This window comes from Alosa pseudoharengus, unplaced genomic scaffold (assembly GCF_046254945.1).
Source record: "Alosa pseudoharengus isolate Yale_2024_CS ecotype anadromous, Long Island Sound unplaced genomic scaffold, YU_APseudo_1.1 YU_APseudo_1.1_scf_11, whole genome shotgun sequence".
NCBI classification, from domain to species: domain Eukaryota; kingdom Metazoa; phylum Chordata; class Actinopteri; order Clupeiformes; family Clupeidae; genus Alosa; species Alosa pseudoharengus.
Genome location: NW_027468576.1, coordinates 35,376,761 through 35,447,831, shown reverse-complemented (window position 1 = coordinate 35,447,831; position 71,071 = coordinate 35,376,761). Strand labels below are relative to the sequence as shown.

At 42.8% G+C, this 71,071-nt stretch overlaps 4 protein-coding genes across 11 annotated transcripts; all 4 read left to right on the top strand.

The window, feature by feature from the left end:
- The first annotated feature begins 23,159 nt into the window (after positions 1-23,159).
- Positions 23,160-26,870, top strand: LOC143117368 (holocytochrome c-type synthase-like). The gene is made up of 7 exons (XM_076279062.1): positions 23,160-23,217; positions 23,716-23,866; positions 24,000-24,184; positions 25,318-25,466; positions 25,672-25,791; positions 25,900-25,986; positions 26,091-26,870. Exons 2-7 carry the CDS (start codon positions 23,746-23,748, stop codon positions 26,281-26,283), a joined length of 855 nt encoding a protein of 284 aa, XP_076135177.1. The 5' UTR covers positions 23,160-23,217; positions 23,716-23,745; the 3' UTR covers positions 26,284-26,870.
- Positions 26,871-27,035: 165 nt separating this feature from the next.
- Positions 27,036-31,164, top strand: LOC143117367 (zinc finger protein 414-like). 4 transcript variants are annotated; one of them, XR_012985975.1, is made up of 8 exons: positions 27,036-27,145; positions 27,620-27,746; positions 27,839-27,949; positions 28,359-28,464; positions 28,651-29,039; positions 29,301-29,374; positions 30,177-30,329; positions 30,897-31,164. XR_012985975.1 is itself a non-coding variant. In XM_076279059.1 (8 exons), the coding sequence occupies exons 1-8, from the start codon at positions 27,143-27,145 to the stop codon at positions 30,965-30,967; spliced, it is 1,023 nt and encodes a 340-aa protein (XP_076135174.1). In that variant the 5' UTR covers positions 27,036-27,142; the 3' UTR covers positions 30,968-31,164. The 4 variants fall into 4 exon arrangements, 3 of the variants coding, with proteins under 3 accessions (XP_076135174.1, XP_076135175.1, XP_076135176.1); XM_076279059.1 differs by having other exon boundaries at positions 29,301-29,363; XM_076279061.1 differs by having other exon boundaries at positions 27,044-27,145; positions 27,616-27,746; positions 29,301-29,363.
- A 2,696-nt stretch (positions 31,165-33,860) lies between these two features.
- Positions 33,861-53,375, top strand: LOC143117363 (casein kinase I-like). 5 transcript variants are annotated; one of them, XM_076279055.1, is made up of 12 exons: positions 33,861-33,986; positions 35,703-36,583; positions 36,797-36,866; positions 37,277-37,428; positions 39,776-40,010; positions 40,627-40,712; positions 41,561-41,645; positions 44,719-44,867; positions 45,012-45,095; positions 45,492-45,593; positions 45,996-46,102; positions 51,582-53,375. In XM_076279055.1, the coding sequence occupies exons 2-12, from the start codon at positions 36,395-36,397 to the stop codon at positions 51,634-51,636; spliced, it is 1,314 nt and encodes a 437-aa protein (XP_076135170.1). In that variant the 5' UTR covers positions 33,861-33,986; positions 35,703-36,394; the 3' UTR covers positions 51,637-53,375. The 5 variants fall into 5 exon arrangements, with proteins under 5 accessions (XP_076135170.1, XP_076135168.1, XP_076135169.1 ...); XM_076279053.1 differs by having other exon boundaries at positions 45,012-45,101; XM_076279054.1 differs by having other exon boundaries at positions 33,861-33,990; positions 45,012-45,101.
- A 4,015-nt stretch (positions 53,376-57,390) lies between these two features.
- LOC143117362 (major facilitator superfamily domain-containing protein 12-like) lies at positions 57,391-69,612 on the top strand. Its single transcript, XM_076279052.1, has 10 exons — positions 57,391-58,072; positions 58,177-58,387; positions 58,744-58,858; positions 62,836-63,027; positions 63,620-63,712; positions 63,960-64,052; positions 66,213-66,383; positions 67,430-67,524; positions 67,792-67,922; positions 69,052-69,612. The coding sequence occupies exons 1-10, from the start codon at positions 57,805-57,807 to the stop codon at positions 69,129-69,131; spliced, it is 1,449 nt and encodes a 482-aa protein (XP_076135167.1). The 5' UTR covers positions 57,391-57,804; the 3' UTR covers positions 69,132-69,612.
- The last annotated feature ends 1,459 nt before the right edge of the window (positions 69,613-71,071 follow it).

Below are 71,071 nucleotides of genomic sequence, written 5' to 3'. Positions count from 1 at the left end.
GACCTCGCAGCCCTGCCAGCAGGATTTGGAATGAAGAAAATGGGACGATACTGCCCTCACACCCAAGAAGCTGGTATCCGACAAGTGCTTGCAAGGGCTAAGAGAGAGGCTGAATTGGCAGGCCCAGATGGCAAAATTGGCTATGTTCGAGTTGCCGGCCGACAGACTGTTGTTATTCCCCCACACAGCGAGAGGATAATCGAGGGCTGGTGTAGGGTGTCCCCTAAAATACAGTGCCAAGTGCTAGTGGAGCCTACACCCCGGGCGAATGTCAAGAAAGGTCTTTTAGTTGCCAACATCCTTGCTAACACTGCGGATGGCAAGGTCCCAGTACGGTTGATGAACTCAAGCCCGAAAGCCATAAGGCTAACACCCAGGGCCAAGCTAGCGGTTGTGTGCAAACCGCAAAGAGTGTTTCCCAAAGAGCTGATGCAGTTTGAGGAGAAAGAGGGGGTAATGCACGTTCGGCAGATTGCACACAGAGACTCCACTGTGACAACAAAAGCTGACATTATGCCAGTGCCAGTGCAAGTAGACCTCGAGAAACTCACTCCTCCACAGCGTCTGCGTCTGAGTGCTTTGCTGGAAAAATATAAGGAGAACACTCCAGTAATGAGAATGATTATGGTTACACGACAACAGTGACACACAGAATCCCTACTGGAGAAGCACCACCCATCAAGCAGAGACACAGGCGAATCCCACCACAGATCTATCAAGAGTTTAAAAGGCACGTACAAGACCTGGTCAGCCGAGGGGTGTTACAAGAGAGCTGCAGCCCATGGGCGTCTCCTGCCGTCATAGTCATGAAGATGGATGGAAGTGTTCGGTTTTGCTGTGACTACCGGAAACTTAACCTTGTCACATGTAAGGATGCATATCCGCTTCCACGAGTGGAGGAATCATTAGATGCTTTGGGCAAGGCTGAACTTTTCTCAACTCTTGACTTGACAGCTGGCTATTTTCAAGTGGCAATGAATGAGAAGGACAGGGAGAAGACTGCTGTCACCACACCCTTTGGCCTCTTCGAATGGACAAGGATGCCATTTGGCCTATGCAACGGCCCAGCAACGTTCCAGCGCCTCATGGGTGTCGTGCTGGGTGACCTGTCTTTCGACATCCTCCTGATTTATCTCGACGACATCATAATCTTTTCACAAGATTTTGAGGCCCACTGTGAAAGACTAGAGACAGTTTTTGAACGGTTGAGTCAGCATGGCCTGAAACTGAAGCCAAGTAAGTGTTTCTTGCTGAAGGCGGAAGTCCAGTTCCTGGGTCACGTAATTTCCGAAAAAGGCATCCAAGTGGACACAGAGAAAGTGAGAGCACTGGAAACGTGGCCTGTCCCTAAGTCTGTGAAGGAAGTGAGGCAGCTGATCGGATTTATGAGCTACTACAGACGGTTCGTCCCAAAGTTTGCCCATCTGGCTCAACCCCTACACTCTCTGATGGGGAAGGGTGGGAATGACAACAGAGGTAGAACCACTGACCCATTCAGGTGGACAGATGAATGTCAGACGGCCTTTGATGAGCTGAAACGCTGTCTTCTATCACCTCCGATCCTCGCCTATCCTGACTTCGCCCTCCCGTTCATTTTGACCACTGATGGGAGTTTGCAAGGGCTCGGGGCGGTGTTGAGTCAAAAGCAAAATGACACTGAACGTGTTATTGCATTCGCAAGTCGAGGCCTGAGGAGAACAGAGAAAAATGATAAAAACTACAGTGCTTTCAAATTGGAACTTCTTGCCTTGAAGTGGGCTGCAACGGAAAAATTCCGCGACTACCTGTTGTTTTCGAAGTTCACAGTCATCACTGACCACAACCCCCTACGGCATCTCGAGACAGCAAACCTCGGTGCAATGGAGCAGAGGTGGGCAGCCCAACTAGCTGAGTTTAATTTCGAAGTCTGTTACAAACCAGGCAGGCAGAACACCAATGCAGATGCCCTCTCGCGGATTCCTTGGGGGGAGGAACCAGAGAGTGAAGACTTGGGGAAGGACTTCATTAGACTTGGCCTGAAAGAGGTGCGAGCGAGTCTGTGGCCTGCCTCTGCCCATCAAGGTCCATTAACTACAGGAGCTGTGCATGCAGTTGTTAAGAAAGTGATCAGTGGCCAAAGTTGGAGTGAAATTGAAGAGGAGCAGAAAAGGGACCCAGTGATTGGACCTGTCTATAGAGCAGTGGAGAAAAAGAATCAACCAAAGCTCTCCGAACAGCGTGCTATGCCTCCAGCGGTCAGACGCCTGGTCAAGCAGTTTGAAAGGCTGAGCCTGAGAAGGGGTGTGCTGTTCAGACGGATTTACGACCCGAGAGATGGTGAAGAAGTTAACCAACTCCTAGTCCCTGAGTGTATAAGGCGACGGGTGTATGAGGCCGGACATGAACATGGAGGACATTTTGCCAGCAGGAGCACATTGGAGCTTCTCAGGAGGGAACACTACTGGCCAACAATGGCTCAAGACATCAAAGCCTGGGTGATGGAGTGTAGGCGGTGTGCTTTAGCAAAGGATGTCTTCCCCAGGAACCGTGCTCCCATGACATGCACAAACATCACTGCCCCTCTCGAGGTGCTTGCGATGGACTACACAATCCTGGAGGCATCAACTGGAGGCTATGAGAATGTCCTTGTCCTCACTGACATGTTCACCCGCTTCACAGTCGCTGTTCCAACTAAAGACCAGACCGCTAGGACGACGGCAAATGCCTTACTGAAGCACTGGTTTGTTTATTACGGCTGCCCAGCTCGCCTACACTCAGACCAAGGTCGAAGTTTTGAGGCCAAAGTCATTAAAGAGATCGATCTGCAAAGTCTACAGTATTGGGAAGAGTAGAACAACCCCTTACCATCCGCAAGGCAACTCCCAGTGTGAGAGGTTTAACAGGACGATGCATGAGATGCTTAAGACACTCCCACCTGAGAAGAAAAGAAAATGGAGGGAACACTTACCGGAGTTAGTGCTTGCCTATAACAGCCATGTTCATTCGTCCACAGGCTACTCGCCTTTCTACTTGATGTTCGGGAGGGATGCTCGGTTGCCGATGGATGTCCTTGGTGGCAGGGACCTAGAGGAAGATGAGGCCAGTGAACTAGATGAGTGGGTCAAGTGTCACCACGACCGCCTGAGGACTGCTGTGGAGGTGGCAAAAGCAACAGCAGAAGACAACTCCAGAAGGCGGAAGAGAACATATGACCGAAAGTCCAGAGGTGCCCTTGTCCGGCCGGGGGACAGAGTGCTGCTGCGTAATCACAAACCTAGGGGTAGAAATAAGATACAAGATACCTGGGAAGCCTCACCCTATATAGTGATAGGACAAAGTAACTCAGACATACCAGTATACACCATACGTCCAGAGCAAGGAGGGACTCCAAAGGTTGTACATAGAGACCAGTTAAAGCACTGCACATTTGAAACAGTACCCGCCCAAACTTCTAGGCACCTATCACAGGATCAGGCAGAAACTGACTCAGAGGATGGGAGCATTTTTATTGTTCCACCTACAGCACATACACCTGAGACACATTCAGGCGTGCCAGGTCCAGGGTTAGATGAGATAATACAAGGGAATGTTGAGGGGCCAGATAGTATGCCAGAGTCCAGTGATACAATGGAGTCAGATGACTCAGACAGTGACCAGCGGTCTAGGCGCCCTATTAGGAGCACTAGGGGTGTTTTACCCTCAAGTTATAGACAGTATATTGTGGACTAGTGTCCAAACCCTGACTGTAAATAGGAAATGAGTGTGCTTGAAATGAATTTTCTGAATAATTAAAAAAAAAAAAAAGTTTTTTTTATGTTTCTTTCTATTTGTGTTTTGGTGATAACTTAAACCGATGTGTTTTTCTGTTGCAGGGGCCTGCGGATGCAGAGGGGTCACTGGCATGGCAGGGTTTAGCAGGGGGGAATATGTAACGGGAGAGAACGTGACTGTAGTGGTTGGCTGACGTCACTGCCTAGCAACCAGGGCAGTTTACAAACAGAGGAGACGTGAAGCTACACGGTTTTTAACAGTCGGGTAAAAAGTTACTAAAAGTAAGAAGTTACTAAACAAACTACGGATCATTAACAGTTCAGAACAAGAGGGTCACACAGTCACGGAGGTCGATAGTCTCGTTTCAGTAGGATTCAGTTGAGTCGACATCGCGGAGTTTAATCCGGACGTGACAGTTCTTGTCTGAGCGAAACTAACGTTAAACTAACATTAACGTTATTTGGTAGCTGGAACTGGAGCTAACTGTTAATGCTTGGCGTAGCTAAGTTAATAGGAGAGCCGTCGTATACCCCCAGGAGTTATAGACGTCAGTCCTAGGAGCTGTTTATATTACTGTCAATATACAGACAGAGAACGGACAGAGAAGACGGAGTTTTGCCACAGTGACACTACAACTTGGTGGAGCCTTGAGTGTAACCGCTAGCCTGGAAGCTAACCGCGCGCAGCTAGATTTCCACAATTCAACGGCCATTCCCTGGGCAACGGAGCTTCACGTTTCCCTGCCAACCAGTGACCACTCTCCGCTGCAGGACCTGCCAAGAGGTGTAGCCGTGTTTATTTTATATCGCTAAGGAAAAGGTACTGTACATTCTCTTACATTCTTCAGCGATTGGATTAACAAGGAGGATTTTTGAAAGACAAGGATTTTAAAACACTTGCAGGAGCAGGCTTTCCCAATTGAAAAGCCTGTCCTCTCGGGCTGAATCGATATTGATGGACTTGTGTCACACAGCGCCCTAGAAGTGAACTTTTTATAATATTGTCAACTGGTATTCGAATTGTATTTATACGTGATATTTATTCTATTTAAATGGTATTTATTCTAAGTGATTATCTTACTTAAATTATATTTATTGCTGTTGGTATCTATTCAATTGAACAGAAAGCTTATTTATTCAATTTTGTGGTTGAAATTATCCAATGGTTTACTGCTGTCAATTGTAAAGACAATTGAATGGAAGTTTATAGCAGTTTGATGATACATTGTAGCATACAGAATGTTAGTGAATGGGATCCCATCTATGTTATTGTGTGTGATACTTCATTTTGATATTTTACTAATTTAATTGAAACTTTATTGAACATTTTGAGACTTACTTATTTAATAATACATTTCCATTTAATATATTGAAACTGGTCCTGTCTATTTTCTGATCTACATAATGGGTAATATCACAGTGGGTCCGCAGATCACCATTATTATCCTCACCCAGACGGTAGGTTCATTATAGCCACGCACTATCAGGGGACACACTTTCTAGTTTATCTCACGGTTACACTTGACTGGACTGAAAGCAGCCACCGCTTATCATCCAGGTCAATGCGAACGTTTCAACAGGACATTTCATGACTTGCTCAGGACTTTACCCCCTGAAAAGAAGTGTAAATGGCCCCAGTTGCTCCCTCAGCTCCTGTTCGCCACAGTGCACCAGTACACACATCCTGGATGGAATTGGCATACTATAAGATCAGGCCGTATGGGGAGGAGGGCCAAGTAGACATATCATTCATTTCAGAAACAGATGAGAGACACAGAGCATATACCATGAAGATCATTTTATTGGTGATTTTTAGCGTGAAAATAAAAAATAGAGCTGATACTTCACTAGATGAAATGGACTGCATTTGTAAAACACTTCTGGGCATACACCGATGGCAGAGGCTGCCACGCAAGGCGCCAATCTGCACATCGGGAGCACTTTAGGGTTCAGTGTCTTGCTCAAGGACACAGATGGCAGAGGCTGCCACGCAAGGCGCCAATCTGCACATCGGTAGCACTTTAGGGTTCAGTGTCTTGCTCAAGGACACCGATGGCAGAGGCTGCCATGCAAGGCGCCAATCTGCACATCGGGAGCACTTTAGGGTTCAGTGTCTTGCTCAAGGACACCGATGGCAGAGGCTGCCATGCAAGGCGCCAATCTGCACATCGGGAGCACTTTGACACTACGATAGGGTAAGGGGGAGTCGACCTTGAACCGGCAGCCCAGTGATGAGGATGATGATATTTAGGTGAAGCAGCGAAGGCACCTGAAAAACCTGTGAGCAGAAAACAACATAATCGTGCACACACACATACACACATCATTACTAACAGAATAGTGACACACACACACACACACACCAACAAAGCAGTGACAGCTTGGTCAAAATGAATCTCCTGCGCACACATACTCATAACAACCACACCCACTCACACAGCACATACAAACGCAGAGACACACAAAGACACACACACATGCAGACACACACATACACACACACAAAGACACACACACGCAGACACAAACACAGACACACATACAGAAACACACACACACACACAGTGTCACACACACACACCTTCTCTTCAGGCCCATCTTCTTGGGTTTCTTGCTCTTCAGTGTGTCCTCTTTGCTCCTTTCCTCCTCCTCCACGTCCACTGGCCCTCCAGACTGAAAGGAGCCGCGCAGCAGAGACGCACAATTAAACACTAGCACTGCTCGCATGGGTCAAGCCAAATAGAATAGGGCTGGGCGATATGGACCAAAACTGATATCCCGATATTTTTGGGCTGATTGGCGATATACGATATCGATACGATATTGATATTTCAAACAGAAAGAGCGAAGTGCTTCATATATTCACTCAACACAACAATTATGACAACACAGCCAGTTTTAATTATATTAATTTCAGACTGCTCTAACAGAGCTGTGCAAAAAAGTGTAAACAATAACATAGGCCTACAATAGGCATAGGCTACAGTTGCTCTGATAAAGCTGTGCAAATAACAAAAGACCAAAAGTTGACCCTGACTGACAACGCAGGCCTACATTGTACTGCACAATGCAATAGGCTATTTTGGGCACAACAATATTGAAAAAAACTGCAGTTTTGTCACACAATGCAGTTTTTTTACCTGTAAGGGTTTGATAGGGCCTAGATGACAAGCAAATGTAGACTATGATGGCCTAGACATGTTGCTATCAACAACAAAAATAGTTTTAAACAATTAGGCTACTTAAACAACGTAACTGAGTCACTCATCAAGAGTGTGATAGACGCTACCGTCGTTTTGTATGCATTCATTTTTGCATGTTCCGGTTCGTAAGAAAAATCCCTATGCACGATTGAATGGGGTTTCAGGAATCATAAAAAAAGATGCCCTAACTGCTCGCGAGTCGCGTGCATATCCTCTTAATAAAATCAGCGTTTAGGTTGTCTCCCTGAGGACTTTAGATCGATCTGCTACTGTCGCTAAACGCAAGCATTCATCAGTGTATTTAAATTAGCTAGGCTATGTACCAAAAATGACATTTTACCGTGAGTCGAAGAGCTGTAGCTGCTAAACAGTGTTGTAACTTAAATCTGCGTGTACAAAACCGCTTGGAGCTCCAGTGGAATTTTGATTTCACAACGAGAATTCTCGGTCTAGCCGTTGATGTGCCGACGGAATAGGCATCAGCACCAACCTCTGATCAAGGTAAACAAAATCTGACTCAGTGTCCGTCATGTTTGAAAGTTTGTAGTGCTGCAAGGGAGAACATGCACACGCAAGGGGCGCAGTTGAGCAGAGCTGCGGCTATCTGAATGGTCTGAACACAGAAGAGCAAGTGGCTTTGATAAAATGGCCCATTATTTGACATAATACCGGTATTACGATATTGTCTCAACTACATATTGTTTTCAAAAATATATCGGTCGTAGTCGTAATACCGATATATCGCCCAGCCCTAAAATAGAACTCAACATGATCAACTCTTCAACATTGATTCTGTGTGTGTGTGTGTGTGTGTGTGTGTGTATGTGTGTGTGTGTTCTAGTCAGCGGTGTGTGTATGTGTGTGTGTGTGTTCTGGTGGAGCTCCAGAGTGTGTGTGTGTGTGTGTGACTCACGTTGCCTGTCCCGATGTGCAGCCTGTCCAGCGTGTTCTCCACGTCCTGCAGCATCAGCTCCTTCTGCTTCTGGAAGTTTCTCTCCATGTCGTCCAGCTGCTCCAGAACCTGGCGGAGCATCCTCTCATCGCGCGCGGCCGCCTGCCGCACCATGGCCAGCGCGTAGGCCTTACGCGTCCTCTCCAGGACCACCTGCGAGTGGCACGCGCTCTGTGCCACGTGGCACAGCTCCTTGTACCCAGAGCCGTCGCTGCCCGCTGCTGATGCTGCTGAAGATGATGATGCTGCTGCTGCTGCTGCTGATGATGATGATGCTGCTGCTGCTGCTGCTGCTGCTGAAGATGATGATGCTGCTGCTGCTGCTGCTGCAGCGCTATCGTCCGGTTGAGTCCTGCCGCTCTTCGGCCTCCTCTTCACCAGGCCTTTGAGAGCGTTGCGGAGGCGACGGAGCCACATGGGCATGCCCTCCAGGCGCTGCTTCTGCCGGTGGCGTTCGGCCCAGCGCTCCTCCTCGCGTAGGCGCTTGCGCAGCTGCAGGTCAGAGGTCAGCGTGTGCTCCACGCCGTCCAGATGAAGGCGCACTTCCTGCGGCATGTTGGCCATGTTGGTCTCCAGCACGCGCTCCAGCTCCAGCCAGGCCTCTGGCAGGCCGCCACCACTGAGCCCCTGCAGGACATCACGTCGGGCAGCAGCGTCGCTTACAGCCACGCTCAGGCCTCCAGGAGCGTTGGACAGGTGAGAGGTGCTGATCGATCTCCATCGCTCCAGAGGGGGCGCCACCACCCTGAAAATCGTCCTCATCCAAGCTGGTCAGTATGAGGTCGCTCTCGGTCCTGTAAAAGGCCGGAGCGACCATGGTGACGCCGTCGTCGACCTTCAGCATCTGGACCACAGTGTCCGTCTCCATGGTGACATCGTCCAAGGCGTCTTCGACCTTCAGCAGCTGTACCACGGTGTCCGTCTCCGTGGTGACGTCGTTCGAGCCGGTGTCGACCTTCAGAAGCAGGACCACGGTGCCTGTCTCCATGGTGATGTCGTCTGAGCCGGTGTCGACCTTCAAAAGCTGGACCACGGTGTCTGTCTCCATGGCAACGGAGGTGCGGTCAGTCTCCAGCATGTCGGACAGGCAAGAGGCCACCAGGGGGCCCTCCCAGCACTGCAGCACGGGACGGGCAGGACGGGGTGGGAGGTCATACACCTACACACACACACACACAGTAGATTATCTCCCCTTAGAGGGTTATCAAGGGAAGTAATACAAAGTATTGCACAAGGACAACACCAGGTGCATGACGACACACACACACATACACACCGACATACACATACACACACATACACAAAAAATGAAGGTATGTTACCATGATGGTGGGAGAAACAGGAAGTCCACAGTCCTTCCCCTGGCGCGGTAACTCAATGAGCTGATAGTCCTTTCTGTCGCTCTGTAGGGGTCAAAGGTCAAGAGTTAAAGGTCAAAAGTCCAAATGAGACGTTCACATACAGTTTTTCTGCTGTCTTTAACTGATCAGTCATTAGCCAGAGAGAGTCATTAAAAGCATTAGTTCTGGTGTTTAATGATAGCAGTGATCCCTGAAAGAGCCCTGTCACATTCAGAATTCTCATCTGTACTGCGGGTCAGACTGACCATCTCTCTCACCTCACAGAGGTCAAGGGCGTCTCCCAGGTAACAGTCAACAGCAGGGTCGGTCCTCAGGGCACTGACACACCTGCTCTCCTTAAGCTAAACACACACACACACACACACTCTCAACTCAGCGCCTGGCCAACATACATTGGAGTTTTCTTTTTTATACAGCCATGTGCTTATCTCTAGTGCTGATGAAGGACTTGGACTTGTGTTTTTAGACTACATGTGGCATCATTTTTACCCGACTCCTCATTCCTCTTCCAGGTCTGGACTAGAGCCTCTCTGTGTACAACTGACCTGCATCATTGGACTCTCCTCTCCTCACTGTGACTGATCTGGACTCCTCTCTTCTCTTCTCTTCTCTTCTCTACTCTATTCTACTCAACTCAACTCTAATCAACTCTGCTCTCCTCTACACTCTACTCTACTCTACTCTACTCTACACTACACTACACTACACTCTACTCTACTCTACTCTACTCTACTCTACACTACACTACACTACACTACACTCTACTCTACTCTACTCTACTCTACTCTACACTACACTACACTACTCTACTCCACTCCACTCTACTCCACACTCCACTCTACTCCACTCTACTCTGCTCTACTCTACACTCTATACTACTCTCCTCTACACTCTACTCTACTCTACTCCACTCTTCTCTACTCCACTCTACTCTCCTCTACTCTACACTCAACTCTACTCTCCTCTACTCCCCTCTACTCCCCTCTACTCCACTCTCCTCTACTCTACTCTACTCCCCTCTACTCCACTCTCCTCTACTCTACTCTACTCCCCTCTACTCTACTCTACTCTACTCTACTCTACTCTACACTCTACTCTACTCTACTCTGTGCTGGACTCTGCTCACCTCACTCCAGCTGGACACGTCGCTCAGGTAGCAGTCGCCGATATTCTCTCTCTTAGCGGTGCTGCTGCTCTTGCCGTCATCCTCCTCATACTGAACACACAAACACACGCAAAGGTCAAATAGAGGTCAAATAGTGGTCAGAGCCCCAGCCTACAGCACTCTCACCTTACAGAAGCTAACTTACAGTTTATGTTTTTCTGCTGTCTAACTGATCTGTCATTTACCAGAGAGAGTCATTAAAAGCATTAGTTCTGGTGTTTAATGATAGCAGTGATCCCTGGACGAGCCTGTCACATTCAGATTTCTCATCTGCACTGCGGGTCAGACCGACCATCTCTCTCACCTCACAGAGGTCAAGGGCGTCTCCCAGGTAACAGTCAACAGCAGGATCGGTCCTCAGGGCACTGACACACCTGCTCTCCTTAAGGTCCAACTTAAGCTAAACACACACACACACACACACACAAACCCATGTGCTTATCTCTAGTGCTGATGAAGGACTTGGACTTGTGTTTTTAGACTACATGTGGCATCATTTTTACCCGACTCCTCATTCCTCTTCCAGGTCTGGACTAGAGTCTCTCTGTGTCCAACTGACCTGCATCACTGGACTCTCTTCTCCTCACTGTGACTGATCTGGACTCTACTCTATTCTACTCTACTCTACTCTATTCTACTCTACTGTATTCTATTCTACTCTATTATACTCTATTCTATTAGAGAGGAGTAGAGTAGAAAAAAATACGGTCCTGTATTTTTTTCTACTCTACTCCTCTCTACTCTACTCTACTCTATTCTACTCTCCTCTATTCAACTTTACTCCCCTCTACTCAACTCTACTCTCCTTTTCTCTACTCTCCTCTACTCCACTATACTCTATTCTACTCTCCTCTATTCAACTCTACTCCCCTTTCCTCTCCTCTCCTTTCCTCTACTCCACTCTACTCTACTCTACTCTACTCTACTCTACACTCTACTCTCCTCTACTCCACTTTACTCTACTCTGTGCTGGACTCTGCTCACCTCACTGCAGCTGGACACGTCGCTCAGGTAGCAGTCGCCCCTATTGTCTCTCTTAATGGTCCTGCCGCTCTTGCGTTCATCCTCCTCATACTACAGTAAACACACAAACACACACTCATCTTAGTCACACCAAACACGCATATTTATCCCTCTGTCAGCTGTCACTGCAATCTATCTCAGGTGTAAGATAGAGCTCAAATAGGGGTCAGATAAAGGTCAGATGGGGGTCAGATAGAGGTCATATAGAGGTCAGAGCACCAGCCTACAGCAGTCTCACCTTACAGAAGCTGGCAGAGGAGTAGGACCGGGTGCAGACGGCCAGAAATCCAGATCCAGATGTGAACTGAGAGCCGCCACTGCTGCCACTCCTGGTCTTCTCCTCATCAGTCTAAACAGACACACATGCACATGCTCATGCAAACACACACGCACACACAACCACACACACACACACCCACACACACACACACATTAATTGTAGTGCACGTTAAAAGTTAATCAGATAATCAATCAGCTCCTAGTGAGCTGCCCACTGGGGCCGGTGTCCAGCCCTTTAGCCATGTGTATTTAGCCCCTGTTGATATGTGACGTTAATCATTGGGTAAGCCTGTCACATTCAGATCTCTCATCTGCACTGTGAGACTGTTTGTCTCCCTCACCTCACAGAGGTCATGGGCATCTCCCAGGTAACAGTCAACAGCAGGGTTGACCATCAGGAAATGGACAGACCTGCTCTCCTTCAGGACACACGGACACACACACACACAAACACACACACACACTTACTTAACCGACACAGCCTACATTGGAGTTTTCATTTTTATGCTATTCCTAATGTGGTTGTGGGTCTGCTCTTGCTGTTCTGCTATGTGTGTTAAGCTCTGTTCTGGCCTGTAGGATTACCCTCACAGAGAGCTACACTCAAAATCTGTTGAATGAAATACAAAAATAATACATTTTTAAATTAGAATCATACCTGTCTCGAAAAAATGTTTCGATCCGTTGGATCGGTCATACTGACCTGTGGGAGAAGTGCATTTATTTTGTGAATTGCTCAATTTGGTGAATTTGATAAGTAAATTGCTATGACTTACCTAGGCCCACTTTGGTCGAATGGCATTTGATCCAGAGGAAGTAAATTAATTCCAAGCGTTATTATGACGTCAAATTCAAACTTTAGAACGCCAACTGGCGCTAGTTAATAATTACGTCATCATTTGTTACCATGGAAACCCATGATCAGGCCATGAAAGAAGGTAACATCAGAGAATGTCTAATAAGGTAGACGGGCTCTGGTAACATGATGAAAGCCACTAATATCTACTTCTAACCTACACACATCGGCTAGTTGCGCATACAGTAGGGCCTACCACCCAACTCTTACATGAATACTGCGTAGCAAACTTATTATTTCTTTCATGACGCCCGTGGGCCTTAATTCCACACACCATTTACCATCTAGCTAAGGCTATCATACGACAAGTACGTTTTTTAAAAACATGTTTTGATAATAATTAAAAAAAACTACTAGAACTAGGCTACTCACAATTGAATATGGATAAAATGCTAGAATAGTATGCAAGTAATAACATGTAAGAAAAACAATGCACTGAACGCGAATAGGACTGGTCTGTCGCACTGAACGAAGAATGAGCAGACAACTCATGAACTCAACTAGCCCTGGCAGCAAATGTAATTCGCTGGCGCTAGGGGCGCGTCAAGATTTCTAGGCTAGAACTCAACACAATACACGATAAAAGATGAAGGCAAAGTCAAACCATAACTCGATCAAATGTTTATGGTTCTGAGCAGAAGCTTTTGTCCGAAACGACTTACAATGACATCAATAAACATTAATTTAACATTAAAATTAACAGTAGGCCTACCGGTAGTCATATGGCTGTGCTAGTAAAACACATGATTTTTGAGTAGGCCTAGCCTACGTTCCAAAATTATCACTTCACGCTTTGTGGAAGGGAACCTTCAGTGAGAATAACAAACAAGGGGACCAGAGACAAACTCTTTGCTCATCTTAAACGGTGTGTGAGTCTGTGCGAGAGTTTATGTCTGTGTGTGTATTGATTTGTGCTGATGTGTTGATTTCAGCTGGAAATTAGCATATGGGCAGCAATGTCCACACTCTGGTATTGGATGGTCACCATGCCCAGGCGCGCCTACGTCCGTACGCACTGTGCGTACCACCAGGCTACTCAACAAGGAGAGAAAATTTCCCTTGTGTGTGTGTGTTTGTAATGTGTATTCACACCAAATTGGCCCACCATACCTTCCCAACTATGCACAGTATACCATTAGCTGCATGCCATCAGGATATTTCCAATCAGGATATTTTTTATTACGTAAAGTTAGTGAACAGGTTATCAAAATTAACGCGCACACATTTTGTTTGAGTAGGAGACAGAATACGCACGCAGGCACGCAACTAGGCTACTTGATTTCTTTTACTCGGCTATCTGGTTATCAGCACACAATGTTTAGCTAATTCACTAACTCAATCATGGATATCACAAGTTTAAACAACGAAAACAGAAATGGAGGCAGCAAAGCTGGAGGAGTTATTTCAGATGGGCAAGAACAAGGTAGGCAATTGGTGTGCTTGTCATAACGTTAGACTGCATTACAGCTGTTTAAAGCCAGACGTAACGGTAACGCTAGAACAAAACTAAAGGTAACTTTAGCCTGTAGGGCTGTATCAAGTTGTCCAAATGAATAGGTAATTGTAGACGTTGTTGTTGTATTATTGCATGTGGATGTTGTTATGCTATCTAGGCTACTTTTTGCTGACCAATGCACAGACCTAAAACCGGGAAACGGACAAATATTGTCCACGCGTGATTTTTTTTTTTTTTTGCGGAGGGGGTGATGGGTGTGCGTACCATAGCATTAATTCCTGCAGGCGCCCCTGACCATGCCTGAGGTAATTACTGAGTGTGTGAATTAGAAACGCTAAATGATGTGCTTGCACACACACACGCGCGCGCGCGCACAGACACACACACTCACATGCATGCACGCGCACACACACACATACTGTACTATATTTGATGACATTCACTGATCACTTAGCAACCACACTTCATTGAACATTACTTTAGTATTTGAGATAAATAAAACTCCTTGTACAGTCGGTCAGATGTCAGACATAATAACTGGTGTGCTGTGGAGTAATTTTCAGTGATATTGACATGGTCTTCCTGAGCCATACTCTGTCTTGAGATTGTATCCATTTCACCCTTGTTTTGTGATTTGTGAGTGAAATGACAGTATGGAAAGACCAACTTTTGTTGAACTACAGGCGTTGCTGGTCCCTGCTATTGAAAAATAAGTGCATTTGACATACCAGATTGACTGAAAGCTCAAAGTAATCTTCTTGGCCATCTTGGTTGTATCAGGTAGGCGTGTTTTTTGTGTGCACGCACGCACACGTCTGGGGCCCAGGTGGGGGGCCAATGAGCTCTCCGTGCCCAGGGGCCCTTGGAAGTACAGCCGTGCTCATTCTGGGTTTTGTTCAGCAACCCAGCTGCTGAGTTAGTGCTTTACAACCGTGTCCTTCCCCTCCTTTACCAGCTGTTTCATTATTCTTCCAACTGTCCCATTTTTTGACGACTTGAATTGTACTGTAATACAAGTGTTAACAACTAGGGGGCAATGTTTAATCACTTTCTGTTAGCTCTTTCACAACATAAACAACATAATTACACCTGAGGGACATTGGCAAGCTCTCATCTTACTGTGGTTGTCACAGAGACCATGAGCAACACAATTAAGACTACCAGTTGTCCTGGTCCTAAGGTAACACTGTTTATCTGTGATCAAGACACATTTCCTGCCCTTCTACATTCAAGCAGAACTCGACAAAAGTAAGTGTGGGTGGTTTTCTCTCTACTCTGAATGAAAGGTGGTCAATGATATAATAAGACAGTAGGTAGACAGTATAGACGTAGATTACTATAAGTGGAAGGAACACAAATTGTGTTAATCATCAGCCTCAAATATTTTTTTCAAAAAAAAGCTCCTAAATGAAAAGTAGTCAAGTGTCAAGTTAAAGGCAGACTCGGTTAAAAAAAGGCTATACGGTTTGGCCACAGTTATTGACAGAGACTTGTTATAAACAAGGGGGGGGGGGGGGGGGGGGGCAGTTTCTTTATAGGCTCCTAAGCATTTACTTTTCACACACACACTCTCCACTGATGTATTTTAGGTACACCACAATGAGCAACTGTGATCCGTCTTCCAATGGCTTTGTGGTCGTTACCCATGTGTATCCACAACAAAGTGCCCAAAGTGATGTTTCACCCCAGACTGGAGCTGTGCCAACAGTCTCATCTCCGATTGGGAAATTCCTTAAAGGAGAACCAGCAGTCCTGGGAGTATGTTTATAATTGACACCATCACACTGCATCAGGCTGAAAAAGGCTCACATATAAATTGGTACATTTCAAGAAATGGTAGCATGCTTTCTTAATCAACTGTAACGCGTTTTTGATGTATTTTTCCTGCATGTTTCTGAATAGGCTATATATTTCATTTCTTGCAGACGGTCCAGATAATGACTGGCATTGTTGTATTCTTGTTTGGCATTGTGACTGCATTTCAATCATCAACAGTGTCCTCTTTCTCTGGTATCATGCTCTGGGGATCAATTAATGTGAGATTAATTCCCTTTTTTCTGCAGTCACAACATTCACTGAATTCATTAGCAAAGTCCGTCAATATTATGCTCATTTTTATAAATACAGTATTTTTTCATGTATTAGCCACCCTGTGTATAAACCACAGGACAGTGTTGTATGCTAATTCAAAACATAAAAATTGATACAAAAAAGATGTATTGACCACATCCATGAAATAAGAATGAAGAAATGCATCCGTGTAGCCTGCCCTGCCTGCATGAACCTCATAGCTGAAGAAAGTTTGCAAAATCAATGTAATAATGATAATAGATGTGAAATTACAGTACTCTCCATTAGCCTACATTTGTATACTGTACCATAAATGATAAATGCTGTATATTTCTGTCTCTGTTTACAATCTAAAACATAGTTGTTGTTTTTTTATATCATTGGCTACCTAAAATGTAAAATGTCCTCTTTTTTTAGTACATTATAGCAGGCTCTCTTACTGTTGAAGCCAATAAGAGGCTCTGTCAGTGTTTGGTGAGTCATTACAGATTATTTAACACTCAGTTCCTGATTTCTTCATGACATATATTTTTATAGAGTTATTTGCATGTGTGTGATGACGTATTGATCCTCATGGTTTTCAGCTTTGAGTTGTGCTGTGAATCTAAGATATCTTGTTATTGTTTTCTGTTTTATCTTGCAGCTCAAGGCATCACTGGTGGTGAATGTCATAAGCACCATAACTGCTGGAATCTCCATAATTTTACATAGCTTTGATTTCATTGTCCTAACAGACTTTCATCACAGTTGCCGTTATGAAGGCCATGACAATTATGACAATTATGATTGTTGGAGGAGTAGGGCATTGTTCTTGGTATGTATACCTCAATTAATTTACTATTGCATTCTGTAACATACATAATATAATATTTTGAATTTCCCCCACAACAGACCAGGGCAAGGGGGATTGCTGGAGTCATGATAGTTTTGTCAGTGCTGGAGTTCATTGTTTCCATATGCGTATCTGCATTTGTCTGCAAAGCCACCTGCTCCTCAAATACTCAGGTGAGTATATAGTGACACTTGTTGCCCACTAGTCAGTCAAATTAGTATTGACTACACCTCTCTGAGCTCTGAGTTGTTTTTTTTCCAGGTGGTCGTTTCAAGCCAGGTGCCCCCACCTTTTCTCATCTCCCGTGCATCTGCCCCTCCATTGAACACCTGTGAGGTACAGAGTCATGGAGAAGACTATTATGACTGACCTTACTGGCATGTGGGTGACTGGCTTGTGGATCCCTCAGCTAACCTTTTCATTTGGGCGTTTTTCCAGATGCCTCTCTTCCTGCCCAGTCTGGGTTCCCCTTTTCATCACAGCCGTGTTGATGGTCCGAGGGATGGCAAACCTGAAGATCTGCCCCCAGTGTACACCGCTTAAGGATGAGTCAGGTGCCTTTGTGTAATAATAATGATAACTTAGATTTGTTTATCGCCTTTCAAGATATCCAAGGTCGCTTAACAAAAACAAAAAAAGAGTCTTTTGAACGTGCCTATAGGGGGCACTGTGTACATTCAGAGGCAGATTGTTCCATAGACTGGGAGCAGCAGCACAGCAGTAGCAGGGGACACCAGCATCTGGTGCCCTTTCAAGTCAAATCATATGTGTTCTTAGTGAGCAAGGGTGAATAAGTAAAGTGAAATAAACCCTCAAGTCAACTAGCGTGTTCTGAGTCACTTCTTTGAATCGCATCTCAATTGAATGCAAAATGAGAGAAGAGGTTATCATCATACAGTACTTCTGTTTTATATAGGTCAGAACCATTAAGGCTTTATTGAACTGACTATAATAGATAATGTTGCCCTGTTGTCTAATGAATTGCCATCATTAATAGCCTAGTGGTGTGTATCATTGCAATCTCAGTTATCAGCAATGTGTGTCTGTACAATCACTTGCATGTGCTGTTAAATGTCTTAAAAAAGCAAATAAAAAAACAATATTCAGCACAACCTGCTATTTTGAATTGCATTCTGTCCATACAGTGATAACTTATTGCAGTTCAACACACAAAGTGAAATGTAACTGGGGAAAAGGACACAGGAATAAAACTGAAAGAAGCTCTTCTAAAACAATTTGGACGTAAGTTGCTTACTGCATTGTCTAACATTGGTTACATCTGCCAGTGTGTCGTGGCACTACTTATGGTCCTTCGTGGTGCATAACATACTGCAGTTCATCCCGAAACCTAAACACAGTGTGTGTGTGTGTGTGTGTGTGTGTGTGTTTGTGTATTTTACACACCTTGTAATAAAGTCAAGTCACAAAGGTAAAAAGTAAATGGGAAAACACACTGTGTGTGCGTGTGTGAGTGTGTACACAAAACCACTACAAAATGACTTGAAGGATGGCAAAGGCTGGGGCTAGAAGTGTTCCATGTAGGACCCATGGACCAGACTGAATCAAAGCATTTGCAGTGAACGTACATCATACAAACCTGTCTCATGATCTAGTAAGCCCTGGAAACTGGAGGCTGACTTTCAGATGCTGTATTGAGCTGTGCAGAAGAGGCTGAAGATACCAAACTGGGCCTTTGAATATTTTTACCCTGACTGGAGATAGTATTCATAATAGCCTAACAGGGCTCTTCAATTGGCGGCCCGCGGGCCATTTGTACTGGCCCTTTAAGCGCATGCTGTCGTCCACTCTTGCATCTCTCGCTGGCTTTAATCCTGCAGCCACTGCACCTCAGCCCATTGCACAAGTTAGACTACATTACAATTCATTAGGCTACATTTGTACATAAGCTGAACGTAAGTTCCATCTTAGTTTAGTTTCAACCTAAATTGGCACTACGTTGGAGTTTATGAACTACTCATATTTAACAGGTTGCACCACACAAATAGTTTCTGTCAACAAGGTGGAGCAGATCCGACTCCAAGGGAATTTCAAAGTATGTCTATACAGTAGCCTGGCTATTTTTTTCGCAACGATAGCGAAAGAAAAACTTGTAGTCTCTCTGTGTCCATTTAGTGAATGATGAATTTGTGCGTAGCCTAGGCTTTTGCCGGTGTCCTTCATTTCTTCGCGTCTTACAACATAATGCAATAATAGGCCTAGTCTAGTGAAGTCAGAAATGAGCCTGTCCAAAGTCCTTTTAGGCAAGTCCCTCCACTCCAATACTCCTCCACTCGGCGGCCATATGACAACGCTTTTTGGGCACTCGTCGGGCATCCATTTCGGCAGAAATGCGCGTGCGCAAGGCTTCACGACACCAATCTTGCTCCAGTGGCGAGATCACAACACATGATTGGCACCATAGACATAATATGATTGGCACGATGTCTTCACAACACACCATATGATTGGCTCAATGTATTCACATGTCGACGTTTTGCCGAGGAAGGGGTGGGTGGGATAGACAACGGCCATATTGGCGTGACAAACTAGCCCCATGCATTTCTATGGAGTATTTTTTGAGTGCTGTGTCTACAAATTAGAAAGTCTCTGGCCTGTCTAAAGGCCTCTTGGAAATCATGTGACATTAAATGCGCACTCAATTGCGATTCGAAGCAAAAAGTATCACCGATAGCCTAACGAAGGTAAATTGCATTTGTAAATGTGGCGACGGCAAAACGTTTTGTGGTTAAAGTGAATCGTAGACTATATATTAACAAAAGAAAGTGAAGGAGATGATTTGCACCTCCGTTCACCAAATAAAGGCTGTGGTTGTGTTTCTACAATATGTTGGCACAAAACGTAATTTCTGTCAGAAACCAAGTAGGCTAAATGTTTTCATTGTCATCGTGAACTATGCCCATGTTCAGTAGGCTATGTTTTTCATTTATTCAAGCAGTGACATTTGGTATAATGCATGGGGTAACATGGCGTGCGTCAGAAAAAAGATGGGCCTGTCCCTCTCAAAACATGTTAAAATAGTGTGATTAGAACCAGAAAAGAAAAAAATCCCGGGGAGACACCCCATGAAAATGCACTGTACTGTTCTTCCAAGGCTTTTTACAGTGCATGAAAATGCACTGTACTGTTCTTCCTAGGCAACTTCAACAACTTCTTATTATTATTATTCCGCTTACCACTTTTTCCGTACGCAATTTCTCTTGAACAGTTTAACTTAGAAACTTCGTTCAAACTTTGCAACGTAGGTCTTCAAACAGATCGGGTTGGTATGACTTTTCAACTTTGAAACTTTTATACTTTTTAAACTATTAAAGAAAAACTTTTAAAAAATCCCCATAGACTTAACATTGCCGATTATGACATCATAATACGGCCATTAAGCAGCCTCAGGCTTTAAGCATACAATCTGGGTCATATCCTATTCAACTGTTTCCTCTGCCCAAAACTGTTTCAAAATAAAAGTCCTCACTACAATAATCCACTGTTAAACAATGTAACCCATTAAACTACATAACTTTTTACATTCAACTTTTAAACAGTCTACTTTTAAACTATCATTAAACTATCTATTAAACTAGCTGTCTATCAACAACTTTTAAACTATCTACTGTCTATCAACAACTTTTAAACTATCTACATTCAGCTTTTAAACAGTCTACTTTTAAACTATCAACTTTTATTAAGCTATGCAACCACCATGTCTATCCTAGCATCACCGTAGTAACCATCTCTGTATTATCTGTTTTAACTATACATGATATTTTACATCACAACTTTAGCATTTTCATGCACTGGTAATTCCTTGGAATTGCATTTCTAGTTCTTCTTCTTCTGCTTTTTCTTCTTCTTCTTCTAACGCATTTAATGCAGCTTCAACCGTTTAACGTAGAAACTTCAGCTTTTCAGCTTTGTAACTTTTATACTTTTTAAACTATTAATTAAAAACTACTCAAAATTTCCACATAGACTTAACATTATGATTATGACATCACAATACGGCCGTTAAGCAATTAGAATCCTATGGCAGGTGTTCGGGCCACCTGCATCAACTGCCAGTCTCAGGCTTTAAGCATAAAAACTGGCCCTATTAAGACTACACATCCTGTTCAACTGCTTCCTCTGCCAAAAACTGTTTCAAAATAAAAGTCCTCACTACAATATTTCACTGTTAAACAATTTAACCCTTTAAACTACTGAACTTTTTAACTGTTCAGCCATTGTAACTGTTACTTGTCATCAACTATGACTCCTACCCACTGTAGCTAGTTAGCATGGTTAACATAGTTAGCATGTTAGCATTGTTAACATTGTTAGCATTTTTAGCAAAACTGCTAAAAACGATTAGCTAAGTTAACTAAGTAATATGGTTAGCATAGTTAGCATGCTAGCATGTTAGCATGTTAGTTAGCATAGTTAGCATAACTGCTAAAAATGATTAGCTAAGTTAGCTAAGTAACATGGTTAGCATAGTTAGCATGCTAGCATGTTAGCATGCTAGTTAACATTTTTATTAAAACTGCTAAAAATGATTAGCTAAGTTAGCTAAGTAACATGGTTAACATAGTTAACATATTAGCATGTTAATTAGCATTTTTAGCAAAACTGCTAAAATGATTAGCTAAGTTAGCTAAGTAACATGGTTAGCATAGTTAGCATGCTAACATGTTAGCATGTTAGTTAGCATAGTTAGCATAACTGCTAAAAATGATTAGCTAGGTTAGCTAAGTAACATGGTTAATATAGTAAACATTTTAACATTGTTAACATGCTAGTTAACATAGTAACTTGGTTAACATTATTATCTTTGTTAACATAGTTAGCATAACTGCTAGCAAACATTAGAGCCATTCCAACTGTCAGTTATCGTCAACTATCTACCTAAATAATTTAACCATTTAAACTATCCACCTATTTAACTGTTCAGTCATTCCAACTATATTAAACCTCATCTACCTAGCAACCAATATAGTTTGTTTTTACTCTGTATGATATTTTACATCATATTTTTTGCATTTTCATGCACTGTATTTCCTTCGGGAAATGCTTTTCTAGTTATTATTAGGCTATTATGACTGGCCTGCCCCCACTGCTAAAAATAGGCCTATACGTCAGAAGAGCTTATGCGACTGATTATTACACATTTAATTCACCTGAACAGTGTTTGAATCCTGTTTGTACTCACTGGAAATCTTGGACCTAGCAGTACTGTGCAAAGCACAGATTCCATTACTGTTATCTTTTTACAGATTTCATTCCATATTAGCCATCAACAACCAGTTAAAGATGTTGTTATGCATGTACAAAATACAACATTTGAACACCCCTATTGCTGCTGTTGTACTTCATTGTATCTACAGCTGTAATGTGATTACTCATATTTCAAGCCTCCATTTCTCCGGCCCCTCAGTTGTGATGCTTTTCATGAACTGGCCCCCATTACAAACTAATTGAATAGCCCTGGCCTAGTATGTAGGCTTCAGATGGATATAGGCCTATCTCTGGATTTCAGTATTATTGATATTTTTATTAGGACTATTATTATACTCATTTTGTTTGTATTTTATTTATATCCTGGGATTTTGTGATGTAGTTGACCGGGTTAACATTTCACTATCCCGTTTACCAACAAAACTAGATGCGCGCGCAGCCGTGAGGCAGAAGACGCTTGGTGGCCGTCCACAACGTTATAAACTTAACCTAAATAGTATGCTACTGTAAACTACAATCGGATTTTTTTGTATACCCCTGTTGTCTCAATGATAATAACATCTCATTTCAGACTATACTTCAAAGTTTGACGTTCATTTGGATTATTAATATAACATTAATTATTAATAATCCAAACATCATTTTTGACATGCATTCCGTTAGGGATATTGAACATATTTAACATTCTCTAACCATCGTGATTTCGAATTGGTGCAGTTTTCAGCACAAAAACTCATTTTATTCTTTTGCTCTTTTGCATTGCTGTTCTATGGTGCTTTCTGCCTCTTGGTTGCGCGCGCATGTTTTCGTGACGTTCCATAGAAATCCAGGCTAAATCTATCGAATCCTAGCCAGAGAATGGCTCTGTCTATGGTCCTAACACAGTACAGGCTGCGCAGACTTATACATACTTGAACCAGAGCCCGTCCTTATTAGACATTCTCTGCTTGAACGTACCCTTGTGATGCAACCGGGACGAAAGGCATTGTGGGTTGCATGAGGTGAACGTTGTGCACGACATTGAAGGGAGCTTGTTTCTGTCAAGGTAAGCGGTTACTTTTATGGTTCAATTCAATATGTAAAGTGATTTTCCTTGGTTAAAAGATGATGTGATGTATTTTGATTGAGTAGGTTTTGAGGGTGTTTTCGAATGACAACAGTTGTGTTTTATAACCGCGCTAACGTAACGAATTGATAGCTTGCTGTCTTACTGAGATGCCAGTTGACCAATAACTTACTTAACCTTACGTTAGCTGCTCAGTATTATCATTTACCACTCCTGTTTTTTCTATGGGTTGTGTTTTTTAGTGTTACGCAAGCAAATTACGAAAGGAAATGTCAATTTAGCCATTAGCGAACATGAAGCTATTGATGCACAAGGCGTTCGGATTTATGGTTATCATAGATCCAGGTCCTGTTTTAAGTCGATTTGAGCCATATTTCAAGCTTCATATCGATAATTGACTAAGGAAGTTACTGGAATGTCATCTGCATGTTGAACTTGAAGCCGTGATTGCCTTAACTTTACCATCATTGACTTCAGCTTTAATAGGTGTATGGTCGGACAGTGACTATGACCGAGACTGTGTCCAACCACATGGGCTCAGTGAAGGTCAAGACCTTCTCTTCCCCAGAATACAGTTCTGGATCTGCACCACCACGGAGCTGTCCCATGCATCAGGACCACAAACAAAGTAAGAATAAGGCGACATGGTAGGACACTGGTCTAATCCTCATGACAGTCAGTGTGCAACATTTTACTCCATAGACAATGCACTGTGACTTCCAAAGTGACAACCACCCTGATATAATGCTGCCTTTTTCAAGGTGCTCCTCCCCCAGAATGCCCCATGCACAAGGCGTCTGCACCTGCCCAGCAGGCACCAAAGACTTCCCCTTCCGTCCCAGAGACTCCTGCTCATCAGGACCGAGCCTATGAGTTTGTAGAGTGTCCAATGAAGGCAGCAAGAGGAGAGAACGGAGCAATGTCTGACATAAACCCTGCAAACATGGTATCATCACTTACAATTTCTATTTAGTAAAGGTACTCTAAGCGATGTTGGGTAATTCTGTTGACTTCTGTCACTTCTGTTGACGTTCAAACAAAACAGAGAGCTAGCTCGCCCCTCCCTCCCGTGCCACTGAAACTTCTGAAAGTTTATCTTGTCTGAGATTGGCAGGAAGAGTTTGTTATGTTTCATGGTCCATGCTGGACCAGGCTGTTTTTGTTTCTGTTTTTGGAGCCTGGGCTGTCGACAGAGACTATGTTTTTTTTACAGTGTATACAGCTAGCGGATGGTAAGGTGATGTTTGCTGTATGTGACAAAAAATGTTTTATCTTAGAAACTGTGTAACATTGCTTAGAGTAACTTTAATTTCGCAAATGCTTCCAACCAAAGCAACTTACATATGTCAATAATATTCAGGGTTATGGAATTTTGAAAAGTCTATTCCAGACATGGAAAGTCAAAGATTTTTATCATTTTGGGGGCAAAGTCAGGGAATTTTGTTGTAGAAGTTTAAAATGTACTTGCCAAAATACATTTATACAAATATATCTCCATTCAGAATTGGTGTATATCTGGTTATTAGCTTTACTGTTTGTTTGAGTAATTGTGGTTAGCCCAACTTTGTTTATTCATTGCCCATTTATTCACCTCCCGCTCTAAAAAAGTAAAAGATTCTTGAACACTGCACGACTGTTCTGAAATCTTTAGTCGTGTATTGTACCCTTCATTATATAGTAGGTCATAGATAGAGATAGATAGATACTTTATTGATCCCTAGGGGAAATTCAAGAAGGTCATGGAAATTCGGGGGGGGGGGAGGTGTAAGGGAATAGTCATGGAGTTTTACATTTCATTTAGAGTGGGAACCTTGTATATTGCAAGGGCCATTGTCCCCGTAGCAACTTGGGGTTGAGTGCACAATGGAGGAAGCTCTTTAACCACTAAGCTTCCACCACCACCACACTTATACTTTACTTGTACTTAAATGTACACACATACGTATCTTGTAAAATGTGTGTGATTGGGCTACTAGCCATTTAATTTCCCTGAACTTTCAATGCTGATTTTACGCTATTTACGCTATTATCTGACCTCAGACCTTGTGACCTGTGACCTTGTGAATGGGTGTCTTGCAGATGCCCCCGCCCAACCAGACGCCAGCAGCTGGTCAGCCTTTCCCTCTGTCTGTGAACAGACAAGAGTCCACAATCCCCCGGGCCGGGTCTGAACAGAACTGGGTCTACCCATCAGAACAGATGTTTTGGAACGCAATGCTACGCAAAGGGTGAGCTTACTGGCCAAGATGCTGGGGTTTTTAGCCATACATTGTACCTACTACTTTCTTATCAGACAAACATTTATACAAAACGTTAGTATTAGAACAGACTCGGGTCATTAGTCAGAAGATGTATTTGATCAAACCTGTTTCACAAGACCATTATTGTGTAACCATCACTAAAATAACACATTTAAACCTCTGCTGAAATTAGATGGCGCTGGAATGAGGGTGACATTGGACAGAAGGACATGAAAAGCATCATCAAGATTCACAACCAGAACAATGAGATGGCTTGGCAGGAGATCCTCAGATGGGAGGCTCTTCATTCAAAGTGTGTAGAGAATGATTGACATCCCAGCATAAGTTGGTGTCGGATTAACTCAAAATGTTAGATTGAGTAGCTTAATAGATCAATGTAATCTTTTTTTGTGTGTAATAGAGAGTGTCCTTGTGGTCCAACTTTGGTTCGGTTTGGAGGCAAAGCAAAGGAGCTCACACCAAGAGCCAAGTTCCGCCATTGGATGGGGTACGGTTCTTCCCCCCCCGTAATCATTAATTAAGAAAGACTGGATCTGTGTGCTGGGTAGCAGTGTGATTAAACCATCCTATTTTACTCTTTGTGATTTTCAGGCATGAATTGCCATTTGACAGACACGACTGGATTGTAAATCGTTGTGGAAAAGAGGTCCGATACGTCATAGACTACTATGATGCTGGTCTCTCCACCAAACACACCATTCTAGATGTGCGGCCTGCTCTAGACTCCATTGGAGCAGTGTGGGACCGCATGAAAGTTGCATGGTTTCACTGGACCTCCTCATGACTCCTGACCAGTAGGGGGCACTGGTCACTATCAACAATTCATGTATTCTGCCAGAGAAAAACTAATACCCATTGTGCTTTGAAATGAACTTCTGCATCGTTCACCAGTCAATCTTTAAGCAATAATTACCAGTGATGCTTCTGAGAGGTGGCCTTAGTCGGCCTTGCTTTGGTCCTAGGGTAGAAATTCCATATTTTGTTTTTAAATTCATTTGAGTATCTGAATAGAGGATTGACAGCACATAGTATGGTTTATAGATGGCTGAACACACCTGTGTGAAGGCGATTTATTCATTTCATGGAGGTATGCAATGTATAGTATTTCTTATACATCAATTGTGGATACAGGAAACTGTCTTATGATATTCCACTCATCTATAATAAGGTGTGAGTTTCAAGAGTACATGGTTTGAAGCTTCCTTTTTGGATATGTTGATATCGTATGATTCTCTTGCTTGGATGCATATGTTTATTTTATGCACATTATTTGTTGCCAGAATTCTAAACAGTTAAAACACATACATAACTGAATAGTTATGATTTTTTGTCTGAGCTGTCACATAATAAAATGTTATTTATTTGTAATCACTGATTACTGTTTTTGTGATTACTTGGTTTCTGAAAAGAATATATCATTAACTTTTATTACTGTGACTAACTTTTGGCTGGACTGGAAGCTTTTCCAGCTACAATATCAGTGCAGTGGTGTGTACGTGCACCTATACGTGACCACTGCAACAATTCGCCGGTAGGGGGTGCCGTGAAGGGACACTCCCGTCTGATTTAAATAAGCGCTCGGCTAAAGCTAACGTCGGCCTTTTAGAGACAAGAATCCAATTGTAAGCTGCCATAAAGACTTTATGGTATGTACATTAGACGCATGTGACTGACTGGGTAAATGCATTCAACGTTGGTTTGGTTTCTTTAAGTCTTGGCTGCGACAGTAGGCCTACTGTCAATGAACTGCCCTAGCCTGCAACACCAAGCTAACTCGTCTATTCAAATTTGGCTATGCTAGCGTGTAGTCTGGTAGACCTGACTATCATAAAGTGTGATTAGGTTGTTGATCACGAGACGTAGGTTTTAAGTTATGTTAATATTTCAAAATGTAACAAAATTGACGAGATAGCTTGGGTGCAGACATATTTGAACGTTAACTGTTATCCACATAGCTCCAAGTTTTTCTTCCATCTTTGTGTGATATCGTTAAGTTATCTTATATATCTGAGTATCTTTATAACGTTACAGTCTATTAGTAGCGTTAAGCGTTGTTGAAATTTGCTGACTTAACAGAATCGTTTCCTTGATAAACTTGAGACATTATTTCCCCCAGGTAGTCTGAGCTAGCGAAACTGTTGTCCTCTGACTTCACTGGTCCGACTGTTTACACTCCTGAAATTGCAAACATGTCCACCGACGTGAAGCCTGCCATTGTACAGTCCACCAATACCACGATGCCAGCAGGTATAAATAGAGGTTTCACTCTTGTGTGTGTATGGCTTCAACGTACATAATGTTGCTCTTTCATCCTTTAGTTCATTTTATTTTACCCGCAGGCAGCAGTCGCGTATCCTGCACAGTCTACGGGTGCAAGAGGTCCTACACGGACATGACAGCGCTTAACAGTCACATCAACGACCACCAGATTCCTGCAGAGTCTTTGCCAGGTGAACTGTTCTACTGTGTTTAATTGTCATTTAATGCCGTGGTGTCATGCCATGTGTTCGTATATGGACTTGGCATGAGTATGTTGAGAGTATTCCTTACCACGCTGTGGAAGTATTTGAACCTTGTGTTTGCTTGGTTTTGTTTAGAGCAAAGGATGATGTTTATGGGGCAGCTTTTTGAGCAATGTTGCTTGACAACCACATCACCAGTTCCATGTTTTCTGATTGGATGATCATGAATGTTTGCCAACTGATTATTAAAGTTCTTTTGAAAACTTGAACTAGCCAGAACCCACTTAACAACATGGCTCAAAAAGTCTAATTGTGTATCATCAGCTTTATTCATAAAGCATGGTGTAACCTGTTTATTTATCCTTCCTGTCATCTCCCACCTAACCTCTGTGAACAGGGAAAGTATTCCTGTGCTCTTCATTGGGCTGTGAGGGGTCATTCTCCAGCATGCAACAGCTAATGGAACACATGAGGGTCCACTATAAGCCAAATATCTTTTTCATGTGAGTGTGTGAAATTATAACTTTTTGAATATGACAATGTTTATAACTGGTAGCATTTAAAAAAAAATCTTTATTAACTAAATACTTGTATTATCTTTCTTAAAACAAAGAGTGGCATAACGAAAATATGTTTTAAGACCTGGAACACACATATTTATTGTTCCATTTTTTTCTTCTTCTCTGTAGCTGTGAGAGTTGCCGGGCCAAGCTGCGATCCTATCGCACACTGCTGAAACACCTGCAAACCTGCGCTAAAGTAGCCAAGAGCAAGGCAGCGCGTGCAGGGGCGCTCGGTGAACAAGGGCCTGAGTCTGAGCTTGCGACCCCCATCTCAGCACCTGACCCATCGGAGGCGTACAAGGAGGAGGATATGGAGACAGAAATCAGCCTGCCGCCCGCAGAAACCCCCACAGCTATGGGGCATTCACCCGACCCCATGCTCTCTTCCAGTCCCAAGGAGGTGTCTGCTCAGAGTCCCAGCAGTGTGCCTCAGACCTCCCCATCGCAACCACTGTCCTCCCCCTTGCCTCAGAGTGCTTCAGCTGCCTCCAATGCTGTCTGGAGGAAAAATCAAGGTGAGCCATACAGTATGCTTTCGCTTCTGCTGTTGCCATATGCTCTCTCTGTCTCTCTCTCTCGCTCTCTCTCACACATATTCTCTCTCTCTCTGTCTCTCGAGAGCTGAAGGAGAACAATGTCCAGAGAAGCTTTCCTAAGATCGACTTTGAGTCCTGACCTATGTGTGTGTGTGTGTGTGAGATTTAATGCTGAGAGCCATTGCAGAGCTCTGCCGTTGTGAGTGAACTGTGTTTTGTCATGTTGCACTGTCCTGCCAGACACGCCTGGGCCTCAAATGCACAGATGGAACTCTCCTCCAAGCAGTCACACTATAAGTAGAGGTACGGTCCAGGTGAGGCCTTAAGAAACCCACTAACTCACAAAGGTGCATCCACACACTATGAAGACCCACACATGCACTCAGATTTAATCTCTAATCTAAATCTGTTGATAAGTTAGAGGTTTACTCTTACCTATCAACCTTTGAGCTCGGCAAATTTGCTACAGGCTGGGTGACACTTTTCCATTTCTTATTTTGAACCCCTCTCCCCCACCCCCACCACACTAACCCAGCTAACCATTGCAGGTGTGGAGAGTGCGCTTCGCTAGCCAGCATCCTCTCCTCTTGCCTGCTGCTCATTGTAGCGCACCTGCCCCACCCTTCCCCTCTGCAAGAGTTCTGTCTGGCAGCTTTCCGCACTCCTACCTCCACCCCACCAACCCCTGTTTTCATAACTCTGTCTGGTTGAGGTTCATACATGCCCTAATGGCTGTCATCCAGCTTGACCGGTGATACCTTAATGGCCGTCCAGCCTGGCTGGTGATGGCTTGTCTTGAAGTGCTCTGGCTGGCTGTTTTTTTTTTTCTCTCTCAAACTTTATGATGCCTTGTTTGCCAATCCACCGATGTTCCCGTTTTTGCCACCTATTGCCAAGTATTTGACAAGAAATTGACACCCAATGATCTTCTCGAAAGATATTCCCAATAACATTGTGATCAAGGAAGACTGAAAGCTTCAAGTTTTTAGCACATTGAAAATGATTCATGCCAGCTGTCCTTACAGTCACAAGCTTAATCAGTTTCACTGTAGGGCCAGTCAGATATAATCTTGTGATGCTGTATCCCCTAGTCCCATCTTTTCTCTGTATCCTCAGGCCAGTCCTTCAGCAGCCGCATCTTATGGGAGCACACCAGGGGGCGCTACAACTGTCTCCAGTGTGGCCACAGCACCCCCAACCGCAAGGAGATGACCACTCACATCGAGGGCCAACATAAGAGCCCCTCTGGAAAAACATCCTCTGAGACTGGTATGAATCCCTCAATACTATCATTGTAAACCCTCAGACTTTAAGGCCTGTCCACACTGTTAGCAATAAGACATGTTTAACTATAACAATATGAATGTCCATATTGACCAACGATAAAGATAGTCTCTCAGGAATACTCTTCAGCTTCATTGATGTGATGTCTAAAATTTGATTGGTAGAGAACGCCGTTTCCAAGGAAATGTTTATGCCACTGTTCCCGCGTCTGTCGCCTCATTACTCGCTGAAACGATGTGTGGCCGTCCAAAATGGAATTAATGGTCATTTCTGTTCTTAGGACTGGCCTTTCCTCATTTACCTGAGGCAGTGGTAGCGTAGTCGTTAAGGAGCTGGGCTAGCATGTAGTAGTGTGGTAGCGTAGTCGTTAAGGAGCTGGGCTAGCATGCAGTAGCCTGAAAAGTTTGTTGTGCCCTTGAGCAAGGCACTTAACCCCAAGTTGCTCTGGGGACAATTGCCCTTGTAATATAACTGACATATGTAAGTCGCTTTGGATAGAAACCTTTGCTAAATGAATAAATATAATTGTAAATCAATCTGTTTATGTTGCAGACGGAACAGAGAGCCCTACACAGCTACAGTCTCCATCAGATGGGGAACTCTCGGCCGACACCCACCCGTGACTCATTCTGCATCACTCAGTAGTGAATAAGGTCTTCGCCATTGCATCTCATGACAGCACTGAAAACTCGGTTGTAATATTTCATCAAAGGCTATTTTGTGATGCATATGAGAATATTTTGATGCTGCTTCAGTTGTATGTTTTTTGTCTTGTCTTTGTGTTACCCTACAGACTAATAAAAGATTTCCATGCTGAAGATTTCGATTTGACATAGTATCATTGTTCATATTGTTTTCTTGCATGTGGTTATTTTAGCATATTTACATGAAGCTTAAACAGTTTTTCATTCAGTCAGCTTTCATTTAACTTCCTTGTGCTATATGCTTCATCATCAAAATAACGTAACATTTTATCATTGCCCTACCACCCTAAAAACAATGAAATTTGACACTTAATCCTGGAGTATCTCCTGACCTTGATGTGACCTTACAATCATTATTGTAGGTGTTTGTTAAAGTTTACTGTTAACAATACTCTGTTTTTATACACTCTTGCACTTTCTATTAAGACTAAACTGTTCGGATAAGCTGTTGAATCTTCAAAATGCTAGTATGCACGGCAAAGACATGTACATAAAAGATAAATGCAAATCATTTATTAGCTCATGGCAATACATTGTGGGAATACACACAGAGAGATGTTTAGTTCTATGACATACAAACAGGGTTATAAGGAACAGTTAAGAGGCAAATCTTAGATGCAAAAGTTTAGATGCAAAAAGCCTCTAAACGCCACCTCCGTCAAAAATGAGATAAGGATGGTGAGTGAATGCTCTCCACACATAGTATACATTAATCAAATAATTTAGCTTCAAAACCTGCTAAATACCACTCTTTTCCTGGTCTGAAATATTGATTTCTTGACAAAACCCTATAGGAGCCTAATAGAAAATGCTAATTTAAAAGATAAGTGGTCAGACGGATTTGGAGAGCTTTTGGAATAATTAAATGTCACAAGGCTGTGTACAGTGTAACTACTCGTGTGTGCTCGTGCTGTATTTTTTCTTTAGTTTACCAGACTTGACAGTTTGGCAGGAATGTGATAGTGATGAAGAGAAAGAAAGCGCCAGCTTTACAGAGAAGATACCAGATCACCAGGAGATACGACTCCTTACCCACAGTCTCCCCAGTCGGCTTGTCTTCACACGTATCTGCCAAACACATCACAGAATGTTAAAGACCATGGACATGGAGGCCATCAGTACTTCACAAGGACTTGAGTCTAGTCTGACAGAATCACACTGGTAGGCCCATGGCTCACCATTGATGTGGATGGACATGCTAGGACCAACGGCGAGTGTTGGCTCGATCTTGCACACATATGTCCCATTGTTTTCGCTGGAGGCCGTCGTTACAAAGTAATGGAGGATGCTGTTGGGTTCAGTGACACTCTCGTTCCGCAGCAACTTGTTGTCGAGCAACAGCAGCCGTCGGTGCGACAGAGACAGGCACATGAACCGACAAGACAGGTTGAAGGGCTGCCCAACGCACACCGTGGCCACATGGCGTGGCACGCTGATGTCTGGTTGGTCGCACACATCTGGTGAGGAGAAGAGAAGCGAGATTTGATAATACATTTTACCTACAGGTTATTAGCAAAACTCAGATTGAGTCTGAGTTTGGAAGACTGACGCAGGTCAATTAATCTGTTCAAATCCACATGGACCTCAGATGTCAAGAGCCAGCTCACCTTGTGCATAAGCCTTAAACACCAGGCAGAGTATCACTACTGGAGACGGCAGCCGTAGAGCCATCACCACTGAGGTGGACATCACTTCACCGCTCTCTGCCCCTCAACAGACTGCACAGACCTCCAACGCGGAGGATCCTGAATGCAAAGGACACTCAGAGGAGGCCAGAGTTTAGGCGGTATAAAAAAACCTGCAGGATTTATCTAGACAGGAAGTTCTGCTGCTCATGCAAGTTAATCACTTTAAATCGTTCAACAAAGGGAAAGCCCGTGCTGGTGCAACACCTCGCCAAGCAAACCGAAGCAAACCATCAGAGGCCTAGGTATCACCTCTAACAATCAGAAGGTCATCTTGTTTGGAGGAAATGGTCTAACAATCTTTTGCACAGTTCCACTAACAAAATTAACATTTGTATGTTCTATATATCATGTAGAAAGAATATGTCTTTGCAGTTTGTTACTATTACCTTTATTGGCATACTGACAAGCAAAATAGAAAAACACACTTAACACTGATTTAAAAAAAAAACTTTATCATTTGTTTCACTGTTTATTTAGGAAATACTCCATTCTGCATTTTATTGTCCATGTCTGCACCATACTTACCTGCTGTTACCTCTTACTCTATTAGCACATGATGTAATGTTTCTGGAGCACTGGAATGACACAAGAGAATATTGTAATGTTGTAATACAATTCCATGTTACATGTTAAACTGTGTTGCTCGCCTCAGTTACTACAACACTTGTGAAATTGTTGAATAATGTTGTCAGAGCAAATAAAGTAATTTCTGAATCGTGTAATGAAGAATGGGTCATGGGTTCTATGAGACATTAAATAATTTCCTTTATGTCATTTTCCTAGGCTACAGAACAATTACCATAAAATCATACATACACACACACACTTAATTTAGACTATTCTAGACTAATTTTGACTATTCATTATTGTGTGGTTTACATTCTGGATAGCTAAGACACAGAGCTGTATGTCCCTGAAAGAATTATATTGCATACCATGAAGGCAATAAATGGTGAGTAGCCTATAAGTCCACTGCCTGTTGGTTTAATTTAGTGTTTAAACCCTTCTGAGCAAATATGGGAATATTATAACATGTCTTCACGCAGTTTTCTTTGGTGGACATCACCCCTCTCTTCTATTCAGCTAGGCTACATCCTTTGATCAGATGCGCATAGTAGCCCACCACTGCTGTTGACTGGAGAAACTCAAGCAGCGACTGACTGTATGGGTAGGAAGAGGAAAGTGACACCCACGAAAAAGGCTGCGAGATAAACAGAATGGAAATCGACATAAGCTTTTTATATACCGATGTAGGTAATATTATTTTGGATATTTTATTATCTTTAACCTGTATAAGTCCTAATATATAATTCTGAGATGGTCATTTTAATCTATTTCGATTTGGTGGATTAAATAGGATACATAAAATAGCTAGCTAGCTAACATTAGGTCGTTGTCTGATGAGAGTGAAATACAGGTTCGAATAAAAAAAGTGGTGGTTCTCCTTAATGTATTCACAGTTCGTGTGCCACACGAAGTTAACTTCGCTCTTGTTTACTTGCATTTATTTTCTGAAATTCTCCATCCACTATAATCTGTAGGGATCTTGTTGCTGGCTAGCCCTGGCAGCTAACGTTAACCAGTGAATGCTAGCTAGCCCTAACGTTATTCCAGTAAGATAGGTAATATTATAGAGCAAGCCGAATTATCGTCCAGCCGGTCTGTTTCTTAGTGTAACGTTGATCGTTTACTGTCGGTAATGCAAAGCAACATACATATGTTGATCAAGACAGTATGTTTTGACGAAGTATTAACATTATAGTTCCGACAAACGGCAACGTTATTCTCGCCATTCAGGCTTTTCAAGTTCTCTATGCAGGCTAGCTGTGCTAGCCTCTGTGTCACTAATCAATGAGTTAGCCTCGACTAACAATAGCGGCAGGCCAACATTGTGTTCGTGTTACTCAAACGTTATTGTGAGATTTCGCTCGAATAATGATGAGTTTTACGTTACGTCGACCACATATATAATCGGTTACCTCGCACTTGGTAATGTCAGTGAGGTTTGATGACTAAATATTATGGTCGTATTATAAGCTTGCTAGCAAAAACGACAGATATGGACGCTAGCTCTAACAGCTAGCTTCATACTGTATGCCATGTTCAGCCCAAGTCAGGAAACGTTTAGTGGTTTGTCCAGCTGTATTGTTAACGTGCACAGTCAATTCAGAAGACGAAGCTGGGTCCTTAAGAAGTTTCCCGACTTTAGCTATGTAACTTAATCAGTCAGTTGTGCTAATATGTTTATCGTTCAGTAAAGTTGGTGGATGTTTACATGGGCTTTGGATGCCATCTTATCAGGCCTAATCCTGATCACCCTGCCAACTGGTCAACCCGCTTGACACTGCTTTGTTAGCAAGCCAAGTAACGCAAATCTACTGCGTTTAAGTCAGTGACTCGAATAACGGCCCTGCAGATTGAAATTATAGCAAATCATTGTTCATTTTAGCTACGTGGAAGCTGTGCATTTTACTCATATTGGTTCTTTGTGGTTGTACGTTTATCAGGATGCTTATAGCTTGGCTTGCTCTGATTTACACCGACTAACCTGACTTCATTCATTTCCTGCCCTGGGTCGGAGACTCTTAACAGCCTGCTGGGGTAACACCCCCCCCCCCCAGGAGTCTGTCCTTCTCACATGACCCCCTGGCCTCTATTGGAGAGCTGCACAGTGGTGTATTTTTAGTGCTAGTGCTCAGAAACACAAGATAAGACTTCCTGTAGGGAGATGGTCTCCTGTTTCTACTTCCTCAGATCCTCTGTCTGTCTCTCAGGAAAGCGCTGCCACTATTCACACTAGGTTTGCCACAGTTGATTCAGCTGGGAAGCTTTCCAACGCCCATAGTGGGCTGGTTTATGATCAGTGAGGTGCTTTTGACTGAATGTCCAAATGGGGCCTGTTGTGAAGCTCTGTTGTGATGCTTTTCTTGTGCGTATCATTAACACCCTACTCCGCATTTCCTCAGGTGATTGTGAATGTATTATAGCTGTGTGTCAAGCCCTGGCCAGGGGGCTGGAGCCTCGGGAATGTCTCATGTCGGTCCACAGCCAGGCCCGCAGGAAGTGATGCTGAAAGCCACCCGCAGGTTTCCGTCCAGGAGCTCGCCGTGCTTTCCCTCCTGGAGCTAGGACCGGGCTGACCCGACCCGGCCCGGCCCACCGTCACCGCAGCTCAAACTGCCCAAACACCCAGCTGCAGTTGCTCTCGCCTCTTGCACCGTACTGACGAGGTCACCCACCACAGCTGCCTAACCCAGAAGCGAAGAAGATAGAACTGGACTGGAAAAAAAACAAACCCACATGTCGGAGTCCAGCAGATAGGGCTAGATTGTTTTTTGGGGCCTTTAATAGTATTTGACATTAAGAGCTCCAAGCATTGCAGTTTACAGTACTCATCTGAAAGCGATTTGGATTAATGCATGTGAAGGACAGCTAAGTGCGCAAGTGTAAATATCCGCATTCATTTGGCTATCCAGAAATCTTCCCCTCTCTCTCTCTCTCTCTCTCGCTACATCCCACACACACGCTTCTCGCCCTTCCCACCCCCCTGGTTGTTGTGATTCAGTAGATTTGTGGATTTTATGGCAGTGACGTAACTCTGGAGAAGCCCGGGTACCACAAGCTCCAGGATTTAGAGAAGAGAGGAGGGAAGGGAGAGATGGAGGAGGGCAAGAGGGTGGTGAAGTCCGGGGGCAGCCGGAGCAGCCACGGCAGTCGCGGCTCCAGCTCCGGGGTGCTCATGGTCGGCCCAAACTTCCGCGTAGGCAAGAAGATCGGCTGCGGGAACTTCGGTGAGCTGAGGCTCGGCAAAAACCTTTACACCAACGAATATGTGGCCATCAAACTGGTGAGTAATTCCATACAGGAGAATGGCCTCAGAAAAACACTTGATGATGTCGAGGCTGTTTGGCTCCATCCTCATGCTAGTGTTGCAAGTCTGTTGTATCAAAGTGAAGTTGAAGATGATTGCACAGATGGTGGTTCAAAGATTGGAGTGAGGTGGAGGTGTGCCGTTTGGTTCCCCCCTGATTGGTTGTCTATGTTGTCTGTCTCTCTTCAGGAGCCAATCAAGTCCCGCGCTCCTCAGCTCCACCTGGAGTACCGCTTCTACAAGCAGCTTGGCACCGCTGGTAAGCAAGTCCCACGACCACCAATGTAACCACATTTCTGCAGTCTTCACAGACCCTGTTAGGATTACCGTCAGCAAAGAGACGCAAATCACAGGACAAAGTATTTAATGATAACTGTGGGCTCTGTATTGAAATGATAAAAGGTTTGCTCAAGTGTATTCAGGGGATTAATTCCTCTGCATTAAGATAACATATGGAATGTTAAAACGGAAGCCTTGTGGAGCCAACTATGATGCTGATAATGGAACTCTCTTGAAAGGGTCTATAGTCATAATAAGCATTCATCACATTGTCAAGTCAAGTCAGATTTATTTTTAAAGCGCATTTAACATGCACATAGTGCAATCCAAAGCGCTCATTTGTTGATGGTTACACCTGATACTATGCATGTGTGTGTTTGTGTATTGTAGCAGAGGGCATTCCTCAGGTGTACTACTTTGGTCCATGTGGAAAGTATAACGCCATGGTGCTTGAGCTGCTGGGACCCAGCCTGGAGGACCTGTTTGACCTGTGCGAGCGAAGCTTCTCCCTCAAGACTGTCCTCATGATGGCCATTCAGTTGGTAAGAAGACCCTTGGCCTCGCGTCAGTCTGAAAAACCCTGTGGTCCTGTTTGGGCCTTGAGGTTATCATGTACCCTAGCACAGCCATAATGGCGTATTGTTCTGTGTGGTCAGTAATTTCCTGCAGCCTGACATCTCATTTGCACCAGACACGTGGCATGTGCGTTCCGTGTCTTTTCTGTCAATGCTGCGTTACAGTTGTGTGCGTGTGTGTGTATTCACACCGGCAACCTCTCTGATGAGGAGCTGCTACTACCTTTCATTCTATCTTTTCTGAGGATTGCTTCCGACACACTTGGCTCTTGCATGAAAAATAGGCGCCACTTCTATCCTAGCCGGCTTGCAGGTGCAGCGCGTCTCCTGGGGGATGTGTGAAAGCTTTAACCTGTTAGCATGGGCACAGAAATGAGAATGGACAGGTAACTCAGCCGCCATGCTCGCGCCGCACATCTGGTGTGAGGCGTAACACAGATGTACAGGGCTTAAAGGTTGTTTCAGCGATAGCGGGGATACGTCACTTCTGTTGATGTTTAAACAAAACAGAGAGCTATAGCTCGCTAGTCCCTCCCCCTCCCTCCCGTGCAATTAAAACTCTCCTAAACGCGCATCTCGTCGGTTATTGTATGAAACACTTTATTTTGCCTTTGAGTGGATTGCCAACCCTTGTTGGTAGCAATTGTTTTTGTGTACAGATCTTGGAGCCTAGGCTTCCTACAGAGACACATTTTTTTGACGGCTTGCTTATGGGGCAGACAGCTAGCGGATCGTTAGGAAAGATTAGATGAATGTGATCATTTATGTTTGGGCCTTTTTGGGGCCTGCAATCGCTGATACAACCTTTAAAGAAAGGAAAATGGCTGTGCCTGAAGTTTGTGTCTGTTTTAAATAATGATCTGTTTTCAAATCTTAAAAGGCCAGGCCCCATGCCTGAACACCAGTGCAGTGTCTGTGAACGTTAAGCCCCCGATATAAACATGTTGTACTGTGTCTGTAGGGTCAGACAAGCCACATTAATATTCCACCAGTGTCACAGTCCGTCCACTCACATCACACTTGTTGTTTTGATCTGAAGAACTTCGGAATGGTTAACTGCACAGTCTAAATCGCAAGTATTATTTTAACAAAAGCAGCTACCCAGCAAGTCTTTTGCAAGTTGCAACAGTTTTTTTTCTCCCCCCTGACTGAGTTTTTTTTACTGTGACCTCTGAGCTTCGCTGTAGCTGTGCCTCAGGCAAATGAATGAAGGCACAGACAGACGTTTGCTCAGTATTAAGCTTTATGTGTTTGTCTGCCCTTGAGATAAGTCCTTGTGAATCCAGCGATGTTTGTCTGTTACCCTTTAGTGTGGCATTTAGTGATGGGTGGTCTTTTGTCAGATTCAGCATGTTGCTTCTTGCAGTCATCTGGCTGTCCATTCTGTGTGTGCTAATAAGAAACACGTTTTTGTACAGCCCTAGCTCTGTAAATGTGAAGCAAACACTGTGGCTCTGACCAAGCCACAAATAGTTCCAGCCAATCAACAGTTCCAGCCAATCAACGTATTGAATCAGGAGCATGGAATGAAGGGGTGTCATTTGATTGATGGTTGAGCTCAGATATCAACATCATTTACCAGAATCATAAACCTTACCATAAGTTTGAGATTTATTTCCTTATTCCTACAGCTAGGGCAGGTTCAAAGGCATATTTCTAAGTAATTAATGATGATACAATTTGCATTATGTGTATGAGATGTAATTATTTGTAACTATGTAAATGTAAAATGAGCCAATGTGTAAGAAACTGTTGAATTTCACTATTTTGCTTTGGCCGAGAGTAAACTTCATCCAGTGAGCTTTCATTGCTTGTTTGAGAGCATTCACCTGTAGTATGAAAAAAAATGGTTATCACTCCCTCTCTCTCTCAAAACATGTGCTATGAGCTTCAGGAAAACATGACAGGATTCAAACCATGCCTTTCAAGAAAACGTAATATTCTGCAGCCCTTTGTCCCTTTAAAGGGATAGCTCATCCAGAAATGGGTTTCTCCTCCTCGACATGTCCGGGCATGTCCGGTCTTGTCTGTGTGAGGATATGGGACGGCTTCTACATCTTTAAAAGCTTCTGAATGTATAACGGTGCCCATCAAATATCACAAAACTGTCCTTCCAGAATAATCAGTCTTAACTAACAAAGCACAATCACTCACAATACCACAGAATCTGTTTAGCTTAAAAGCCAGTTACATAAACCATCTCCACAGCGCTGAGACGGCATGCTGTTGTGGAATTCCCACTGTGTGTGTGTGTGTGTGTGTGTGTCTCTCTCTCTCTCTAATTGCTGTGCCTCTGTGGGTATGTGGGCTGCAGATCACACGGATGGAGTACGTCCACACCAGGAGCCTGATCTACAGGGACGTGAAACCTGAGAACTTCCTGGTGGGCCGGCCGGGGAGCAAGCGCCAGCACACCATCCACATCATCGACTTCGGCCTGGCCAAGGAGTACATCGACCCCGAGACCAAGAAACACATCCCTTACCGCGAACACAAGAGCCTGACGGGCACCGCCCGGTACATGAGCATCAACACCCACCTGGGGAAAGGTAAGGACTGGGGCAGGGGGTTGGCAGGGTAGGGTACGTAGCCTAGACTGGAAGATATTACCTTGTGATTTGCACAAAAAAGAAAGAAACACTTGGAAGAAATATGTGAAATATTTTTGTTTTGTAACACATAATGTCACATTTTTTTTCATATTCCATAATTTATATAATCATAAAGACTACACTGTACTATGTTAAATTCCAGTATTTCAGAATTTCTCATGTTGAGATACTTGGTTGGATGTTTTTGCTAATTTTGCAAACAAATGAAAAAAAAAAAGCAGTGAGTATGAGAACACTCAAGCCCAATACTCTTCGGGTGTGAGGACAACCAGAAACCCCTCTCTTGGCTTTTTCCCTAATAATGCAGCCTATCAAAATGACTGCCAGTCTAAATCAATCAGGGTGTTGATCCAGTAGAGCTCCTCTCTCTGCCTCGTGTGTGTCAAGAGTGGTGTCAGGAGAGCTGATGCTAAGTGCCCTGTGGGCCTCTCCTAAATCAGGCCGTTTGGAGGCTGGAGTGATTGACAAAGCTCTTCTGTCTCTCTAATACCCTCTCTCTCTCTCTCTCTCTCTCTCTCTCTCTCTCTCTGTCTCTCTCCCTCCTGTGTTATAGAGCAAAGCAGAAGGGATGACTTGGAGGCGCTTGGTCACATGTTCATGTACTTTCTGCGTGGGAGCTTGCCCTGGCAGGGGTTAAAGGTCAGTGTGTTGTCCATGCAGAGGTGTACAGCTCTGGAACAAGGACACTGTTTGTTTGTGTGTTTCTGTGTGCTCATTTGTGTGTGTGAATGTTTCTCTGTGTGTCTGTGTGTGTTTCTGTGTGTGTGTGTGCGCGCATGACTATGTATGTGGGAGGGATGTCTGGCTGCACTGAGTGTATAGATAAGGAGTGTTTCTTCCTGCCCATGCCGTGGGCTGCTGTGTGCTGCACCTATCTCTACTCCAAATCTGTGTGTGTGTGTATATGTTTGAGCGTGGGTGTCTGGCTGCTGGAAATGTCTGACCTATTTATGTGTTTAATCTGGCTTTAAATAATAATAAACAATGTTGAGTTCTCAGCAAAAGCATTAGATGTTGTTGTTGTTGTGTTTCATACACCAGATCTTAATTATTTTATATTCTATGTAGTTTTGGAACATTTTGGAAAGTAATTGTGTATGAGTGCATATGTTTGCAGTCACCATGGTTTAAAATGCCTATTATTTCCAAAAAAGCCGAACATTGTGCATTGTAGTGATGTTCTGGGCAATATCTGTAACAGCAGTGTAATTGTACTGTCCATTGCTGGCTTTCTCTGAAAGTAGCCTTAGATTAACGTTGCATGATGAGCGCAGAGACACAGGAAATGCTTTAGGCCGACGGGGGAGGTTCTCTCAGTGGCTTTCCTCTGCGTCAATTTATTTTCTGAATACTGTATGAACTAGAAAATTAACTGATCGTTGTGTTTGTGTGTATGACAGAGCCTTTGAAATATGTTTTGTGGTAGTGTGTGTGTGTTATTTTGTCTGTTAGTGCTGACCAAGACTGCCCTCTCTCTCTCTCTCTAGGCCGATACTCTGAAAGAGCGTTACCAGAAAATTGGCGACACCAAGAGGGCCACGCCCATCGAGGTGCTGTGCGAGAGCTTCCCAGGTGTGACATCATCTCTTTCCTACTTTCCATTACCTTCAGTGGAGTGTGCTTATTTTTGGTGCTGTCTGTGCTGGATGAGAAGGACAGATTGTTGTTGTCACCCATCCTCTAGAGGAAGGCCTTACTGTATCTTTTGCGTTGTGGAGCCATGATGGATAAGAATGCACTGCTCAGATCTGTGTTGTATCAGACTGGAACTTTAGCCAGCAGCTGTGCTGCAGGTGTTGATAGCACAACATTCACTACTTTTCCATGCATACCATGTTCTGGTTGTATTCGGAATAATGACAGTATTCCTATTGAGTATGAGTTATGTTAACACCTTATTCCAGTTGCCATAACCCGATTAAGCTCATATTCTGGTTTCTTAAAACACAGATAAGACCCCTGGCATATGCCTGTTTTAATCAGAATATTGGAGTATGCAAATGCGTGTTTGTGGGAATTTAGTAGTCCTTTCGGAATATTAAATTATGTCTTCGCATGTTTATGCAAGCAATTTTGGTAGCTTAGTTTGTTGCTCTGACACTTGGCAAGCATAGCGAAAAGTGTGGCTAAAAGTTTGCACTTCTAGAGTGAAGATCAAGGTCAATTTATGTATTCAAACCTGAAAGTTTGAATGTCATGATGGAATTCATCGATGGGTGAAAGCATTGTAATTAGGGTTGGGCACCGAAACACGGTTCTAATATGGCACCGGTGCCAACGTAAACGGTAGTAACTGCATCGAATAACAACGTGGATTTCGGTGCCTCATTTCGGTGCTTAAATAGCGTTTTCTTTAATTTTATTTTTTTTATACGAGGCATCACTGCATGTCATGCGCCATCTCTAACGTCTTGCTCTGATAGCAACACATCCAGATACTGTTAGTTAACATAAACACTGGATGTATAAACCAGAGGGGTGCACCACATGAGTGGACAGTGTTTGACAGCTTGCGTGAGCCCAAGTAGCTTACTTTTAAGCGATATCGCGAGCTCCTGTCAAAATCTAGCAGTGGGCCTAACTACACACAAGCAAAAGGCTATGAAACAACAGAAACAGTAGGCTAGATAGCCTATACCTTACACAATATCCTTGCTAATGCATAACTGACATTTATTTTAAATGTTATCAGCAAAGTTGTAAGGTGAAAACTTTATTTCACGGTGTGTTAAACAACATAATGGCATGATATTAATCTTTCATGTGCATGAGGTCCATATAGCATCACAATGAATATGAAGATCATGTTAAAAGTTAGCTGGCAAAAAACAAATATGTAGGTTACATACCTGATGTCACTGAGCTGTCAAAGAGGCTACGAAACCATCTCCGTACGTTATCGCTAATTAAACTCAGCTGACTGGTGTTAGCGCATAGCCATGGTTGCTGTTAAAATGCCTACTTGGCTAGCGACACCGACATGTAGCCTAACATGTTCAAAACTACTGCGTGTTATGGGTTAAGTCAAGACATAACATTTCTTGAAGCATTTGGGAACACACTGAATTAACTGGAAAGAAGAGTCCCTGTTAGCTTGCTTGCAAATGCCGTTGTCCATGTCCTGGCAGTTTTATGGCAAGCGGTTTTAACATACCTTATGGCAAACCGCCTACACTGGGTAAACTTGAAAGCTTACCATTGTGTGTGCATGCATGGCAAGCTGTTTTAACATTTAAATGTATTATTCATAGGAGCAATGAGATATTGATAGTAAATTGAATATAACAGTTAAATTTCATGTTCAAATTTGTCTCATCAATAAAAAAAGCAATTCATGCTTTAGACCATTTTAATTTAAAACATTTTAAAAACAAAGTACCGGTTCAGGCACCGTTTCGGCACCGGCACCGTTTTAAAAGTATCGATTTAGCACCGGTATCGGATAAAACCCAAACGATACCCAACCCTAATCGTAATGCTCAAAGAAGCAGGTTTTGTGCGCACTCCTGACAGATGATGAATCAATGGAAGCCCCTCAAAGCGGCCGATTATAAATCCAAAAAGCAAAACAATAGTGGCTCTAATCTGGTCAAATTCACCTATTTCACGCTCATTTGAGACGTCATGACGTAGATGCTACTTCCAATGCACGACGCCGCTGGTTTATTCAGAATATGCCAATTGACATGCAGCACATGGAAACATTGTATTCTGAATATTACCACAACCAGAATATAGCCTGGAAAACCCAGACCCTGGTAATCTAGAAAGATTAAGGGTCTGGCCACGAACAATGTAATGGCCCAACTCGAGGGGCGGCAACAAGCATGCATTTAAAAATCTCACTGCACTCAATTGGATAACACTAGACCATGTTTACTCTGAATGATTTCGGACTTCGACGCAATCGGATAACACTACGACCAATGTGTACTGTCCTCCAACGTTGCAGCGCTGTCTTCATCAGTTTAGCTGGTTCCCCGGAATTTGGGGTAAAAGTAACGTGCATCATTGCTCATTGCCAGAGTGTCTCGCAGAGCTCTGCTCTCGCAAGAAGATTTCCAGACTAACCAGAATATGGACCTTAATCGGAATATGGTGTTCATGGAAACGTAGTCGTGTTCATGCCTTGTGTAGCTGATTTTTCAGCAATAGTAGTGCCGAAATCAAGAGCTCTGTTTTTGGGCTGTTTTTCTCAGTTTTCCTCAGCACTGTGGGAGTTGCTGCTGAACATAACAAAGATGGGCGATTTGTTTTTTTTTTACCTTAGTGCATTTGTGTGGTTACCAATCAATCAAATATATACGTCTTTCTGTAGGTTCTTCACACTGATTTGATATCGTTTTAATCAGAAAACGCTAGAAAGGTCGGAACTACTGTGCAAAAAAATTTTAGTAATCATCTTTCCGATTAGATTTTGAGAGTGTAAATGTGTTTCTGCTGATGGTATTAGTGGGCAGGAGGGATGCAGATTACTAGGCAGCCCACACATTCATTCTTACGCTATGAGCAACACTGATTGCATTCCCACTAGGCCCGTGCAGCCCTGTGTGGGTGTGTTCATCTGCATGTGTGGGTACACATTTATATATATGTTTGTGTGTGTGTGCGTGTGTGTTTTCCCTACACATATTTATCCGAGCAGAGGAGATGGCAACATACTTGCGTTACGTGCGGAGGCTCGACTTCTTTGAGAAGCCGGACTATGAATACCTCCGCAAGCTTTTTACCGACCTGTTCGACAGAAACGGCTACGTCTTTGACTACCAGTACGACTGGGTGGGCAAAACCTTGGTGAGTCTCACACACACACACACACACACACACACACACACACACACACACACACACACACACACACACACACACACACACCGTCTCGATGTGTATGACCTTTGAACCCTGTCATCTCATACACACTGCCCTCTGTTTCCTCAGCCCACCCCAATTGGTCCAGTCCCCAGTGACGCTCCCCTCCAGCCGAGCGGCAGGGACAAAACGCAGCAGCAGACCAAAAACCAGGTGAGGGTGAGTTGGCCGATATTCATTCCAGTTTGGTGTTTTCTAGTTGATGTCTGGGTGATGGAGAGCGTCTTTGAAGTGCTGTTTTTAAGGTCACATCTTAATCAGCATAGTCAGTATGTGTGTATGGTGAGTGTGTGTTTCAGAGTGTGTGTCGATGCTGTTTTTTAAGCATATGTCTACACCACAACACAGTCTTTGTGTGTGTGTTTGTGTGTCCTCCTCCTGCCTCCTCTTAACCTTCGTGCTCCTCTAACTTCTCTTCACCTCTGTCAAAGCTGGCATTTAAAAAAAAAAAAAAAAAAAAAAAAAAAAAGGCAATCGCTATTCATGTCTGTTTACTGTCTTCTTCTCTTCTCCTCGTCCTTTTCATCACTGTCTGCCCCGCTGTGGCAGTCTCCTGAGCCGGTGGGTAGCGAGGTGCAGCCCCCTCCAGCCACGCCCCGCGAGGTCCTGGGCTCCCGCCTGACGGCTGACCGCCTGGGGGGCTCCGCACAGGTACGCGCACACGCGGGCGGCCTCTCCTCCCTCCCCCCCCTCTCTCTCTCTCTGTCCCCCTCTCTCTGTCCCTCTCTCTCTCTGTCCCTCTGTCTTTATCTCTCGCAGCCCTCTCTGCTCCTTCTGTACCTGGGGGTCTTTGCACAGGTACGCGCATATGCAGGCGGCATCTCCTCCTCTCTCTCTCTTTCTCTCTCTCTCTCTCTCTCTCTCTCTCTCTCACTCTCTCTCTTTCTCTCTCTCTCTCTCAAACCTCTCCGTTCATTCTCCTCCTGTGCCCAGGGGCACCTCCGTTGCGCCCTCTCTGGTCTCGTTTTGCTTTGTCCAATTTGACGAGGGAGAAAGTGGGACGCAGCATCGTCTTCCTGACTCTTCCCCCCCCTTTCCCATGATTCCTTGCAGGTGATGAACTCGACCAACGGGGAGCTGAACACAGACGATCCCACGGCAGGCCACTCCAACGCCCCCATCACGGTCACAGCTGAGCGGGAGGTGCCCGACGACACCAAGTAGGCATCGCAAACACATGCTCACATTTCCATATACGTTTAGTCGTCTACCCGATGCTTTTCTCCAAAGCAACTCACAAAAAAAACAGAACAATCGAAGTACAGTGTGACTAGGACGTGTTCGTGCAGCAATACTGCAGATACTACTCGCATAGAGTAAAGCAGTGATTTTCAACCTCTGTTCCATGGCACACCAGTGTGCCGTAGGAAACTGTCCAATTTCACTTAATCGGTCCAAAAACATTTATTATATAGTTGTTGCAAATAGGCTATGCCATTGTTGAGCATCTGTGCCTGCAATGTAGTAACTTAAAGTAAATAAATACTCATGTCAGTGGGTGGCAGTAGGGAGCGCAATAATGACCTGGTTAATTAAGCGACGCGCATGAGAAGTGGCGGTGGAAAATAGATATTAGAAAGCTAGACTGCATTGGGCTCCAGGACGTAGGCTATGGAGTAAAACTTGTGCCACCTTAAACCGAATTTGAATATGTTGTATTTGCATTTGAATTGCTGAATTTGAACAATTGTATTGGAAAAACGAATTTGAATAGTATATGTTGAAACTGAATTCATTAGATTGTAACTGAATCTCAGTCAACTTGAAATTGAATATAATATTTTGAAATTGAACTCATTTGCTCTGATACATAAATTATCCTGACTGAAAATGTCGCTCTTGGAACTTTCACATTCAGTTCTCACAATTCAGTTTCAAAACGTCTACCGAGACAAAAACAGCTGGTAGCTCAGGAAAAGCAATCGAGTGCAGAGCTATTGTGATCGCGTGACTAGTGCCGAGCGCGAAGCAGAGCATAGTGTGGGCACTTGGTTTGCACGGTTATTAGATCTGCACGCACGATTCATAAAACACATTCCGATTGTAGGCCTACTGTCTCACCTACCGTTTATGTAATTTTAAACAAATAAAACATTTGTTGCAGTATTATTTCAAACTTCTAGCTTGTCAATCCTTGAAATACAGAACTAGCCTACCCAGCCATCAAACATCGATGTAGCCTAGGCCTACTTACCTACCGTTTTTGTAATTTTAAACAAATAAAACATTTTTTGCAGTATTACATCTAAAACTTCTAGCCTGTCAATCCTTGAAGTAGCCTACAGAACTACCCAGCTAGCCATCAAACATCGATGTATGGTCTTACCTACCGTTTTTGTAATTTTAAATAGGCTAAAACATTTTTTACAGTATTACATTTCAAACTTCCAGCCTGTCAGTCCATACAGAACTACTCAGCTAGCCATCAAACATCAATGTACTGTCTACCAATTGCAGTACTAAATTGCAAACTTCTAGCCTGTCATTCTTTAATGTCATGGGCATAACTTTCTCTCGTTTTCGTTTTTCCTACTCAACTACTGCTCTATTTCTTATCCTGGACTGCCACCTACTGGATAGAAAAGGCAACAACCTAGTAATTATGTGAATAAAAATCTACATGTTTGAATGACCAAAAAAGGACAAATCATTACCGTTTTCTTACGTTTAAAGCCACTCTTGTAATACTATGATGTGTAGGCTACCTTTATTTGCTTCCAATTACATATGGTTATGGTTACGCTTTTGTCCAAAGCAACATAAATACAAAACAATATAATACTTAAAATTTAACAGGGAACAAATGAAGATGTTGGTCAGACTATAATAAAGAGAATAGCAATAATAAACAACCATGTCAATTCAATCAATAGCCTAATGACATAAACAATGAGAAAAAAGGGAAAATAGTAATAATAAACAATAATGTACATTCAGTCAATAATATAATAAAAATAACAATAGCATGGTAAGACATTATGGAGAATATCAATAATAAACAACAATGTCAAATTAATCAACAGCCTAATGAAAATGAAACAATACTATACACACCATAAGTGTTAATGAACTAAGTGCATGTTCAACAGATGCGTCTGTTAAAAGACCCAAAACTATCACAGGAACAGAGAGCACTGGGCAACTCATTCCACCAACATGGAACCACTGAGGAAAAGTCTTGAATTTGACCTATGTCTGGTCGACACAACAGACACTCTTCAGAAGACCACAGTGGGCAGTTGGGGATGTACGTCTTGATCATTGAATTAAAATAACAAGGAGCAGATCCGGTCAGTGTCCTATAGGCCAAAGTGAGAGATTTAAATTTAATTCTGCCTAATAGGGAGCCAATGGAGAGTAACTAGGAGAGGAGTTACATATGTCTTTGGCTGATTAAAGACCAGGCGTGCGGCAGCATTCTGAATCAGCTGTAACAATCTTACTACACAAGCAGGTAAACCAGCTAATAGTAAATTACAATAGTCCAGCTTGGAGATGACCATGGCCTGAACAAGAAGTTGTGTGGAATCCTGTGTCAGATAAGGTCTGTTCTTCCTTATGTTGCAAAGGATAAACCTACATGATTTTGCAATTCATATCTAATATCAGCTGATTACACACATAAACTAAAATTTAGATTGCCCATACATTTGGAAATCCATCACCACCAATGGCAAACAAATCAATTCCAGAGAAAACAACAGTGGACATTTTTATTAGTGTGTAACGTGTTTTACAATATGTGTTGCATCTTGCAAAGATATTTATTAAGAGAAATCAAGCTTCGGTGTCCATGTCTGATCGGTGCCAGTCCAAAGGTCCATTGTCCTCAGTCTATCTCACTGTCCACTGTTCATTGAGGCCTCTCAACCTATGAAAATAAAACCAACAAACAATCAGTGTTTAGCTTAAAGGTCTACTTTGAGTCTCTCGTTAATTGTTTATTCATCTCTGCGCAAAGAGGTCTCATAAGCATCAGGCAATCAGGATACACAAGTCTGTGCACCTAAGAGACAATCAGTTGTTTCTCACACACACATTCATACCTTGCATCGTATACATCATAATAAATATCATTACACCTTCTCTGCACACACACGACTTGGTCAATACAATGAGTTAATTAAGAACCAAGGACATTTCTATCGTCATACAACACATTATTTGCAATCTACACACACATTACTGAAACAGAAGTATCAAGACAACACACAGTTAAAGTATAATAATTAGGTTATTGTAATATACTGTGTCTATTTCTCAATAACTTTTACAAAATCTGCATGGAGTCGATGAAGAAGCATAAATCAGCCTGTAGAAATACTGTTAAACTAGGGTCTCTTGAGTCTTGATCATATTATCGATATAGAACATATTCAGTTTGAAACTCTTAGAAGCTAGCTAGCTACCATTTGCTAACAAAGTTATCGCAATCCAGTTGTCTGGCAACATCACGGCACGAAAAAATTGCCCCACGTAGCATTAGCTAACAGACAACACAACGATGAGAAAAGCTTAACTAGGGGGACATATCCAGTTTTCCACGAATGATACTGTTTAACCTGAGATTGTAACGTGTTCTTACAGGCCTAAAAGGCACAATGATATGACAATGACCAATCATATTGTTCTATCAAAGAGTAACGTTATAGTAGTCTAACTGGTTCTGAACTATGGAAAAAACTTTAACTTAGTCGATGAAACTATGCTGGCTAGCCAGCCAGCGCTAGCATATAATGTACATTATATACAAAGTAACGTTAACAGACATGGCATATGATATCAACTTACTTGGACGTTTTCTGATGTGCCAGTCGCTTCCATCTCTTCTTTCTCTGGAGATTCAGGAGACAGCTTGCTAAGAGAGTGCTATGCTCTTTGCTTCGCGCTCGGCACTTGTCACGCGATCACAATAGCTCTGCACTCGATTGCTCTTCCTTAGCTACCAGCTGTTTTTGTCTCGGTAGACTGAAATTGAATTTCACGTTTTGAAACTGAATTTTGAGAAGTGAATGTGAAAGTTCCAAGAGCGAAATTTTCAGTCAGGATAATTTATGTATCAGAGCAAATTAGTTCAATTTCAAAATATTATATTCAATTTCAAGTTGACTGAGATTCAGTTCCAATCTAATGAATTCAGTTTCAATATATACTATTCAAATTCGTTTTTCCAATACAATTGCTCAAATTCATATTCAAATTCATATTCAAATTCGGTTTAAGGTGACACAAGTTTTACTCCATAGTAGGCTACGTAAATAACGCTTGGTGGGGCAACGATCACTGGAGGACAATGGAGAAACTAGTGTCTGATTGGAAATCAGACCGGTGTCTCTGATTGTCGGCAAGTGTTGCCCATAGACAGTAAGATGTTTGCCTCCAGCAATATGACAGCCGCGTTCATGTAGCCTATGCCACTTAATAGAAGTCGACGGACAATGCGGTATCTAGCTTATCTATGGGTGAAAAGATGTACAACAGCGATCGATAGGCCTACTTGAAAATAACTGAACTGTAAACAAATGGAGAGACTAAATTGTCATTATTTTTGCTGTATTATGCTACTACAGGGTGTCATTTTGTTACATTTTGGTTGGTGGTGTGCCGTGGGATTTTTTTTAATGTAAAGAAATGTACCGTGGCTCAAAAAAGGTTGAAAAACACTGGAATGAAGTGCCAATAAAGTGCAGGTGACCCTATTTTGATGTCACAAAACATTGGCGACCCCAATCATTCACAACATCTCTGTTGTAACACCCAGTCGAAAGTGGTACTTGGATTTTCCCCAAATGTCCTAGCAAGCTCATTCGTTTGGCTATCTCTGCGCATCTGGTTGTTTTGCTATTTTGTTTGGAGCGTTGATCAAGCATGATTACGTCAATAAAACATCTTATTCGGGCTGTGTAAGTTTTATTTTTACGTAGCCAGATTGTAATGTAGGATCCGATTAGTTGCTTAACTTGGATATCATGGAGTTTTTAATATTTTTTATTTAATGTATGTATGTTTTAATGTAATGTACTGGTCAGTTGTAAGATACCCAGTAACAGATCTCAGGCGAGTCGAATTTCAGGCGACCCCACGTGGGGTCCCGACCCCAAGGTTGGGAAACGATGGGTTAGATTTTTTTTTAGATTTGGTAGCTTTGAGTCATTTCTCTAGCCTAGAAATCTAGACGCGCCCCTAGCGCTAGTTGCTAGTCTAGCAACTCTCCGTTGACTTGTGAGCTCTAGAAATCGAAACTAAATCTGGCATTGAAATCGTGTATAGAGTCTTTTGTTGGGCTTAACATAATGATTGATGGCAGAGTTGCAACAGTTTGGCTTGAATTCCCTGCTACTTGAAAACAAATATCCTATTGCGTGCAGTGGGAATTTGAAAGACAACTGATTATCCCGACCCTCGGACTGAGCACTGCGAACGGTGAGTGCCCAGACCCTACATTATAATGTGGGTCTGGCTCGCCAGGCTATCATTTCTCAGGAGTGCATCACCAGTTTCCCCACTGCAGTGATTTCACACCGACTAGTTCAGATGAGGCCCCATGATTACAGAGGACTTCCTGCAGAGGTCTTCTGTAACAAACGTAAGATCAGTCATTGTTATTTTTGATGTTTAAGCCTTTGACTGTTTTTGCAGGTGCTGTTGTTTCTTCAAGCGTCAGAAGAGGAAAGCACTCCAGCGACACAAGTGAGGAAGAGGAGCACAAGGCCTCGTCCCAGAAGAGGAAGAGGAGGATATTTATACTCCTTTTAGCGCAATAGGAGCTGCCTCTTGAAAGACTACTACAGACGACAATGTATTTTACACTAACAGGGGACATATACCAAGGACAAATCTCGCATACAAAGAGAAGAGCCTGAAGGAGTGACAGAGACTCTGTAGGAACACGTGCTTACATTTGTGGTATGGGGAAGAGTAAGCCAGTCATGGCAGTTCTATCCCGGGTCCTTTAGTTGTATTTTTTCCTATTTTAAAAAATTAAGTCTGCTATTCCAGATTCTCTTTATCTCTCTATCTCTCTCTCTCACTCCCCCTTTCTCTTTCTCGCACTCTCACACACACAGATACCTACACACATCTCTCTCTCTCTCTCTCTCTCTCTCTCTCTCTCTCTCTCTCTCTCTCTCTCTCTCTCTCTCTCACTCTCTCTCTCTCTCTCTCTGGGTCCAAGATGTCTATGCGTCCAAACTTGTTGGAGTGAACTTTCATGGACACGGAGTATCCCAGGTGTGTTTCTGCAAGTGACCAGCAGGGGTCGCTGTTTGGCTCAGAAGAGCGTGCAGCTCACCTTGCAGAGCTGCCAGTTGCAGACAAATGCCTCTGATGACTTGAGTGGACTCTCAAAGGGACGTACAAAGCCAGGATGGGATTACGATGCAGACATTTTCACCTCACTTTAAAAATGGACGCACGCTAAACTCTTAAAGGGATGTAGAACATTTCACAGCGTTTTTTTTTTTTGGGGGGGGGGGGGTAGGAGAGAGAAGCGTTCGAGGCTCATCTCCCATTCTTTTCTTGCTGTGTAAAGGTGGTTACCTGTGAGTCAGAGTTTGTGCCTTTCTAAGTAAAACCTCCAACACTCATGTCTCCAGAGTCATGTCTTAGTCATTTTATCATACCCCCCCCCCCCCCTCATTTCCATCAAACACTTTCTATCCTCTTAAATCTTATTTTTTTCTTCTTCGGTTCCTGCTTTGTTTTTTGTTTTTGTTTTTCTGACTGTACCTGACACACTTTTTTAAATGACCTGTCTCCATTTTTTTCCCCTGTGTTTCTTGTTTCAAACCTGTTTGTGATTGATACAATTTTTAAACAGTGTAAATCAGTTACCAAATGGCAGGATGGGGGAGTATACATCTCGTCCCATGACTCCTTAGCCTTCTCTACCCTTTACAGTTATGTGACCCCACTCTTCCATCTGCTATTCCCTCACTCTTATACTGTTCCTCTGTACACCTGGGAGAAAAAAACATTGCAAACGGGGAATGTCACAAGTAAAGGAGAAATCAGTGGCAAGAGCTGCCAACAGGAAGTTGAACCGAGCTGCAATTCAGGTGTGGACGTGTAATGACAAACAGTGAGTTAGGGCAGCCTGGCGAAGTGTGGCCATGGAAAGGAGAAGATATATAAATGTTTATACTATACAGAGCAAACAATGTTTATTTCTGATGTTTTCTCAAATAGCTTTGTTTTTAAGTTGTATTTATTTGTACATAACAAATAAATGTGTTATTCCTTCATTTTTTTTTGCAGTTAACAGACTCCTGCAGTTGACTCCTGAGTCTGTGCTCAGGAGGTGACGGTCATTACGCATTTAACGACATCCTCAGGTGATACTCAAACATTAACATCCTCAGTTGTAAACAGTTCATGATGTTGTACAAAGATGGTCTTAAGCTATAACAGTAAAATAAAGCCACATACTCCATCCACACTGTCTGGATCAGGTATTAGAAGGAGTGTGAGTATGTGCATTTGGGCAAAAGCCTTTGTATAAGTATGGACAAATGTACATGCCTCTAATAAGGATGGTTGTGTGTGTGTGTGTAAGATGGTGCATGTGTAAGTGCATTCATGACAAAATATTTTAAATGAATTACTAGATTGTGGGCAGAGAACAAGTCATCAAGAGAAGATATTCTAGGTGTGCCTAGGTTAGTTTTACAATCTTTTCTAGAATGGGATGTTTTTATAGGACAGTAAACATAAAAGCTGTGCAGTGCGTTTTTGAAGGCCAAGTCATCTGGGCCTGAAGTTGTTGACCCCTGAGTGAGACTGATTCCAAGTTACACATTCACATAGCTATACTCTCAAACCTGTTGTGAGGGAACAGGGCTGTTTCCTGGAAACGATTAATAGGGATCTTTGGGTGGTTCAGGGTGGGAATAGAAGGGGCCCTCGGGAATACTGTACCATCCGAACAGGCCAGAGGAAATTATGGTCCTTGTCTTAGTAGAGTAATGGAAGCTTATGCCAAGAAGGAGGTGCAATATTTTTTATTAAGTTCAAGAAACTGTAAACTGGCATGTTATTTAGCTTGCTGGGGAAACCAAAATGGGCATATCCAAATCAAATTCTGATTCCAAAAGGCCTTAGCTTATTCAAACACCTGTAGGCTTTTTTCACAGTGTCTATAAGATGTCTATAATTTGCTGCATTTTAGTTATTATCAGAAGTGAATAATAGTAATATAAATGATATTATAAACTGTTACGCTGGCAAGTAATGCCGCTCTGTCCAGCACCTGGATTTATTGTTTTTTATTGTTTATTAGGCCTATTCGTTAATTTGTTTGTTCATGTCTGTTTGTGCTATAGGCTGGTGAGTCACTCCGCTCTCCCTCCAGCACAATTGTTTTTGTTTGATTCTTTGTTTGTAAACGCAGGCAGGGCATTGCTGGAAAAGAGCTTAATGCTTATAGTTAGGGAAAGTTAGGCATTTTTTTGCCAATCTGCAAAACAAATTCTTACCAATAGCTTTTTTAACTACGTGTTCCTATAGGTGTCTAACACCTCCTAATTTATCCACGGCCAAATCCTCGGGGAAACACCTGGAGAGCCAGGGATAGATTCAGCACCCCTAAAAAACCCTAATTAGACTTATTGGTAAAAAAATGTTTTTCATTGTTTTCGCCCAGTCCCTCTTGATTGGCGTTTCTCCGATGATTTGGCCTTAGGAACAAGTAGCCTAGTAAAAAAAGCTATTGGTAAGACTTTTTTTGCAGATTGGCCAAAAAAACCCTCACTTTCCCTAACTATAAGCATTAAGGTATTTTACAGCAATGCCCTGAGTTTACAAAGAAAGAGAATCGAACAAAAACAATTATGGAATTTGTTTTGTAGATTGGCATGTGCCAATGCCTAACTTTCCCTAATAGTTGGGCGGCTAAGCCAATTTTTCATCAGAATCGATCACTTTGCGATAAAAGCATGAAATTTGGTATGAAGGCTCACAAAGGGGGTCTGATCAGATTTAGGACCGTAGGCGCTCAAAATCTGGCCCCTTTCAAAATGGCCGCCAAATATGGATTTCGTAATGGGAAAATGAATTAAAAGCTGCCAGAAACATAAAATGCAATAACACACTTCACCATAAATACATGTAAATATGAGCACACTTTCACATAGAAGGTCTTTAAACTTTAAAATACAAGATATGTTTTTAAAAAAAAATGGCTGCCAAATATGGATTTCATAATGTCATAATGGATAGATGACAGAAATAAACAATTACAAATTTTGCACATTTGGTCATTAATCAATCCAGTTCATTTTTAAGCAAAAAGGTAAATAGGTTATTATGATATCTATCAGAAATGATGTACTTTTTAAATGCATATTTTTACTTGGTAGTTTGTCAGTGACTCCTCCTTACTCAGTCAGTAGGTTTCATCTTGTGGTGGCCACAGTTGAATATTATTCTCTTTAAAATCTAGGGAACTGGTGGGATGTTTTACTCTTGACTACAAGTGAGATAAAGGCAAAGTCAGTTGAATGTGTTTCTCACTGTTACTCAGTAAAAATAGTGTAGTGTACTGCAAGTGAGTAAACATAACTCAAACAGGCAAATATAACGTAAAATAGATTTTAGTCTGCAGAAATTTAGAGTTAGGATTCTGTGAAATAAAGTTGGTGTACATTTCCACAGATTTTCATTTAGGCTGGTTATCTAAACTAGCTGCAATTCATCCTATTTATTTCATTAACTCTGTGCTCTTGTACGGCTAGTTTATACCACCAAAAGCTAATCTCGGTGAATTCTTTGCTCTCTAAATGCTCACATTGACTAGAAATATTACACACAGTTGCAATGATCAGGCACTCAGTGGATGTCATCAGAAATGCAATTAATCATTTGCATCCAGAGCAAACCCCTGTGATTGCCTTTGAACAGACACTATTTGCCTTGGCCAAGCAAATACAGTGGAAGTGGCCAGATAGATATGGTGAAATTGTCATTCTTTTTGGGGTCTCCACATTGAGATGGCATTCTTGAGGACTTTAGGGGACTGGCTGCAAGGAAGTGGTTGGGTAGAGGCTCTTGTTCAAGCAGACATTACCACAACAGGCACAGCTGACTCTTTCTTAAAAGTGCCCATGTTGCTCGTACGAAGAGAGCCCACCAAGTAACAGTGGCAGCATTGTACATTTTGCAACGTGCTGCATATGATAATTTCATGAATATGGATTCCTCTAGTGATGTGCTGAGCTTTGATGAATGGTGCAAGAGGCAAAATGATACAGTACCACAGTTTCAGTATTAGGCCACAGTTATGGTGCTTGAGCTGTTTTTTTTTTTTATCTTTGTAAGGTCTCTGCGGCTGGGCTCTTTTAACATTTATCTTGATGCCTTGGCTGACCTCACACCATGGTTTTTCGCCCTTGATCATACCAATTATGCCAGATGGATTCTGATACATTTGAGGGACATGGCAGAGCTCCCCACCAAGCATCCACAAGTTCACAAGGAGTTCTTGGCTGGCAATTTTGTTGTGCAGAAGACAAAGAGAGTGATCAAGCCCATGAGCAGAATAATGCCCGTGTGAAGGGGGATGGTGGAGCCGTTGGCTTAGGCAATCCTAGTGCACTGCGGCGGTGGATGGTTGCTGGGCCTGAAGTGGCTAGGGTTATCCAATAATTTGAAGAGGCACATCAGAGTGGCCTGAATTAGCCATCACCATGATCAAAGCCCAAGTGTCCAAGTGAAATTTGCTAGGGATGTTCAGTGCCTTGTAAAGGTGATCCAAAAACTTGGGAACCCATTTGAAGAGGAGAGCAGGGATATCATTGTGCTTGATTCAAAAGAAATAGCTGACCCTTGTGCGGCAAAGACTGTGCAGAATGTTGATCAAATTGGACAAGATCAATTCAAGGCATTTACACTCGATCGCCTAGTGAATAGAACAAAATCTATTTATGATCACATTTGTCAAAATAAATTTAAGGTCTTCTGAACAAGTTCTATGAAAACTCCCAGCAACAGTCAATAAAGATTAGTGACTCTCAGAAATTATATGGAACTAGGTTAGGTTGCCAGAACAGGGTTGTGGCTAGATGGGATACAACTAACAACGGAAGTCACGTAACAGATAGTGAAATCTCCAGTGAAATCTCCATAGAAATAAACAGTATCAGGACAGGAAGTAACCTAACCCTAACCCTAACCCTTAGCTGTATCCCTTCTAGACACCACCCCAGAACAGGGGGTCATTTGAAAAATGGCCACCATGATCCCCAGGGGTCAAATTTTGAGCGCCTACGGTCCTAAATCTGATCAGACCCCCTTTGTGAGCCTACCTACCAAATTTGATGCTTTTATCGCAAAGTGATCGATTTTTGCACTTTACCGCCCTACTATAATGAAATTTCCTCTGATGAAGTCAAGAAACCGCTGAGCAATCCAGTGGGGCGTGACTTTACAGTAGACATCACAAGCGTCACAAGTGGCGGCCATTACAGACACACAACACAACAAATGGTGCTAAACTGAGAATTATCACTTCATAGCCTACTAATTCATAATAGGATTAGACTAGCCTACCGGATTACGTGAAAACATCTGGCTTTTCATACCACCGCGGCAGTCAAGAATAATGGATCATTCACACTAAATCAGCATCGATGTAAAACGTGCTTGTCAGCTGACTAGACCGGGAAAGCGTTCCCTTCTGAGGATTGGATAAACTACACTCATGGCAACGCTTACCCTTTGAATGCAGGGGTATGAAGCAAATATGGGTGTTACGCTTGTTTATAGGCTACAGTCTCGTGCTACGACAATAAACAGTTAGTTTGTAAATATTCAATAGTTTATTAGTTTGCACTTTTGGATTCAGAAAGGGAAAACTCGAGCCACGGTCATGTCTGACAGCCCGTCGTATTTACACTTCTGTCGACGTCTAAGTTATGCGGTGGGACATTTTTTAAACGACTTGTGTGCCTCTATGTGGTTCACCTACCTACTGGTATACTACCACTCAGTACTAGGTTTTGGGAACACATACGCAGGGATCCTTCTTTTAGTCGGTCAGATCGCAGATGGAGTTTGTACGCCGCTCATTGGTTACGAGTCCGATCGTACAGCAGGATGCGGGACGTACGGGAAAAGGAAAACATGGCATTTGGTCGGTGAGTCACCAGCGTTGTTCTTCATCAGAAATGAAAGCGAAATAACATTAGTCTACACAGGAACACACCTGAATATTAACGTGGTGTGTTTTGTCTGCCCCCAGGCACAGTGAGTGTGTTGGTGTCATTTGCTTTCATCTTTAACCAGTGCATTGGCTGCGATGGCGGCACACCACAGTGGGCTGGTGTCATCTACTTTCTCCCATTCATTGTAATCTTCCAGTTTGGTTGGGCGGCCACTCAAATCTCCCACCTGTCACTTATCCCCGAGCTCGTGACCTGCGAGTATGCCAAGGTGGAACTCACTGCCTTCAGGTGAGTGAGCCCTTTCCCTTCGTGTGTCTGTGTGTGTGTGTGTGTGTGTGTGAGAGAGAGAGGTCCTGAGCTTATCATGTGACTACCAGACACCAGAGTGGAGGCTGGCCTGCCTCTGAAGGTGAGACAGGTTTTTTTTATTTTATTTTTTATTTTTTTTATTTTACCTCTCAGAAATTACTTTACAACCACTTTGGTGAGCGTATGAGCTAATCAAAATCCTGGATAGCCCCTCAATATGTTTTTGTGATGGAGTTAGAGGCATAGCTCTGATGAGTGGATAAGCAGGAGCCTTGGATGAGAGGTTTGGTAACAGACGACTGGAGCCAAATGTGATTTTTGAGTTGTTTGTGCAGGTATGCGTTTACAGTGGTGGCAAACATCACTGTCTTCGGTGCGGCCTGGGTTCTCTTCCACCTACAGGAGGAGAGCACGGACAACCTGGGGCCGGCTGACATTCCTGTTTTCAGAGTGAGTTAGCACCCTCCACCTCACTCCAACAAGTGTGTGTACGCATATATGTGTCTGTGTGTGTGTGCAGGGGCGCAGGAGATTTTTTGAAAGTGAGGGGGACCAAATTGTGAACACAAACCCATAGTGAGATCAGATTTCCAGATATCGGATTGCCACCTCTGGCCCACTTTCGACCATCATATTTTAAACTTGCCAGAATATTAAGCCACAATCAAAATACCATTGATTGTTTTCAAACAATTGTTTTCACTACTTGGGCCAATGGTAGAATAATGGTCACTACTTGGGCTAATGGTAGAAAAAAAGCAACATGGGGTGTTGATATTTTATGAAGCCATGAATGAATCATCATGCCTATGATCCAAACATAGACTACATGATCAAATAGCCTAGTTAGGCCTACTTAAATTGTCTGGTATAAACCAAATCAACTCTCCACTGGGTGTTTGCAGTTAATATTTATGCAACGTTAGAACTTAACAAGTGTTGGCTTAACAAGTTACCAGTCCAGAACACACAGAAAATTGCAACAGAAAGTTGCCTTTATAATCAACTATTTGTTCCAACAGCATTTAAACAAAGTATTTATAAAATTGAAAAAAAAAAAAAAATACATAAGAAGTAAAATAAAATACTGTTACTGTAGTGACTGTATCACATTATCCCAAGCTTCAAAGAGCTCCCCACGTCTGTGACAGGCAGACGTGACACCGCTAAATTCTCAGCTTGTTTATACCCCACACTGAACGCATAAGAACGCTAGGCCAATCACTCTGGGGTGTGGTAGCCTACTCTCTGGGACTTATGCACCACGGTAACTGAAGTATCCAATTTGTGTCTTGAAATTATGTTTGAAATAAATGTCTTAGAACAAAAACGTTGATAGACTTGTATTTTATAGTTAGTGAAAACGAGTTGATAAGTAGGCTAGTTGAGTTTGTTATCATAAACATAACAGCTAACGTCATGTTGAGCAGGAGGAGTTGAGCACTAGGCTACCATAAATCCTCAAATTATGCCCGGGATTGATTCTATTTATAGCAGGACAAATAAGGCAGGTTCCTATATACAAGACTGGGTAACAATTGCCTACCATACCAACAATTGCCATCAGTCCACTAGAAGACATTGTTCGATTTAAGTCAATGAAATAACCTCTTCTTAATATTTTATTATATGTTGTATTGTATTGTATTATGTTGGTTTGATTAATAGCCTACGGTTGGCAAAGAAAAGTCGTTTTCCTACCATGGGTCTCCAACACACGTTCTCAAGCTCATTCTCTTGCCGCCCCTTTCGAGCTAATTGCCAGAGGCTGAAGGCTACTACATTTAAACACAATTGTTGCGACTCAAGGCATTCCATATGAATTTTATTTAAAAAAAAAAATACTAAATCATGCATAATTAAACAATAACTCAATTTAGGCTACTTGGCTACGCAAAAAGGTTTCCATTACAGCACAACCCCTATTCAATGAAGGGCTGCCTTGTCTCGCAATAAACAGCAGTGGAAATCCCGACACTTTTTCAACTGCATGAAACTTAACAGTGAACCATCAAATATCTTCCAGATTTCAGTGCCCATCAGTCCCAACATTTAGCAATATAATCAAACAGTCAAAAAGTACATTAAATCCCAAACCAAACCGAAAATGCTTTTGATAGCCTACGGGTATGCATGCCGCTCCAAACGAAATACATGTCTAAAGCCTGCCTCGAATACCAGCCTGCCTCAAATAAAGATGATGATCAATGATTTATGCTAAGCAAGTAGCCTGGATTATTTTATGATTGTTAGTAGACAAACTGGCTTCAGATATCCAACAGAGTGAATATGAGGTTGTGCAGTCTTACAGTACTGTAGATGGCTGTGGTTAGTGATGTGATGCTGTTAATGGGGAGTTTTACAGTTAGCGCAAATCCTATATGTTATTATTCATTTAGCGTATCTATAAGGCTTTTTTTCCCTTATCAAAAGTGAGGGGGACGACGGCTGTCTCTTCAGCACTGCGTGGGACATATCCCCCACGTCCCCCGTGCCTCCTGCGCCCCTGTGTGTGTGTGTGTGTGTGTGTGTGTGTGTGCGTGCGCATATATGTGTGTGTGTGTTCGTGCTTGCATACATGTGCATACCAATGACTCTCAGATGTGTTTGTTAATATAATCTATCATACACATTTTATGTGTACCTAATGAATTGCCTGTTACCTCCCTCTCAGTCCTTCGGTTCCCTCACACAAGCCATCACTCACTGCTCACACTCCCCAGTTCCATCTCATCTTCCTAAACACTGTGTGTGTGTGTGTGTGTGTGTGTGTCCAGGGATGCAAACACGGCGCTTTTCGGCGCCTCCCGCTTTTTTCACGTCAGTTTGGGTGACTTGTGTGAATCGTGCAGATCCGAAGAGGTTTTTTTTTAATGGGGGGGGGGGGGGGAGTCTGATCATCAAGGATGCTTTCCGGCGACTCTAGCTTTTTCATGTCATCTACCGCAGGCTACAAGAGGAACCAGAGCGTTTCTCATATGGGCTGGTTAATGTGCTTCTGATAACTTCCACTCATCTTTGATCATGTAGCAAAGGAGCTGTAGTCTATCGTTCTAGCAGCTAAGAAAATATAGGCTCCGTTAGGAGGCAACTCTCTCAGTTCGCGCTGTTACCTCCGCAGTATACTTCAGGTGGAAGTTTCAACACGCAACACGCTGCCATCTGACTGATCATCCGGAACCGCAGGAATACGGGTAAAAACAATTCCTTACTTCAACCACGGAATTGCGTGTGTCATTAATTAAAACGGTAGGAAAACTGAATGAAAGACGGCGCCGTCTATCAACAAAAACAGCACAGAGTCAAAACGTAGGCCTAATTTAAAGTCCCAGACATTTAAAGGGACCGCGATCACTCAAGACATAGGCCTACACCACGAGTGATGAATGTGAAATGCTTTGAATACCCTACTACAAAACAAGCATTTATATGACAACTGCGTATAGAACCATTCTAATCTAGCTAATGGTAAATTAAGTGTATAGCATTCACATATAAAGCATTCAATAGCCTGATGAAAACTTGTTCAGTCAGTTAAATTGCTCTCATAAAAGGATCAGCAGGCCTACAGAATATTCCAAATAGGCTAGTTTCCTTTCACTTCGACTGCAACATATGAGTTAAACCATGTTAAATTCAAAAGCATCTGGCAAGTGACAGGTTTTAGGGGAGGAAAAGAGAAAAAAGTGTGTTACCTGATTCCACAGTCAATGTTCAGTATTTGGCCTATAATTAAGCCTATAATATTTGGCATTTTTGAATCCATGAAAATTAATCAAAATCTATCATTTCCTATGAACAACAGACCCCAGGAACACATGGAATTGTTAAAAATGTTGAAGGATCGAAAATGATCAAATCATTGGCTTAAAGAATCAATATTGTATCGAATCGTGATGAAACTTGTGATTTACACCCCTATATGGCATCCTTACAATTAGGGAAGGTATTTCTCATGCAAGCACGGTGCAACCATAATGAGTAATGCAATGAAATCATTGTAATAGTTTGCAATTTTGCATTAGTAAAGCAGTCCACCGATGTGCATGTTTTCACTTACTGCTTTAGTTTCAATTGTGCAACAACAAGACCATAACAATGATAATGGTTTTATATATCCATAAAGATACATTTCTGGAACTATCTTAGACTGTTTTTTTTGTTTGTTATTTTACGAGGGGGGGTGGGGGGGGGTTGGTTGATAATGTTTCTCTCTTTTTTCACCTCACATGTGTTTGCATCACTGCCAAGGAACTGGGACAGTGTATTTTCATATAAAGAACATTTTTGTGTGAATAGGGTGAGCCCTGGATGGCAGAGGTGGTGGCAAAATGTAATTATATATTTCCTGCCGGGGCGTGGGCTTCGATAATCTCACTCCTTTTTGACCATACCTCTGTTTGCATCCCTGGTGTGTGTGTGTGCAGAACTTGAGTCTGCTGGTGCTGGGCATTGGGGCGGTCACCTCGCTGCTCTTCCACGTGGGCACCCGAGAGAAGAGCTATGCCACCGGCGACTCTGAGCCTGGCGAACGGCAGCCCCTCCTCCTCAACACTCCCAAACCTACCACAGCCCGGCTGCAGTGGAAACACTGGCTTCTGCAGCCATCCTTTTACCAGGTAGCACACTAACACACAACAGGTATCACACTAACAAACAACAGGTAGCACGCTAACACACAACAGGTAGCACGCTAACACACAACAGTGCTAACACACAACAGGTAGCACGCTAACACACAACAGGTAGCACGCTAACACACAACAGGTAGCACACTACACTACACTTCGCTTTGGACAAAGGCGTCTGCCAAATCCATAACCATAACACTAACAAACAACTGATAAGCGACAAACAGACAACAAGCAAGCACAGTACAACATTCCTGAGAAAAATAGTGTTTTTAACATGGCTGGAGTATTATTGATTGATTATTGATATTATTGATGAATCACCACTCTTTTTGTGGTCAGTACAGTATCATTTTTAAGATAGACCAGATGCAGTTGTTGAAATGGTGCTGTCTGTGGTCAGGAAATTGTTAATCTGCTCACATGCAGATAAAATGTATGCAGATAACTAATCACTTGGTTAGTGGTCAGGTTTCAAATTGAAACTTGGTTCTCTGTGTGTGTGTGTGTGTGTGTGTGTGTGTGTGTGTGTGTGTGCGCACGCACACGTGTGTGTTTGTGTGTCTTTGACTTCTGCCAGGTGGCTTTCCTCTACATGTCGACCCGGCTCATAGTCAACCTCTCCCAGACTTATGTCTCCATGTATCTCACCAACACCCTCATCTTACCCAAGGTAAGGCGTCCACTCTCCGCAGTGTCGCACCCGTTACTGCTGTCAATCTTTGTAGTGTCATGGTGACTGCAGAATTTGTAGTGTCATGGTGACTGCAGAATTTGTAGTGTCATGGTGACTGCTATCATTTGCAAAAGTCCTCTCGAGAGGGATTATTTATAAGGGCTTGGGGTTGGTTTCACTTCTGGTTGTGGGTCTCGGCCTTGCTTGTCCCCTTTCGCCTCATCTGTGCCTCTTGTTTTTGCAGAACTACATCGCCACCATTCCTCTGGTCATGTATGTCAGTGGTTTCGCCTCCTCCCTCATTATGAAGCCTGTCAGCAAGCTGATTGGCAAAAGTGTAAGACTTTCTCTGTGTGTACTGTATGTGTGTGTATGTTTGTGTGCACGTGAGGTTGTGTGTGTGTACGTGTAGGTTTGTGTGCATGTGAGTGTGTATGTGTAGGTTTGTGTGCGCGTTATTGTGTGTGTGCGTATGTTTGTGTGCGTGTGTATGTGTAGGTTTGTGTGCGCGTTATTGTGTGTACGTGTAGGTTTGTGTGCATGTGAGTGTGTATGTGTAGGTTTGTGTGCGCGTTATTTTGTGTGTGTGTATGTTTGTGTGCGTGTGAGTGTGTATATGTAGGTTTGTGTGCGCGTCATTGTGTGTGTGCGTATGTTTGTGTGCGTGTGAGAGCCCACATGCATGTCTAGTATTTTGCTGTTGTGTCTGCTTGAAAACATTATGCATACTTTTATAGTGTATGCACTATACACCATGTGCACTATACGCCATGTGCACCTTTAGCCATGTGCACTGTACACCATGTGCACTATACACCATGTGCACACCATGTGCACTATACGCCATGTGCACTATAAGCCATGTGCACTGTACACCATGTGCACACCATGTGCACTATACACCATGTGCACTATACACCATTCAGTGCGTTTTGAAGTACTGCACTACTGCAGATGCTAGTAGATGCATTATAAGAGATTCTCCCATACATTAACATCTGTGCTTTTTGCAGATGATAGTACTCATAGTGCACCACCATAATAATGTAAAATAGCTATGTAGGTTACATTTAAAGGTGCTCTAAGCGATGTTACGCGGTTTCTAAGCTGAAACATTTTTTGTCACATACAGCAACGTCACACATACAGCAAACATCCGCTAGCTGCCTGTGCCATGAATACACTGTAAAAACGCGGTATCTGATAAGATAAGATAAAATATACTTTAATGTCCCCCAGGGGGGAAATTTGTCTTGGGCTGCAGTCACTGCGTCACACACTTACAACAGAGTATAGACAATACAAACATGCCTCACTGCATCATCCACAACAGACACAATCACAAAAACACACAAAAAGTGCACAACACAGTGGGGGTAAACGTGTACAAGTAGGTAACACAGTCATTTGTTGCTGTTTAGCATCTTAATGGCAGCTGGGATGAATGAGTTTTTATACCTCTTTAACCTGCAGTTCGGCATTCTAAATCGTCTACCTGAGGGTAGCAACTCTAGTTCCTGATTGAGAATGTGGATTGGGTCATACATAATGTTATGTACCTCCCTGAGCACATCTGTGGACAGCCCAGGCTCCAAAAATGGCAACAAAAACAACTTGGTCCAACCTGACCCATAAAAACATAACAAACTGTTCCAGCAACTGTACCAACATCGCTCAGAGCATCTTTAACCACAATGCAAATGTGAACTGTGAGCAAGACGGCATGTCACAGTGTATGTTGTAACACATGTCCTGGATGGCCACTTGTCAAGCAAGTTTAATAGTATACATGTGCCATGTAAATTATACACGTATGGCCTGTTTCCTGGACATGGCTTAGGCCTGATGAGGGTGAGGCTTAATCCATGTATCGAAATGTCACATATTACCAACCGCCCTGTATGTCCAACCTCTTACGTGTATGTGTCACTTAATATTCATTTCTATATAAACCAAGACGGCGGATTCCTAAAGAAACGCAAGCACCCACACCATAAGTGTATCTAAATTAGCTATGTACCAAAAATTACATTTTATCGTGACTCGAAGAGCTGTAAACAGTCTTGTAAGGCTGCGTGTACAAATCCGCTTGGAGCTCCAGTGGAATTTTTAATTGGAATGAGAATTCTCGGGCTAACCGTTGATGTGCCGTGTGAAAGGTTGTGAATAGGCCCCCACCAGCCCAGCACTAAACTCCGAGCGTGGTACACAAAATCGGATATTTCAGGCAGTAAAAGCCCCGGTAGGAACCAAACTAGATTTTTTTCAAATCTACACACCTATGGCTACTAAAAAATGTTAGGTTCATTTATCAAATGTTATTTTGAAGTATTAAAAAACATAGTTGTTTTAGAATTTTCGAAAGAAATGGTTGGTAATTAGTACGTTTACAATGGGGGGGGGGGGGGGGACTGGCTGTTGTGTATGCTAAGTGTTCTGGAACTGTGGTGCGCACCAGATTCTAAGACCGGTGTGCTCCCTCTGTCCACGCTGGCAGTTGACCTACTTCACTGGCCTGTTGCTGATCATGGCGTTTGCCTACTGGGCGCTGCTGGACATCCACATGGGTTCGGCCGTGTATGGCGCGGCCATCCTGCTGGGTACAGGCTCCGCCACCATCCTCGTCATGTCGCTCTCACTGACCGCTGACCTCATCGGGGACCAGACAGTAAGTCTCAGAGGGTGAAAGGGTTAGTGTTGTTGTTGTTGTTGTTGTTGTTGTGTTTCTTGTTTGTTTGGATTTGAACTTCAGAGATACTACATGATTAAAAACCTTGCCGCTGCTTAGCGTGTCTGCTGTGACTGGCTGATAGTGTCCCAGCAAACACATACACTTTAGGGAACCTATAGGGAACATTCTGGGAAGGTTCCCTAAAGGTATTACATTCAATTCCCTAAAGGTATTACTTGAGTTCCCTAAAGGTATGTGTTTGCTGGGGTTAATGCTACTGGGTAACTACTTCTTTACTCGGTGACAAGGAACTCTGTACGCTGCACTTAATAACAGGGGTGCTTGATTTGGCCTTTAAAGTTTGCCGAGTGGCTACTCCACCTGGACTGTGTTTACATTTGGCTTGGTGATAAGAGCCCTTTTGTGGCACAGAGATGTTTTCTTCTCAACATCTCTATTTCCTTGAGGAAGTGGACAGCCTTCACTGCGTCTTTAAAAGTGATACTGGTGTGTACAGTATTAGTCCTCCTGAATGTCAGCAGCCTAACTTCAGGTAACAATGATGAAGCTGTGCCAAATGTGTGTAATCACTGACTTATCACTGAAATATTACAATAAATATGAAAAAAAAAAACAATTACAAAAATACAAATGACAAATATATATATATATAAACATTGTCTTTTAACCACAACAGGGACATGTCAAACACTGACTTTGACAACTGTTTGTTCTCACTGAGTTGCCACATCTAACACAATTGAGAAATGTTTCTTCCTGTTATTCAAAAACCAAACAAATAGTTTTTTTTTGTCAGTCATGAGTAATCAGAGATACCTTGTTTTTTGTCAGGTCATAAATAAACTGAAATTAAATAATTGAAATCATCATTGAAAAAGTGTTTGATGATTGATTTGGGGAGAATTAGACCAAATATTGAAGCATTCTGAATTGTCATTCCCTTGATTATTCATCTTTCTCACGAGTGGTTTACTGCCTGATGTTATGATGTTTTAATCCTGTGTGTTTGTGTACAATTACAGCAAAGTGGAGCATTTGTGTACGGTGCTATGAGCTTCACTGACAAGGTGGCCAATGGTTTGGCTGTCATGCTGATCCAGGGCCTCCATCCATGCCAGTAAGTGTGTGTGTGTGTGTGTGTGTGTGTGTGTGTGTGTGTGTGTGAGAGAGAGAGTGAGTGCATGCACAACTGCATGTGCTGTCAGTTTTTTTTCCAACTGTGTGCAGTATTTTCTTAAATGAAAAAAAAAAAAACGTATTTGCTTTCTTAACATGTTGCCGTGCCATGCTTTCTTATTTCTGTCATCAAATAGACCACGTCTAGTTGTAAACGTCGCTGTATGTGTGTTTTGTTACACGTGTGCATGTGTTTTGATTGGATCAGCACACAGGTGTGTTGCCCAGCTTGTGTGTGGTACTACCACTATGTGATGGTCGGCGTGACAGGAGGGGTGGCTGTCGCTGCTACGCTGGGCCTCTGCTCTCTCCTCATCTGGCCCGTGGGCCTTCGACACAGTGAGTCCACCCCGCGCCTCCAGTGTGAATTCAGTGCTAACGCTGATGCCGTGATTTGACGCTAACTGATAAAGTTGTGGAAGAACAAGATTTACGAAAGCGTGTGATAAAGAAGCAGGGAGATGTCTCTCACTGGTGCTTCATATGGTTTACTCATAGCACTGCACTTAGGCTGTCCCTCTGAATAGGATTGACTTAAAGGAGAAGTCTGGCAATGTTTTGCCTAGATCTCTGTTTCTCGAGGTCACTGAGTGCTGTCCGTATGAAAATCGGTGCTACCTAGCTCGAGTTGCTAATCTACAGTGCTACACTGTACCGACTCGTACCGACAGTACTCGGTGACCTTAAGAAACAGAGATCTTGGATCCTTTAAGTGTTTCTGTGTGTTTGCCTCTGTAAAGTAATTTTGGAGTAAATGTTTTGAGAAAATAATGGGGGGGGGGCATGTGTGTAGTGGGCCCTATATCCAAACACAATGTTGTTGTGCATTACAGCTGAAAAAGAACAACTTGTCAACAATGAGCCAAACGGTGAGAATGTGGCCTCCCTCAGGAAGGCTCTGCCAATCAGAAATGAGTGATGCAGTTAACAGGCCAATGAGAGATCACTTTCACTGATGTCACAATGAAGATCAATGAAAGAGCACTCTGACTGATTTCACTGATATATGATCATGTTGCAATCATTTTGATTGACCAAAATCAGGAAGGTTCCTGAGCACATCTGTGGTTCTGTTGAATGCATTTAAGGAGTTCCCATTATTTAGTAATAAAAAATGACAGTAACAGTAGTTGTGACCGTAGTTTAGCTACCACTTGGCCCAGAACCTCTTTCTGCCTTGTATTCATGGGTGTATTAATCAAGCACCATGCAGTCTGCGTTCATAATCTAAGTGCTTGATTTTATACACCTGTGGAAAGGGACCTGATGAAACCCATGAATAGATAGTTTTCACAGAAAACGTAAAATATTGTAAAATGATGTGAACTCCTATAATATGAATATTAAATATGTTGAACCTCCAGGTCTTCACAAGACAGATGATAAGTATCTGTTATGTTCGTAATGTATGTTGAGCTGCTACATGTGTTCATGCAGAAAGATGCTAAGTTATTTTTTGACCTTGCAGGATTGCCGGTCATTAACGGGCTGATGGGACCTGATGGTCAGGAACCTGAGGAAACTTCTGATCATGCCTCAGTGAACTAACACGGAACAACTGGAACCACTAAGGGAACCGGGGACCCTTTTGGGAACCATAAGCCAGTTTTTGTGTTCAGACATGCAGTGCCTCTTTTAAGAATGTCCTATATTTAATGGAGTATAGATAGACATGTTTTTTTATTTTAGAATTGTTTATATATATATATATATATATATATATAATCAGTATTCATCGGACCAGAGGTAATCAGAAAAAAAAAAACGAGCTTTTAAAAAGGGAAATCTGACCTATGATCAGGAGATTGTAACAGTGAGATGTTTAATCTCACAGAGCACACTCTATCTCAAATGGAAATGATTCTCAGGCCAGACATTGCATTGAGATTATTTTTGAGAAAAAATAACTAAAAACTGAAGGGAATCACACAACAGGACAAAGTTTATGTTAAGCGTATAAACAACTGTACTCTGAAATAATTGACAATCTGCACTACACTAAAGATTGTAAAATAAAACATTCCTATGATTTTGGTGTGTACTTTGAATATGGAACGAGAAGTATATGGTGTCTGGCTCAAAGTGGAAACCAGGTTCACTTATTCATACTTTCTACGGCTCATGAAGATCCATTTGGTGATTTTGGACAAAAAAAGTGTCTTAAAGCTGACACCGACCGGTAAGTGAGTCTAGTCTGGTAAATGGGTCAGTATTGACCAGAACTGTTCAAGGCTGGTGATGGACAAAATGGACAGAAACATCAGCATGAGTGTATTTAGTAGGAACTGTAACAACAGGAACTGTAACAACAGAAGCAGGATGTGAAAGATTTCTGGGGAAGGATGTGAAATTGAGACATTAACTTCTGGTGTTTGGATGAAACTTGTGGTTAGCAAAAAATAGTCATTAAAGTATTGATGGTAGACAATGCTTGAAATTGTACCGAAACTATGATATAAAGTATGATAAATAAAAGTATGATAAATACAGACCACTTAGTACAGCTCTTCATGCAAAAGGTTTCAGTATGAATCTCAGCCAGTCACATGTGGATCGGCCAGACCACAATAGACCTTACTAGAGAGAAGGACCTTATAATCTCATCTCATTGGATACCTGGTCTCTGCTGAAGCTAAGCAGGTGTGGGCTTGGATGGGAGATCTCCTTGGATATCTGAAGTTGCTGCTGCAAGTGGTGTTGGTGGGTGGCTAGTAAGGGGGACTCTTCCCTCGGCCAAAAATTAATCCCAATGCAGCAACGAGGACGCTGCTGTAGGAGATGCTGTCTTTGTTGAAATGTGACTCACTGACAGGTCATTAAACATCCCATGGCACTCATAGTTATCATTCACCGCATCTTATAAGGCATCCAAGGCCTACTGGTTAGGGAATCGGACTTGTGACCGAAGGGTGGCTCGATCCCTCACTGGTAGGAAAATGTGGGTGAGGGGGCGGAGTGATTGAACAGCACTCTCTCCCACATCCATGGATGAGGTGCAACGCACCCACCCAACCCCCAACTGCTCCCTGGGCGCTGCTAAGGGCCAGCCACTGCTTGTGTGCGTACACACTACCCCCGGATGGGTAAAATACAGAGAACAAATTCCCAATAGGAACTTCCTACAGGGCTAATAAAGAATAACTTAAAAACCTATCCTGGAAAAATTCCCAACCTCATTCATAATAATTTCTTAATAATCCCTGTGTAATTGGCTCATTCATAATAATAATAATTCCTTAATAATCCCTGTGTAATTGGCATATTCATTGATTGGTGAGCTTTCTGACACAGGTAAAGTAGGTGCTACACATTGGTGGTGGTTAGTGAAGTTGCCCCTTCACTGTAAAGCGCTCTGGGTGCCTTAATAAAGTGCTATATAAATGCAAGTTGATGTATCTCTCAAATACTGTGAGCTAAGAGTTGTTGAAATAAGAGGAAAGTTGTTGCAGGCAGTTATTGTAAATTCCCATATTGACCATAGATCTAAC

Excerpts from the sequence above, each read along its gene's own strand:
- LOC143117368 (XM_076279062.1), top strand. The coding sequence starts at position 23,746 with ATGACCGAGACTGTGTCCAACCACATGGGCTCAGTGAAGGTCAAGACC. Across the intron at positions 25,792-25,899 it reads TGGGAGGCTCTTCATTCAAA|AGAGTGTCCTTGTGGTCCAA; the intron begins GTGTGTAGAGAA and ends TGTGTGTAATAG. Across the intron at positions 25,987-26,090 it reads AAGTTCCGCCATTGGATGGG|GCATGAATTGCCATTTGACA; the intron begins GTACGGTTCTTC and ends TGTGATTTTCAG.
- LOC143117367 (XM_076279059.1), top strand. Across the intron at positions 27,950-28,358 it reads TCCTGCAGAGTCTTTGCCAG|GGAAAGTATTCCTGTGCTCT; the intron begins GTGAACTGTTCT and ends CTCTGTGAACAG. Across the intron at positions 30,330-30,896 it reads AAAAACATCCTCTGAGACTG|ACGGAACAGAGAGCCCTACA; the intron begins GTATGAATCCCT and ends TTTATGTTGCAG.
- LOC143117363 (XM_076279053.1), top strand. The coding sequence starts at position 36,395 with ATGGAGGAGGGCAAGAGGGTGGTGAAGTCCGGGGGCAGCCGGAGCAGC. Across the intron at positions 36,867-37,276 it reads CAAGCAGCTTGGCACCGCTG|CAGAGGGCATTCCTCAGGTG; the intron begins GTAAGCAAGTCC and ends TGTGTATTGTAG. Across the intron at positions 44,868-45,011 it reads ACTGGGTGGGCAAAACCTTG|CCCACCCCAATTGGTCCAGT; the intron begins GTGAGTCTCACA and ends CTGTTTCCTCAG.
- LOC143117362 (XM_076279052.1), top strand. The coding sequence starts at position 57,805 with ATGTCTGACAGCCCGTCGTATTTACACTTCTGTCGACGTCTAAGTTAT. Across the intron at positions 66,384-67,429 it reads ACCTCATCGGGGACCAGACA|CAAAGTGGAGCATTTGTGTA; the intron begins GTAAGTCTCAGA and ends GTACAATTACAG. Across the intron at positions 67,525-67,791 it reads CAGGGCCTCCATCCATGCCA|CACACAGGTGTGTTGCCCAG; the intron begins GTAAGTGTGTGT and ends TGATTGGATCAG.